This window comes from Cyprinus carpio, chromosome B5, assembly GCF_018340385.1.
Source record: "Cyprinus carpio isolate SPL01 chromosome B5, ASM1834038v1, whole genome shotgun sequence".
NCBI classification, from domain to species: Eukaryota; Metazoa; Chordata; class Actinopteri; order Cypriniformes; family Cyprinidae; genus Cyprinus; species Cyprinus carpio.
This window is the reverse complement of record NC_056601.1, coordinates 23,873,732-23,930,092: the sequence shown is the minus strand read 5'-3', so window position 1 is coordinate 23,930,092 and position 56,361 is coordinate 23,873,732. Positions and strand designations below refer to the sequence as shown.

Here is a 56,361-nt window from a genome sequence, read left to right as displayed (position 1 = left end):
TTACAGTAAGTACACTTTGTAACAATGCCAAATTAAAAGCTTTATACTTTAAAGTTGTGCTTTAAAGAAATACACTTATTTTGATTTGTTGACAAGTATTCTAAAGCCAATGTAAAGTGCTTGATTATAATTGTAAATGAAGTGTTATTTGGTATAACCTTTAAAATGCTAAATTGCATCTTCATCATTACATGTGTAATTACAAATATAAACGTCATATAAGTTAGAAATAACATTAAAGTGTATTTAGTCTACCTTAAATTTAGTTTACCTTAAATTCTTGTGAGTACACATTCGACACTTAAACCATATTTCACAGACAATTCTAAAATTACTTATAAAGTTAATTACATTTCTAAATTTCATATAATGATGTCCTACCTAAGTGGGTCAAAAACACTCTAAAGTGGAATTAATTGCATTTAACATAAATTTTAACTATTTTAATTTAATTATAAATTTCATGCAATTAAAAGTATAGGTTAAAAGTAAAAAAAAAAAAAATCAGTTTCATATTAATATTAGTTAAATATTAGTTAAAAGTAATATTAAATTCACACTTTTTTACAGAATATTATTTCTATAATAAATACATAAATGTTTTTAAAAATATGCTAAAGTTATTTTAAAGGTGCACTAGTAGGTTTTGTTGCTGCTGAAAATGACACTGGCCCTAAACTTTATACTTACACCTATAGGTGTGGATGCACCATGATGCAAATTTTCAATTCAGGTTGTATTAAAGAAATACCATATTCACAAGCCATTTTATTTTCATAATATACAATGCAAATGAAAGTGTCTGATAATAGGAGGGATATGCAAATAAAGTAACTTGACATGGCAGCAAGTATGAGGGGTGACCCGCCTTGTGTTGAATTAATCAGCCACTGTTTTCAAGGCCAATTTATTTAGTCTTTATTTAACTCATTTAAAAAAACAAACAAAAAAAAAACTTTGTTAAAAGTACTATTTTTTGAGGTGTAAAGTGAAAAAAAATGCTGCACCTTTATCTTTAGCTTTATCTTTACAGTAATTATATCTTTTTCTGCAAGTTTGGATTTCACTTTTTTACATTTAATTTACATTGAAATGGTAATACACATATGTATAGCATGACTTTTTTTTAAAGCTGTTATGCTGGACAACACTGAAGGTTATTACTATTCATCATTGTTCTGCAGAATAATCATGGAAAATGTAATTTTAGAAGATGGCAAATGAAGCCAAGAGAACAAAATTTCACAGTCCTATTGGGCCCCACAAAAAAGTGATATTGGGTCCTACAAATGATTAATTTTGTGACGATTTTTTAGACAATTTTTTGTTCCTGATGTGTCTTGGTGAGTTGGCTTGGCAAGTAAGGTTGAATAGTCAGTGATATTGGGTGTTTGCATGTTCATATGTGTCTTTCAGTCTTCATGTAGGTGACGCCAGCCAGTCCGAAGAGCTCCAGGGAAACCAGTGTGAGGTGCCAATGTACCTAGTTCACTAGTTTTAGGGGGGTAACCATTAGCATATGCCCCATTTGGGGTTTTCCCGCTTTATTGGACTAGTGTGTCTCATCTCGCTAATCACAAGCGCACTGACACAACTACCATGGGACGCCTGTTTATGGGCTTTTGTTGTAAAAAGAGATCCATATAAAAACCATGTTTCGCTAATGTTACTAATTAGGCACTTTTACTTTCCCATGGGTTTACTCCCATTTACAAGAGAACACACTATACATTTTCAGCCTTAAAGTAAAAACAGTGCTATATTTTCTTTTGTCTATGCAGTTTTTAAACGTTTTTTCACTGACGCCTGTTTGTCTGTGAATTGTAACTGTGACAAAATCCATAAAACAACAAAATCCATTTGTTTATCCATGCAAGAAAATACATTTAATGCAATTTTCAGTATCTCACTCAGTATGTTCATTTATTTTAAAGTACATCCATCAAAAAAATATAAAAATATAAGATTCACTTAACATATATAGTACATACATAAAATTTAAATTTGACCAGGCTCTATAAGCTCTGAACTAGCACTATGAAGTATTTGAAAACTACTTTTTTCAATGTAATTTAGGTTTTGTGTTAAAAAATAAATGATCACACAGGAGGCCTGAGATTGTAACGGTGGAGCGATTCTGTACAATCCCAGTGAAGTGTGCAAGATGACAGTAATCTGCTGTTTGCTTCACAACAAAACACTCCAGAACCAACACGAAAAACTGAGAATTGCGCTGTGCAAGTTGTTCAAAACTACATTTTCCACCTTGGTCCTACAGCTGGACATATAATTTCTAACTATCACACTACTCGTTGTGATACTTTTCATTTTCCATAGCTTGCAATGTGTGTGTTGGTTTTAAAGTGCAAAACATACTCTATGAAAATAGGTGATTGCAAAACCTTGAAGCTACACAAATGCCTCTCATGGTTTCACCTGCAGGTAGAGGGGTTTAGATTTGAAGAAATGCTTTACAGTATACTGAAGCTGTCAACCAAACAAGGCAAAGGAAGAAATCGTAATTCCATTTGACATGAAAAGCACAATAATAAAAAGCTACCCAGACTCCTCATAAATTATAACAGCATACTTCTTCCTGGGTTTAGTGTGAAAAAGTATGATCTCACTTTGAGGTAATTTTACTTCTGGTTCAGGTTGGCTGGTTTCTCACTGACTCGAACATTCTCTCAGATCCAGTTTGTTTGCTTTGTATGACTGAGATGAAATCAACAGTGGGCCATAACACAGAAACCCACAAGCAAAAAGGTAGATTGGATATGTATTTAAATGAAGAGAAAAATGTGGATCAATAATTCATAAAGGGTTGCTAGACAGTACGTAACAGTGTTTTATGAAATCTGCAGGAATGTCCTCCTCACTATCAGGCAATTTGTTTTGAACTCCTGTGATGTTGTCCAGATCGCTGTGGTGTAAATCTTCTGCGAGTTCTTTCCTAACCAAAGAATGTGATAACAGATTCATAAAAAAAAAAAAAAAAAAAAAAAAAACTCATACATTTACCAAAGAGAATAAATCAGGTTTTAACAACTCCTTTTTTGACCTTCTTATAAGTGAGTATAATTCATCTCATATATATGGAAAAAGCAGTACATGGTCTGAAAAAGACAATTACACTTTTATTTGCATTATTATCTACAAACAAATAAAATCAAGTTTCTTCATTTTTAATATTTATGTTGTAATAAACTTTTCTCATGCTTTAAAGAATTTCACTAATTTTCTAAGGCAATAGAAATAATTATGAAATTATTTGGGTTACTTTTTATTTATTTTTTTATTTTAAGATGTCCTTCTTACAGTGTAATTAAACAATTAAGTACTGATTAATTAACAACAAATACATATGTGACCCTGGACCACAAAACCAGTCGTAAGGGTCAATATTTTTAAAATTGCAGTTTATACTGAATAAATGAGCTTTCCATTGATGTATAGTTTGTTAGGATAGGACCATATCTGTGTCATGAGATACAACTATTTGAAAATCTGGATTCTGAGGGTGCAAAAAAATCTAAATACTGAGAAAATCGCCTTTAGAGTGGTCCAGATGAAGTTCTTAGCAATGCATATTACTAATCAAAAATTAAGTTCTGATATATTTATGGTAGGAAATTTACAAAATATCTGCATGGAACATGATCTTTACTTAATATCCTAATGATTTTTGGAATAAAAGAAAAATCAACAATTTTGACACAGCTGTTCAGTGTTAACTAAAGTGTTACTAAATCAAGTCCTACTTGTGTGTCAAAAAGCACTCTTAAGTTCTAATTGCATAAATGTAAACTTTCTGAAATGTTATGTTTCAGTGTCTTGTTTTTATAAGTGTGCAAAGTGTATTTCTTTTTTACTAGGAATGTCACCTATTACCAGTCCTGCAAATATGAAATTCCTGACAAATTGTACAGTTTTAAGTCCAATGTCAACTGTTTATCAAAAGCAAATAGTGTGTGTGTGTGTGTGTGTGTGTGTGTGTGTGTTTAAAACAAGTGAAAGGCAGAGCCGTTGGGCAGGTGGGACGTGGCTGTGTGGATAACACTCAAGGCTGAGACTCAAGCATTTTGGTGAAAAGTCCTTTTGGTGACAACAGCTTCTCAATGGTCTTTTACCATAGCCTCATTTCCACATCAAATGATGAGGAATGGGATACTACCCATGGGGTAGAGAGTAATTAGCACCACTTCTTTATTCTTGTTCTCGATTCCTCTAGCTTCTTTAAGAGGAGGGAAAGTCCCTGATGCTTTAATGATCCTCCCTTTACCAGACACATGGCTTCTCCTCCAAACTAGCAGACAATTACAATGCTGTTCTATCTTGTCTATTCTCATGGTCACTTACAAGCCCATTAACATTCACTTGATAATGGACTCAAATGGCAAAAGGGGTTTCTTTTGACTGTGCTTTGCCTAAAATAGAACTAAAAACCTTAAACATCAAGTTGTACAATGGAGCCTTTATTCCCTGGGTTTTGATGGGCAAAATAATGAACTGTGTCGCTGTTGAAATGGAAAGCTTATTTTCTGCGTAAATGCGTTGGTGTCGTACAACTACTTTAAAAACATGTATGTATACAGAGTTGATCTTGGCAGATTCTACACAACAAATATGGTCTTTGTCTGTATTTGAGGAGCGGTGTCATGGGCCGTGAGGGCGAATTGAGAACATTAGCTGTAATATTGGTTCAGTTCTGCTGTTACAGGACTGTGATCACACACTTTTTAAGGCTCAAAACATTAGGAAACACTGAGGTCTAATTGATTACCAGTAAAAAGGCCAGCTAAAACTGTAATTCTATGAGTTCAAGTTGATTTAAAGGTGTAATTATTTTTTTGTCAAGATTTGTTTTAAATAAAGATTTATTTTTATTTACTTTTTTATTATTTTTTGTATTACATTAATGTAATAATTTATTAAATATTAAGTATAATACATATAAAAAATAAATACAATAAATATTGCATCCAATATAAAGATCATATTAAATATTAAGTATAATACATATAAAAAATAAATACTATAAATATTTATACTAATATTATTATTTTATTAATAATTAATTTTAATTTAGTTGAACTTTTTTTAAATATTCTTATATTTTTTTAATTAATTGATTTTATTTATTATTAAATCATTGATTTCAAAATTATGAAAGTTTTTTTGAATTTTTATAATGGCGCAATGACTTTAGAAATTTGAGATTTTTTTTGTAGTTTTTATTTGGAATTTTATTTTTATGAACAAAACAGTTATATTCATATAACTTAATAATATTTCAGAATGTTCTTGTTTTACTGTATTTTTGATCAAATAAGTGCAGCTTTGTGTACATTAGAGACTTCTTCCAAAAATATTTTTAAAAATACAGACCTTGAACTTCTTAACGGTAATTTAAACACAGTTGTTCATTATTATTAATTAGTAATATCAGTGTTTCTGTTGTTTATTATTTTTTTTTAGTAGTATGTGTGTGTTTGTGGTTGTTACTTTTATTTTTCTGGTAATTTGATAGTTTGCTTAATTTTTGAATGTATGCATGACTAAAGGTGAAAGTTAAAGTTCTAAGTAATCTTTTTTATTGTTAAATGTTAAAAAATCCATAGTCAATAATTATGTTTATGTTTTTTTTAACAACAGCACAGCTTTAACCATCTATGTTGCCAAATGAGTAATGTCTTGGTAGTATTTAATAGGAGTTAAACATTCATCTTCCAGTATATTAACATTTCATTCAGTTTTTCCTAGTCTGCTGGCTGATGCCGCAGGCTCTGGTTTGTCTTAAGACACTACTGTTTATAAATGCTACTGCACTGTAAACCTGAAAACTGAAAACAGTCATCCATTAAATAAACTTTATACAGACCACTACATGTGGTTAATGCACTGTTAAGTTTAAGCTACAAGCTCCAAGACAAACATGGCTATTTTTTTTACAACCAAATGTAACAGAATTTTAAGCTCCAACAGCTGAATCCTGCCAAACCATTGGACAATATCTTAACAGGCACAAGAAAATGCACAAAGGATAAACCAATCCAAAAAAAAAAAAAAAAAAAAAGTTTATTTTAAATAGTTAATCTAATAGTTAATAGTAATAAAATACTAGATGATTTTTACTGTATGCATTTTAAATATCAACTGTTGCTTTTTTTTATCATTCCAGCTGCTTGTTAATAAAAGTATATTTCCTAATTGCATTCCTAAAATCGATTCCTATTCTTTGTCTCACAAACTGATAGTAGCTCATCATTTAAGGTTGCAAAAAGCCCCAGCTTTTATCAACATGACATATCATATGCACAAATATAACACATGAAAACTCTAAAAAGTTTAAACTAAGTGATGTGAGTTATGCACAGAACTACTCTAACACATCTGTTCTTTATCAGCCTATGATCTCCCGACTGCAGAACTGTGGATGCAGAAACAGAACAATTACTGTCAACAAAATTCAGTTCTTTTTTGACTAAATTAAAGGAATTAGGCTTACATTCATAGCAGCATCCTACATTCTCACTGTCTTGTCATAGTTCTTTTTATTGACTGTAACTTTTGTACTTTAATGTAAGTTGGCTTGGTTAGAAATTGTGTGGGTTTAAAAGAAGATTTGATAACTGTAGATATAAATGGATCCAGTTATAGTCACTTACTTTACATTTGGTGCTAGACAGATGTGTTAACAGAGAAGTGTTGAGATTGAGAATTCCTGGTGCTAGACAGATGTGTTAACAGAGAAGTGTTGAGATTGAGAATTCCAATCCTGATTTTTTCAATATTTTATATTCTTAATTAAATCAAACTGAACCCAGTACTGAATTATAGTTCAAAATAATATACACTTTGCATAGAAAATTATTCTTACCAAACCTTAATAAACTGATTTAATTTTCACTGTATTTCTACATTTAAAATCCAGTTTAATCAAAAGTGCTAAAAATATCATAATTCAAAGAGAACGTTTTACATGCACAGTACAACATTTTACATGTAACACTAATACAATAATATAGAACCTTATTTATCACATAACAGATAAAGAAATAAAGAGAAAAGACATATTAAATTTTTTATTGCTCCTCTTTTGAGAAAAAATATAACATACTGTAAAAGTATGTAAAACTCTTCCTTATATACAGTATAGTACATAGAGTACAAAATTATACAAGCAGCAATACTTAAATATCCACAATAAATAAGGCATTCTGCAATTCGCTGCATTCATTGCATGCAACAAATCTTCCCTTTTATTGAAGTGGCCTCTGCTATGTCAAGGAAAGGCTTATAAATGCCACCCCTGACAAATGTTGTGACTTTATCTGAAACTGAACATCTCATCATGATATGAGCCTCAAAAGTCTGTGCATGGCTCCAGAGAAGAGGCCTTTAGTCTCAAACATGTGTTGGACGTTCTGTGTACATGTCTGTTTTATTCATGTGAAGTGTCACAGCCGGTGCTTTGTAATGACAGTGGGAGCTGCTGCAGCTGACACTGGAGCAGGGCTTGCGGTTCGTTTGCACGGCCAATCTTCTGTTGCACAACCCTTGCCAGGTCTGAAGTGTCTTTGAGCTCCATACCCAAACCCCACTAGTGATGCCCACCACTAATGACATGAAAATTTTCAGCATGAACACAGCCACTGTGGGAACCGACAAGTCCAAGGTGCAGTCCTCACTCCTGCGACCAGGAAAGGACACACACTTGTTTTCCAGAGCTTTGAACTTCCAGTATTCCATATTGAGTCTTTCATAGAAATAGCATATGATGACAATAGTAGCAGGCACCGTGTAGAGAATGGAAAAGACTCCAATCTTAACCATGAGCTTCTCCAGTTTTTCTGTGTTGGTGCCACCGGTTTTCATGATTTTGCGGATGTGAAATAGTGCGACGAACCCCGTAAGGATGAAAGAAGTCCCAACGATGAGATAACAGGATAGAGGGATCAAGACAAATCCAGTGAGAGCATTGCTGTCCATGCTGCCCACATAACACAATCCCGTCAACTCGTCCCCGGCCACCTTCCTCATAGTGAGGATGACTATGGTCTTCACTGCAGGAATACCCCAGGCGGCCATATGGAAGTAGCTACTGTGTGCCTCAATAGCCTCGTGGCCCCATTTTCGTCCCGCTGCAAGAAACCAAGTGAGGGTGAGGATGACCCACCAGATGGAGCTGGCCATGCCAAAGTAATAGAGGATGAGGAACACTATGGTGCACCCTGTGCTCTCCAAACCCTCCCGGATAATGTAGAGCTCTCCGTTTTCCCGATCACAAGCAATATTCTCAGCACCAGCCACTGAACGGATGATGAAGGCCACAGAGTAGACATTGTAACACATGGAGAGGAAGATGATGGGACGCTCGGGGTACTGGAAGCGCTGCGGGTCGAGGAGGAAGGTAAGAACTGTGAATGCTGTAGAAACAAAGCAAAGCGTTGACCACACCACTATCCAAATGAATGCAAAGTCCTTATCTTGCCTAGACCAGTAGACATCCACCGTAGGAGTGCAACGAGGCGCGCATGACTCACTTTTGTCCACGTACTGGAACTTCTCCGGGTTATCACAGGAGCGCAAGCCGCTTGAAGTACGTCCACTCCCTGCTGTGGGTTCCCTGGACCTCGGAAGTACTGGCAGCATTCCCTCACCTTTTTTAGTCTCAGGTTGAGTGTCATTTTCGGGAGCTTCGATGCACAATGCGTTCGGGTCGTTTTTGGTTGGCAGCTTTGAGCAATCCAATGAGTCCGGCCAGCCGAAATTGAATTGTTCCATTATAGGTGAACACCTCTGTCTTGCCTGTTCACACATAGGGCGGCATGCTGGGATAGTAGTGGACACTTGATCGGCACACATTGGCACATACAGAGAGCACAGGAAAAATCGCAGGTGGACATCACAACCGTACTCCACCAGAGGGGCGAATTCATTCAGTTTAATGCTAGCTTCCTCTTGGCTTTCATAATTCATTAAGTTGGGCATTCGTGTCATGTTGTAGCCGATTCCCTGGCACATGGGAATGGTGATGGGTTCACATTTTGACGGACGGCCGCGCTCCAAATCATACGCTCCAATCTCCAGTGTAGATCCAGCAATCATAAGCTGGAAAAGTACAATCATGATCTTCTCGTACTGGGCCATTGTGATAACCTCATTAAAGTCTTAAAATGTTTAGTACATCCAATGCCATGCAGATGATATTTGTCTTGTTTTGTTTGTAACAGAAATTCAATTCATGCTTCATTGTAGATTATATGTGTCTTGTTTTGTTTTTGTTTTGAATTAGTAATTTTTGTTTTAATTTTGGAAAACTTCATTGTCATGTCATTGTCAACAAATCCATTGTGTTTTTTTTTTATATATATCCAAAACGTCTAAATGTAAAAGACGTATTTTAAAAAGACGGTCAGTCCGCGTGATTAATCCGAACAATCAATAACGGATGTCAAAACCAACATCTCGTGCACCGGCACAGTATTTCAAACTTTAAAGCCCTTTACAACACGCTCTTTTCAAAAGAGTTTCGCTTCAATTCACCGTTCCCGTTAACATCCACGAGAATAAACTTTCAGTAACCAGCAGGACGGGTTGAAAGTGTCCATCTGTGAAATCTTCCGATGTTATGCGGCTCCACGCATGGAAACAGTGCGCCTTCACGTTCACTTCTCGTTGTGCTCTTAAAAACGGGCTCTTGATCTGTGACAGACTGACAAGCTCCTCCTAACACTCCACCTCCTCCACGATACTATAAAAATACAGTCATTCCTCTTCACAGACAGGATCACAGCGTGCTTGTACAGAACAGAGCTGCGTTTGTTTACTAGAAGGATGTGTTGAAATTATTGAGAAGTCGTTGGTTCTGTTAGAATCACAGAACGTTACAGCAAAACGGATAGCTGACGTGTAGGAAAACAGTGACAGCAGTGAAATATTTTCTCATTCCTGTAAGGGAAGTTATGGACATGCTTTTTATTCAACTTCAAGATATCAGGTTAAAATGTGTAAAAAAAAAATTCGTTTTGGTGTTTTTGTTCTATTTCATAAGTGCCAATGTTCAAGTGTTGAAGTGTCTCAACATGAGGTCTTTTTTCTTTCTTTCTTCAAACAGTAGGCTACTGCTGTCACTGTTTGAAATGTCATGTCAAACACAATTGTGACAATGGAGCACAAACCAGTCATAAGGGTCGGTTATTTTTTCAGTTGAGATGTATGCATCATCTGAAAGCTGAATAAATGAGCTGCAATACAACTATTTGAAAATCTGGAATCTGATGGTGTAAAAATAAATAAATAAATAAATAAACATCAAAATATTGCGAAAATGCCTTTAAAGTTTTCCAAATGAAGTTATTAGCAATGCATATCACTCATCAAAAATTAAGTTGTGATATATTTACGGGGTGAAATTTACAAAACATCTTCATGGAACATGACCTTTACTTAATACCCTAGTAATTTTGACCCATACAATGTATTGTTGGCTATTGCTTCAAATATACCTCTGCTACTTATGACTGGTTTTGTGGTCCAGGGTCACAATTATATTATTTTTAATTATTGTTTTACCACAAATTGAGACTATTGAGACACTGTATTGCATTATGATACTAAAAACTGCATTTAAATATTCCATTTGAACTGCTTAAGGATTATTGAAACAGTGAAATGGTGGAATGTGATAGTCTATAGGCCAACTTGTATATTACATACACTATAATGTAATATGCTAAAAATATATCTACTACTATACCAAATCCATTTATATCAAGATGTAATTCACTCTAAAACAGTAGTGTATGACAATACAATATAAGACATGTATGTGTTCATATAACATATAAGTGTAAAATATTCTAAGCATTCCAATATTACTGTTATGTTTTCATTATGTATTCAAGGTCAGAAAGATGCAAATACTTTCAAATGTACATTTAATGTTTCATTCCCACAGTACATTTAAATAAATAAATAAACGATTCCAGCATCCCTGCGACATAGTATAATGGGTTTGGAGAATGGATGGATAATCTCAGATTTCCTTGTGCCCTCAAAACCCCCTGTTTTCTTTTCTTTTCTTTTGTTTGTGTGCAGTGACACCAATGCCATTCCCAAACAAATCGTTTTCTACTGCCAAACACAATTCCACAGGTTCATCCTCCGGTCCATATTCGAGGCCCAGGAGGCTTTAACTTTACCATTAGTGCCTGCTTATGCGTTTCTAGGGTGTACGGTAGGGAAAGCACCACCTGTGACATGGCCCATCTCTCTACCATTCTCATGCTAAACAGAAGAGAAGAGGAGTGCCCCTAGAGTCTTAGTGTGGGCATTTGTTATACCTAAACTCAGCTCTTAGCCCGGCACTCAGGATACAGATGCACTGGACATGTTCCTGCAATACAGAGTATCAGTTCCCTGGTTTTCTCGTACTCTGATGGTTCAATTTCCTGCTCGTATAAATGAAATGGGATTCCTTTTGGCGGCAGATTTGTTTTGGCTGAGAGCTGTTTAAGTGCTGCTTTCCACGTCCATGACCGCAAGTCTGCCATGAAAGAGTCTATTCTTCATGCTTATTGAATGGAGCAAAAATAAAAGCAGAGCAATCACATCTACAAGGGCAATCAGTCAGAGATACAAATGCAGCCATTAAAGCTGGGAAGAGCTTTCCAGTGAACCGCGAACATGCTACTTAGCAGATTTTATAAAATCTTAGAAGGCTAATTAGGAAAAATGATACCAAAATGTCACAGCCACAAGTAAAAGAAGAAAAAAATGTGACAAACTTTATGGGGACTCCAAAACTATTAGTGACTGGGATCCAAACATTCAGTACTCACTATACAAATCAGCTTATGCACAATTCTTGTGTCAGTCTGATTCAGGCAGTTTTGCTAAAATGACACATGACAAAAAACTTTTTTAAAATTAGGGTCAAATAAGATTCCAGATGATTAAAAAATAAATAAATAAAATTTTTAATAAATAAATATTTTCTATGTTTCTGTATTTATATTGATTTCACATGTCATGTGGGGTAACCGTTTTTTTTCCTTTATTTAATTATTTATTTATTATGTCTTTTGCAACTTATGGTACAAAGATACAGGTACATTTATTTATTTGCTTACTCAAACTGGCATGAAAGCAGTCTTTTTCATCATTTTCAGGTAACAGTAAATATAATTCCAAAACATAAAATTAGGGAGCAGGGCCACTAGTATAATATCCACTAATTCTTAAATAGAACCATTCTTTATCCTGAATAAATTTGAATTAGAATGATCCAGACGTGAGTGATCTCAGTCTGTTTGTGTATGAGTGCAGTATGATCATGAATATTCCTAATCTAACCATCAGCCTAAGGCAAGAAAGGCCTTATGTCTTCACACAACTCTTATTTGAGCACAGTCTTTCTGGCAGTCGGCAGGACTAGCCAGTCCCGTCCAAACTATGAGAACAACAGAGGATGCCAAGCAAAGCGAATACTTTTTGAAAAATAATGTCTGAATCCGTTGTTTTCAATTTGAAGCATTAACAGTCTCAACTGGACGCGCCATAAAAAAATGACATGTACAAAAAAAGACTTGTATAGAATATTCACACACACACATGCTCACTGTCGAATGATGGAAAACAACACTACGGCCCACACGGGGTTATGAAAGACAGCACAGGTCAGGTTCTATGCATTTCTATGCACTTTTTTATAGTTGTAGATTTTAGGCTTATATATCCTCTCAGGACACTTTACAGGCCCCATATGGTATTTGGACACTTAAGCCATGCTTAAAAATGTATTAATGTCATTACTAAACCATATCCCAAAGCACAAACGAAAAAGCAGCTGTTTGATGATAGCACATTGCAGGACTTTCCAGGTTGTACTGTATCTAGAGGAAATAGTTAAGTGGCAGGTATGGCAAGGTTTTCAGTTAGTATCTTTAACCAGTAGATTAAAATAAATTGGACAGCCTAACACTCGTACCTCATGCCATCCTCTCCCCGTTTGGGTTTCCAGCAAGTCACAGACACCTAACAAGTCCTATTAATACGGTGTGGATGGCAACAGGAATCAGGTGTCATCTCACTGGCTTGAGTTCACAAGACTGTGGTGGGGTATATGCAGACAGACTGTGACATACAGTACTGTCTGATACGTGCCAGTACCTTGACTGTGTTGGCTGGAAGGGCTCTGGTATTCACTACAGTCAGGGTCAAAAGGGTGAGGTGTCAGCAAGTAGGAAGCAATATTTCATATTTCTCTTCATAGTTGGAATCGGGAATAATACGATTTTAGTCCGTTCAGTCCAATAAAAGGTAATTGTGTAAACTTTCTTTTGTTACTCTATCAAGAATCTTAAATTTTTTATATTTCTAAAAATACTGCAATAAAACATTCTGAATATTAAAACTTTTTCTGTTTGGCCTAAAAAATGTGAATCATATGCAACAATGGGATTCTAAAATTATTCATATTATATTTGTAAAAATGTAAATAATTCACTTATTCTTCAGTGGTTCAGCTGAACCCTTCACATTTCTCATCAGGGGCCAGTTGCATACACAAAGCCACTACAGTATGTTAAAAGGGACATATGATGCGATTTCAATTTTTCCTTTCTCTTTGAAGTGTTACACGCTCTTGGTGCACAAAGAAGATCTTTAAAGTTGGACAGACTAAAGTCTCAAATCCAAAGAGATATTCTTTATAAAAGTTAAGACTTGTCCACGGCCTCCTAAAACAGCTCATTCTAACACACCCCCACATGTCTACATCATGATGTGGGAAGATTTGCATAACCCCACCCAAATGTTCACGCAAAGAAAGAAGGCGGAACTTTTATTCTCGCTGTTGCCGCCGCCATCTCGTGGAGACGCTGTGTTTGGTTATGAAAGCCAAGCTACTTTGTTTTGCCTTCCAAAAGAGGACACAACTAGAAATCAGTGGTTAAGCAGTAGAGGCGGTGCAACTATAACAACGTGAATAATCCCGCCCATTCTAAAGTGATACTAAGCAGGCTGGTTTTATGGCACTTTCCACTGCGTGGTACGACTCGGCTCAGTTTGCCTTTCCACTGCAGTTTAAAACCAGGCTGGATGGCAAACTGAAACCAGCCAACAAGCTTAGGCTGGTTTTAGCTGTTTGTTTGTTTTTTGTTTGTTTTGTTGTTGTTTTTTCAGCAGGGAACACAAGCAAACACGTTCTGCAAAGACGTTTATTATGTTTTCTAGATTTGCACAAATCGGATTTCATGTAGTTCGCTGCCATTCAGACTATCTAAATATTATCCGATTTCAATCGGATTTGCAAAAAATAAATAAATAAATAAAAAATTGAATTTGGGCTGACAGTCTGTACTGTAAAATTCTTGTTCAAATAACTGAACAAGAATTCAGTTTAAATTCAGTATTTGTATATCCTAAATTAGGCCTATCAGTTTTATCTTTGTATAAAAAAACTTACCAACTTACCCAATACTCCCCCTCCAAGGCATTTGGAATAATCTAACTTTCTGCAGAAGATAAAACTGAAGCCATAACAAAGATATGAAATGGATGTGTGTGCGTATGATACACTATATCTCTTATATGGTGGATGAAAATGGTAAATAAAAGAAACAACCAACACCACAATTTTGGTTATAAATCTTTATTTTTCAACATTTATTCTTGTTCAAAAGTATGAAAATAATTTTCAATGTACTAACAGGGGTTCGAAAATCCTTAGACATAGCTCATCAGTTATAATGGTTGCTATGCCTATAGAAAATAAAACATGATAAAAAGAATAACAAAAAGAAATTGAACATGCAAAGAAATTCATTGTATTTTAAAAGGTTATTTTCACATTTTTGGATCCCTTGAACTAACTAATCTGACTGACAAATGACAGTACACATAGAGCTCCCTGATTATACCTTACACTTCTCAACCATGTATTTCCGAGAAACCATGTCATATGTTTATGGTGAGATGCTATTTCCCACCTGCCAGGGTGGCAATCAGTGATGTCTTTCTCTGGACCTTGGCCTTCTTTCCACCCATCAGCATGTTGTGTTTGGAGCTTAAGAAAGTCATCCCACTCCAATTTCTTAATCATCTGTCACTCAAAAAAAACATTCGTTATTCTCCTCCCATTCCAACACCATGGCACTTGCTTTTCTTCATCTTACCTCCCCTCTCACTTTCTCTACACTCCTCTCTGTTCTGTTATGCCCTTGTTCCAGTTACTGCAAGATTAACATAAACATGGGACTCATATTCACATAGAGCTGATTCTTCTCCTCCATGCAGGGGAGTAAAAAAATAAAAGAAGAAGAAAAACCTATATGGTATTTTATGGCAAAGGTTGGCAGGGCTACACAGCCTTGTTCTTTAAACCTACACTGAAGCTTTATGAAGAATTATGATGCTAAATACAACACACACTGACAGCTTACATTCTTCTATGCAGATTAAAATGAAAGACTTTGAAAGCTTTGAGAGACTTTGAAAACTGAGAAACTTTGAATACCTGTGGAATACTTTGGAATGCCTTGCCCGCATACAAAAGTCACAGCTATAATGGATGAGCTGCTAATAGCACACTGCTATGTGATTACTAGTTTATTCTGGTTGTTTTCTAGGCTGTTGTTTTTTTTTTTATGTTGTTTTTTAGTTGTTATGGTTGCATTTATTTGATTTTATATATATATATATATATATATATATATATATATATATATATATATATATATATATATATATATATATATATATATATATATATATTCCTGTAATGACAAAGTTTTTGGGAACCAGTCTTCCAGTCTTCAGTGTTACATGATCCTTCAGAATCATTCTAATATGCTAATTTGCTTATTAACATTAACATTATTAATGTCTTTACTGGTACTTTTCATTAATTCTGATATGTACTAGCTAAATAAAAGTATTAATTTCTTGCAATCATTCAGTCAAGGTAGTGTCTGTTTTATTCACTGCAAGGCAAAATTCTAATCACTTTTGCCACAATTAATTGCACACCTCTCCTTAAAAAGTCACACATATTCATATCTATAAGCAAATATACTGGTTAAGTTGTGTGAGTTAAATATGCTCTAATAATTATAAAACCCTAAATGAGCTATAATAATGTTTGCTATGACAAGCATCGTAAATAATAAAAAATAAAAAATAAAAAAAGATAATGAGATGTAAATGAACTGAATTGTTAGATAGATGGTAATATGTTTCCTCTATGTGATAAACATGATACACAATGACTTGTTTGTAAAAGAAAGACAAAAATCCTAAATCTGTATTTCCTGCCTGAACAAGCCTTAGATGGCACTGATACCTCACCACTATCTGAAAATGGCATCATGCACAGAGACTTTACTTTCACACAATACACTATAGAAAAAGACTGTTGCTACAACATGCTCCTGAGATCCACACTTAAAGGGATACTCCATCCCAAAATGAAAATTTTGTGATTAATCACTTACCCCCATGTCATTCCAAACCCATAAAACCTTTGTTCCTCTTCAGAACACAATTTAAGATATTTTGGATGAAAACCGGTAGGCTTGAGACTGTCCCATAGACTGCCAAGTAAATTACACGGTTAAGGTCCAGGAAAGTATGAAAAGCATTGTCAGAATAGTGCATCTGCCATCAGTGGTTCAACCGTAATATTATGAAGCGACGAGAATACTTTTTGTACACAAAGAAAACAAAAATAATGACTTTATTTAACAATTCCTCTCCTCTGTGTCTCTCCAAATCAGTGTAGTGCCATTTTGGCAAATCTGAGCTGTACGCATGCGGCGTACGCTCTTCTGTGTCAGCCGTGCCACAAGGTTGAATCACTGATGGCAGATGAGAGTATTCTGACGATGCTTTTTATACTTTTTTTGGACCTTGACAGTGTATTTACTTGGCAGTCTATGAGACAGTCTCAAGCCTACCGGTTTTCACCAAAATATCTTAGAATTTGTTTCGGAGACGAACGAAGCTTTCACGTGTTTGGAACGACATGGGGGTAAGTGATTAATGACAAAATTTTCATTTTGCGGTGGAGTAACCCTTTAATGTTACATGTTATGATTGTTTAACATTTTGACATTCTAACATTCTAAGTAAACAAAATTAATCTTTAATGAAATACTATTCTCAATATGTAATTAAGGCATTGGTCAATGTATTCTTCTGTGTTAACTGTAAAATGTAATACAGCTCATATACTGTCTGTTCTTAATCATACCGTTTTAAAATCAGAATTACCCCATTTTCACCCCAATTTTCATGGCTATCTGGCTGTACACAAAAATATATTCATTAAAAGCCACAAATATTATTTTGAAACAGAGCCAACCTCTATTTCTAACCATTGCAACTCTAAGGACCAATAATAATAATATCACTGTGGAATAGAGAGCATAAAATGTGCAAAATGAAGGAAATAGACCTGAGGCACAGGCTCACTGTGTACAGTTTTGAATAAACTGGTGTTTTGCAGTACGACGTGTCCATTTGGAGGCAACAGATAATAGTCTCTATTGGCCTGTTAAATCTATGCAGGATGGTTGTGTTTTTTTTTTTTTTTGTTTTTTTTCAAACTGTTTAGCTGGCCAACTCACATTTGATACAAGCACTAAAATAACATATAACATATAGCCTAATATATTTTAGTGCTGCCATGTTTTTCTAAATGCATCAAAGACTATTCAAGCCTCTTCAAGTTTTATTTTAAAAAGAGGGAAATCAAATTTGACATGTTGTTCTTTACCAGTGGTATTAAATTATGAGTAATGGGCTGAAAGCATCACTCTGACCATGTATTTATACCTGATGCAAAAAATCTCACCCTTTAGCTTTTCATGTTCAACATCTTAGGGCGCTAACTTGTCTGTAGCAACTATGGGGCATCGTACCACCTCCTCAGCCCTGAGCCAGGACAAAAAGTGCCCCAGAGTGCCCAACTAGTCTTGTAGTTTAGTACTTAATGGAGTTACTGTGCCCAACACAGCTTCCCAGCATGCCCTGATAACCTAAAACATTCCAGCCTCACAAAACATTATCATTCAAGATAAAAATGGGATTTATTGTGCAATAACTAATTTTGTTGTGTAACAAATAGGCCTATATATAAAACATACTTGAATTAAAACACTGGGAAAGGCAGTGGAATCTGTAACTAATTATAGAGTGGCTGGGGTACACTTTTAAAAAGGAAGGTTTATATGCATGAAGCTTAACAACAATAACAGTACTGTTGGTATGTTACATACTTTGGCAGTCCCACTTAAGAAAAAGGGGCAGTAGGGCCCCTCTACCCACTTACACAAACAGTAACCCACTCTATCAATGAGCCATCAAGTTACAAACAAAATAAATAAATAAATACATACATACATACATAAAAAATAGAAGTTTGAGTTTGGATATCTGCAGCAGGATGCATGTTTTTTTTTTTTTTTTTTTATAATACTGTAATAATTTGCAACATAGAACCATTGTGGTGTTTAGAGCAGCATACTACTCTTACTATTTTACTACTTTGATTTCCAGTGTGATGAACAGGAAGTAAAATCAGTTGTGATTGATAACATCTCTTTTTTGATTACTGACAAAAGTTAAGAAATTATGTTTTACGCAAACTTTAATTAAAAATGCAAAATAACTTGATAACAGGATGCCACTGTATTAAACATGCAACACCGTAACATTCCTTTTAAAGTAAGCCAGTCCTCTCTGTTAAATAAAGAAATTCACCATAAAATACAATGTTTCAATTATTAAGGAATGGTGCTTGTACATTACATTTTACAGCCTATATTGAAAATCAGCTTTCTACCTTAAAATATACTGGAAACTTCCAGTCTTTCAAAAAAACTTACATTTGATAATATGACATATAAAACAATAATCAGTTTTAGGAGTAGTTACATGTAATGGTGTTACATAATTGAATTACAAATTCAGTTAAAATACCATATAGGAGTTAAAAGAGGTGCTAATGTCTGATTTTGGTGGTGGTGGCTGTGCTTTAAAATTAAACTATAATTATAATTAATTATATTATAATCTTAATTATATAAATAATTATAATCTTAATTCAAGTAATATAGGATTTTGAAAGTCTTGCAGTAAGTAGTGTTGAGTACTACTGTGAGGTCAATGCAGCCTGGTTTGTTTGAAAATGATTAACAGTTGAAAACATGCATTAGAAAATTAAGAAAAGTGATTAAATGTAATCAGTTACATTACTTTAACTCGTAATCTGTAACCTATTGCAGAAGTAACCTTCCCAACACTGAAAATAATGAGCCAAGCAATTTTCAACATTTTTAATTGTATACGGTAAGTAACTTACCAATTAACAGCTCTAGTACTAAAGTACTAAATACAATTAAATGATTTAAGTGCAGATTGTAATACCATTTTCACCATTCTGGACATATTCCTCTCTGACTCGATGGACACTTGACCACTGACTTGAGCACCTGGATGCCGTTCACTGGAGAACACTGTGGCCTTTCAGTCAGAGGCCAGACGTGTCTGCACGACTGCCAGATTGGACTATATATGCAACAGCTGCTCAAGTGCATCTTAGCCTGGAAGAGCTCCACAAGTGCTAATCTGAGGATCTGTTGGACCCGGGTTTGAGTGCCGTCATCACTTGAATGACTGTAAAAGACCAGTTGCCATGATGCTAAACATGTATGGAACCTTATTCTTGGAGACTGTGCATACGTTCCTGCTTCCAGCATCAACCTGTCTCGAAAAGATGGTCTGTGGCATTCAGACTTTGTCAATGGAATTCTTTTTGTGATAGTATCTGCAGTGATGGGTGGCCATCAGAACATCTTATGAGGGCAGCTCATCCTTAGGATCCTCATCAGACTGAATACACACAGACTCACATACAGTACAAGCTCTCTGAACATGTATGGACTGGAAGAGACAGCTTGGGTCTTTGTGTCAACTGCTATCAGCTCGTTTTGGAGATCTGGATATTCTTTGTGTTTGCACGCAGGTGTCTGTAACCCAGGAAGGACTGGATGTTCCTGGATCCTCATACCTTGTTCATTAATAACCCAATCATCACCTTAACCCTATCTCAATAAGGTTTATGATCCAGGAACACATACTTGGCAAAATCACAGTCATGGTTGCCACGTGGTGACCATGATTTTGCAAGTACTGTAGGATTTGTTCTTGGTCAGTGTCTTTTCTGGGTCCTGGTACAACATTCCTAAGCATTAATTATTTAAAATGAGAGGGAAATGGCACTGTTGGTTGATATGAAAGTCGTTCAAGCCCCAACCTGAGCCTTAAGCTCCAACTGTTGATAGGAATGTTGTTTCAGGACCAAGAGAAGTCTGCTCCAGGAATATGTTCCACTTGTCAAAATCATGGGCACCATCCAGACATACCACTGATTCTCTCACACACAATCTTAATATTATACTCTTACTGTCCTATATTTAACACTATGGCCTTGGTAGCCTATAAGAGAAAGAATCAGAGCATCAATTTCTGCCTGTAAGTTTGGGGAAGGACTGCCTTTTTTCACTACACTATGGAGGGTGGGGTAGGAGTGCATTTAAAAACCTGTTTAAAAATAAGCAGTATTCCTACATTCCCATAAGGAATTCATTTCAGAAATGAAAATTCACTATCATTTTTTTTATCCATATTATCCAGTCTCATTGTGAATGATTCAGGCATGTATGTTTAACTTTTTCCACCTTGTAATTTTCAATTACAATTTCATAACTTTTCAGTGAAATGACTGGACTTCTCCAGTTATTTAGTATGCATAAACCTGCCCCTTTCTTACATTACTCCGCCCTACATTTTTTGTGACAATGTCACATTACATAATGAACAAAGATTGGTTATATTGACTGTTATATTGACTATAAATACAGCTGTGAGCCCCTGCTGGTAGATGCTATAACTACACTATTTATATGAGCAATATGTTTTTCCATCGACAGCCATTCAAAAAAGTAGCTGTATATTCTGACCAAAGGTAAATATTCTTTAAATGGGTTTTAAGTATTAAGTTCAACTTGCAACAGATACAGACACAAATCATCCCCTTAGAATTACAAGGTTCTATCTGCATCCCGAGTAGTTTTGAAATATTGAGCTTCAAAGTTTTTGCATTCCATTTGACTGTGTAGATAGAACCTTTTTGTCCCAAAATGTACACAACATTAAAAAACCTATAACATAATGTAAATAAGTTGTCACAGAATAAGAATATGTGAATAACTCAATTTTGACAAAAAATTCAGATAGATCCTTATAATTTAGAGGGGACGAAATGTCTCTAAATGTCACTGTTGCAGTTCACCCTAAAATTAAGTATTTGTTCACTGTCATGTGGTTCCAAATCTGTACGTCAATTCTTCTGTGGAACACAATTTATTTTATTTTTCATACATTAGAAGTCCCAGACATTCAATGTATGAAAACATAAACATTCTCACGACATCTTATTGTGTGTTATGTAAAAGAAAATTAAAAATAAAAGTGCCAGGATAAACAAAAATGGCAATTTCACATTTATTAATAACATTAATGTTAAAAACCTTTTATAGCCTGAAGAACACTTTTCTTCTACAAAGAACTTCTGTGTGGTGGGAAAGTTCTATGGATTTTAAAGATTCTTCATGGAACTGTACACCCTGACAAAGAACCATTTAAGGACCTTTATTTTTAAGAATGAAAATGGAGAACACTTCACAAAGCAGCATGATACCCAAAGAGTCTGCGCATTTCGCTTCACTTTACACATGGACAGGTGGTCTGGGGGACAGTGAGCTGTAGTTTAATCCAACTGCCTGCCTCAAGGGCTGTGAACACACGAGTGCTGATAGCTGACATTATGTTCTCACTATATCCATCCAAATCAAATGAAGGCCATGTGATCATGCATGTCTTTTGATATGCAATGCTTTCAGCACAAACTGTAGAGAACGAATCTGTAGAGAACTAATTAACTGTAACAATTCCCATGAATCATATGACTGCCCTACCATGTTCTTATGACGTGGCTTATGTTTATAGATTAGATGGTGCCCTCTGCTGTTTATCTGTGTGCTTGGCATGTCTCACTGTCTGCATTAGACTTTTGTGCAATTACTTTTAACCAATTCTTGGAAAGTCATTTGAGTAGATCTAAAGCATAAATTCAGTTCCAATCATCATGTTCACCAGGCTGGCCTTACCACAGTTGTAGTTAATTACATGTTCACAATCCACAAATATGTAACCACAAAACTAAAAATATCCAAATACGTTTCTTTATTACATTTAACCAACGCAATCCCTCTTTTGGCATTAAAAAACTACTGTCAGGATTGACTAAAAACAGTGAAAAATTAGCGATGCAAAAGCATGGACAGAGTTTCCCTTTCAGACAGAAAGTTTATGGGAGGAGAGTATTTAAATAAACCACGCAATGTGATTTACAAGGGTTTGCGGTAGTTAATTTACTGGTATTTGCACCATTAGTTAATGCCCAAAACAAGCATGTCTTAACCCATTTTGCGCTTGACATGGCTGTGATTGTTACTAATTTGCTCTGGACATTTTGGAAATGAGTCTGTGTTCTTTCATTTGCACATTATCAGTAGATCACCCACACAACTTTCCACTCCCATCTACACTTTTATGGGACTGTGAATTTGGGCTAAATTTTCTTTGAAATTCCTCATTCTCGATAAGTTACCAAAGCAATCTGGTTTAGTTTTTACAATAATCATGTTTTTATTAAGTACATTTGCAAAAAGTAAAAGAAATAGTTAGAATTTACTTACATAATACAAGTAATTCATAAAACACAACTGAAAAAAAAAAATCTGTACATTTCAAACTATACAAAAATGTACTATACGCATATAAACAGTATTAGGTGTTAGTGTATATCAAGAGGTGTTGATGAGATCTCTGGGTAAAGTCTCTCTTGCCTCCTGCATGCGATTACGTGCCCTCTGAAACGCTTCTGAAATCATAAACACACACAAAATCAGAAAGTACATACATCCTGTAAAATATAATATACTGTTTGTCTGTACTGAGGTCAATAGGAACTAAGGAAAGTTTTTTTTTTTTTTTTTACGCTCTAACTCTAAATGTTAACAATGACCTTAGCAAGTGGCACTAATTAATAGCAATAAGGTCCTGAAGCTATTTAGTCTTGTCTTACCCAGAACATTATAAACAGAGCCCTGCTGACTGTGTCCGCCCAGCTGATCCAGAACAGTCTGTCTTCTTTTCTTTAGGGTGTTGGCATCAATAAAAGCCCTGAATAAAATACAAAAAGCTTTTACAGTCTTAAAGGGGCAAAATATTACTGCTGCATTGACAAAATGCAGTGATTGTGTTGGCCAACCTGGCATGCTGGATACAATTAAGAGTAAAGGTCACACTTCCAGTGGTTTGAGTGCGAAAGCCAAAGCGACTCAACCGCTCTCCCTAAAAATAGAAGCAAGAGAACATTAAACTGTTAAATTGAATTACTGGAAATGCAAGTGCAAATCTTTACAGCAGGAAATGTATAATGAGTCACCTTGAAAGTGCCAGGCACTCTGACATAACTGATGTCCTCGAGTTCAGGTGCTCCGCCGATGAAGAAGCGTCTCAGTTCAGCCACCGTGCCGGACTGGAGGGGTCTCCATGTGTGGCAAGTCATCCTGTGATACCCTGAAAACATGAAGTCACTACTGAACAAGCTGATACAAATTTACTTAATAGAACATACTTTGAAATTTGCTTAAAATTTGCTACAGTTCATCATATAAATGATATCCTGGGTTTAAAATCTTGAATTAGAATGACATGTGACAAAAGTACATCAGTGATTAATGAAGTGGATCGCCCAGGCTGCATTTATTTGATCGAAATAAAATATTGTAAAATATTACAATTTAAAAGAAGAGTTTTCTATTTGAATATTTTTTAGCAGCCATTACACCATTACTCCAAAATGTTTAGAATTATAATAAAATGTGTTTAGACATATTTTAAAATGTATTTATAGCTGAATTTTCAGCAGCCATTACTCCAGGCTTCACTGTCACATAATCCTTCAGAATTTATTCTAATTTCATTATTTGTTTCTTAAGAAACATTCCTTTCAGAAATGATTTGTAACATGCCTTTACTGTTTCTTTTAATTAATTTAACACATCTTTGCTTAATAAAAGTATTAGTGCTGTCAAACGATTAATCGCGATTAATCGCATCCAAAATAAAAGTTTTTGTTTACGTAATATATGTGTGTGTTCTGTGTATATTTACTATGTATATGTAAATACAAACACATGCATTGTATATATTTAAGAAATATATTAAAGGGATACTCCACCCCGAAATGAAAATTTTGCCATTAATCACTTACTCCCATGTCGTTCCAAACCCGTAAAAGATTTGTTTGTCTTTGGAACACAACTGAAGATATTTTGGATGAAAACCGGGAGGCCTGTAACTGTCCCATAGACTGCCAAGTAAGTAACACTGTCAAGGTCCAGAAAAGTATGAAAGACATCGTCAGAATAGTCCATAGCGTATGCTCTTCTGTATCAGCCGCGCCACAAAGATGCAATGTTTCTACGTGTATTTATCTTTGATTTGAAAGAAAACAGCGCATCCTTGTGGCGCGGAAGACACAGAAGAGCATACGCAGCATACGGTGATATGGATGGACACAGAGGACACTGTTGACAAAGAAATGATCAACAGATTAAGTCATTATTCTTGTTTTCTTCGCTTACAAAAAGTATTCTCGTCACTTCCTAACATTATGGTTGAACAACTGATGACAGATGGACTATTCTGATGATGTCTTGCATACTTTTATGGACCTTGACAGTGTTACTTACTTGGCAGTCTATGGGACAGTCACAAGCCTCCCTGTTTTCATCCAAAATATCTTCAATTGTGTTCTGAAGACGAACAAATCTTTTACGGGTTTGGAACAACATGGGGGTATGTGATTAATGACAAAATTTTAATTTTAGGGTGGAGTAAACATATATTTATAAATAATAATATAAATATATAAATGTATATACATGTAAATATTTTCAAAATATATACTGTGTGTGTATTTATATATACATAATAAATAAACACAGTATTAACTTTGGATTAATTTTGGATGTGATTAATTGCACTTAAAAAGTTCTGATTTCTTACTCAAAATAGTGACATGTTTCTAAATTAGACCATGAATATGCTTTTACCAGACACATTTTACAAAAATGTGTTTTTTGGTTACAGTATAGCACCCATATTGCAATTTTACTCTAAAAATAGCTGGTTACAAATTGGGATCAAACAATCATTTTATTGTTTGTCCTACTTGGTGTTGAGGAAATTACATGTGAATTTAAATGAATGTTTGTGGAAATGTTTTTGGTTGATATGTATGATTTAAATATGAAATATATATGATATACTATCTATGATTTTTACCAGTTAAATTAAACTAAAACCTGTCACATGTTTATGGTGCCAATATCACCCACATCACAATTGTACAATTTTACTAAACAAAATGAATGCTTTGTGAATTAGTTATGTACCATTAAAAAGAAGAGATTCAGGAGAACATCTGACATGAATGCCACTACATTATAATTTGCGATACTTCAGAACAAAAGACTGTCCTACCCGGCGTTGAGGGAATGACCAGGAAGCCATAGCCTTCAGTTCTGTAGCGCTGCCAGAAATCCAACGAGAGAACTTTGAAAAACATCACTGGCCACTGGGGCAATGACCCTGCACAGATGATCAGCACCTGTGTTTATTCACTGATTATTTATTTTCATATCTTCAGGACGTTGTCTGTGTAATGTATTTTTCTAATCATTAGTTACAGGCAATAAAAGATCTCACCATCAGACTCGTCTTCCTTATGGAAGAAGGTCTCAAAGCTGAATGGATAGGAGAAGAAGGCAACATCCTCCTATAAAACAGAGAACATGCTTGCCACATTTCCATGTACCCGGAGCTGGGAGATGGGGTTTAATAAAATGACATCTTACCTTTCCCACACTGTGTGTGCGACACGTCTGAGTCACACCGGACAGACAGTGAAAGGGAACACTGGACCAATCTGAAGAACATGGAACAACATCAGTTACTGACGTAAAATACAATGTTTGGCTTCTTAATTCACACTTAAAATGTCTATATGTCATTTCATTAGTTTAAAAACCAGAATGTGTACCTTTGCCTTCATTTAAAACTTTATTATTTAAAAATGAGCAAACTAATACTTTTTGTTGAAAAAGTGTAATTGTTCTTTCTTTAAATCCATTTGTGTAAAATAAATACCACTTGGTTTTATTTTGTAATCAAATGCAATGCTGTGCATACATTTATAAGTGAGACTTAACTGTTAAAATATTGTTTCCCATTGTATGTGGTTGAGAGTAGGTTGACTTACTATTTGGTAAATCCAGGAAGAAATGGACATAAAGATTGTCATACTCATAGCCCTGAGCAGAAACTGAAAGGAAAAATTGACACATTATATTGAGCAGTAACTTGTGAGATCCAGTTTGTGCTAAAATTTAAAATATATATATATATATATTGCAAACACTGCAATTTAAGCATGCATTTAATGTACTGATGTTATACTGCTTTGCCCACAGTAAATCTAGGCTAATCTTTACTGTGATGGTTATTTGTTAGTGATAACTGATATTTCCATTTACAATCAGGCGAAGTATCCCTAGAGGTGGCTAGGAAGTGTTTGGACAATCAGAAGGAAAATGTCACCTTTTTTATTTGGAATATATGTATGACACCATAAGTCTAGATAGGAATTGTAATTCTTACCATTTCAAAGTCTTGGCCAACCAGGCTGTTGAGGTATTCTTTGTGACGTGTGTACAGCTAAAAAAAAGAAAAAAAAAAAAGAATGCGTGAGAATGATAACTCCACCTAAAAGGGGTCAGCAATCCACCAGTGAGCCTTGGGCCAGCCAAAGAATTCCATATTGCTCCAGGGACATGGTCCATGCAGTTTAAGATGCTCTGGATAAACAGAGTTTGTTTAAAAAAAAGAGCTTATTTTAGCTTTTTTTTCTGCCTAAAAAAAAACCACCTTGTTTGTCCATGACATAAAATATCATGTATATCCTTTGCAAATATGGCAATTTTTGGCATTTTGCCTTTAGTATGATAGGATAGATCAAAGCTGACAGGAAGCGAAGTGGGCAGGATCAGGTAAGTTCATCGAGTCGTGATTTGAACTCGGGACGCCTGGCATACTGCACACAAAGGCAAGGCTATAGGTGCCAACATAGTTTTACATTTTACATTAAATTATTATATTCAGTGCTGCAAAGTACCAATAGAAAACAGTGAAAATTTAATAAAAAAAAATTATCAAGTGTATACCAAAATAATAAACCAAAAATATAAACTATAAAACGAAAATTGAGAATTATACATCATCTGAAAGCTGAATAAATAAGATTTCCATTGATTTTTGGTTTGTTAGGATAGGACAATATTTGACCAAGATACAATGATTTAAAAAACTGGAATCTGAGGGTGCAAAAAAAATAAAATAAAATAAATAAATTCTAAATATTGAGAAAATCGCCTCTAAGGCTGTCTAAATGAAGTCTTTAGCAATAAATATTACTGATCAAAAATTACGTTTTGAGATATTACGGTAGGAAACTTACAAAATATCTTCATGGAACATGATCTTTACTTAAATCCTGAATGAAAGAAAAATCAATTACTTTGACCCATACAATGTATTTTTCGCTATTGCTACAAATATACCCATGCTACTTATGACTGGTTATGTGGTCCAGGGTCACTAATGTTTCTAATCCATCCCTTATGAGATTCCGTGTCAGGATGCTGCCTTAGAAGGTACTCACTCAGACAGTGAGACAGTGAAACCACCAATCCTAGGCAAGAACAAAGGGACATACATCTCTGTACATGCGCTGCTCTCTCTCTTTCTCCTCTGCATGAATGTGTGATGAGGCGTTCTCCAGATACAGCCTCCACACCTCCCTCTTCTCCCCTTGCGTTTCCAGCCTGGTGTGAAAGACAGTCAAATACACCTTCTGTAATCACAATGAACTCATCCCAATATTATTCACAAGAGAAATTGACAGAGGTGGTAGGTCTTGCCTGTAGGCTCCTCTGTTGTTGTTAAAGTCTGGTTTTATTGTGATTACTCCATTACCATCTGCTTTTATGGTGCATAATATATATTCATTCTCTTTCAGGCCCAACCTGTAAAACACAGTCACATGTCTGGTTATTTCACATTACTTTAAATGGGTCATATTATAAGAAAATATCATATTTTTCTTTGTATTTTTGAAATAACAGTGTTTGTTACATTTGTGTAGATTATTTTCCTATAAGTCTTAAAAATGCAGCAACAAAAACATCAGTTTAATTTTATAGGTAGGATAGAGAGTGGAAAATGGTGATATAAAACTACAAAAAAAAAATCTTCTAATGCATTATTAATGGACCTCCGGTCAAATAAATGATAAGAAAATAAGTATATGTTTAAGTGGATAAAGTAGAGTATCATCACACTTACTTCCCTGAAGGCCCAAGATCTCCCATGATGTGCATGGTCTGCACTGGTGTGTTGATGATGTGGCTGTTCTTTATAAACTCCTCCGAAGGCTCCCATGTGATTAAACGGGACTTGGGAACATTAGACTCTCTTAATTGTGTGTAAAATTTTTTTTAAAATAATACAAGGTAAACCTCCTTAACTTTACAAATATGATAAAGGTTTTACAGAAAAAACACCTTGCAGGCAACTATACTATATACTTCTAGGTACACTTACACAGGACGTCTCTCTTGTCTCCTGTGTCTTACATTTGCCATGCGTTCTGCTAAAAGGGTTGGTGTGGGCTGAGCTGGGATCAGCAGACTCTGGGCTTGCTGTCAATACAATCACAACTTCAGAAAACTGTAAAAACACATGCAGCCTATACATCCATTGGTGAATCTCACCCAACCTGTCGAAACCGTATTTGGGTCATATATAATACCAAATAATTCATTATTTATTAAATAAATAAATAAATAAATAAATAAATAAGAAATTTTAATTAGCTTAAAGAAAATGAAGCCTAATTTAGAAATAATAAGATTCTGTATTGTGATATTTTCATGACAATTCTTCATTTCTTATTCATGACAATTCTTATTGACCTTCATTATATCAACAAAAATAATACAATGCAAGTCATTGGGAACCGAAATGGTTTGGTTATTAGCAATCTTCAAACTATATATAAAACGGTAGAGTCGACTGACCTCTTCCCATTTGGAGAAGCGATCAAAGTCTGTGTATGTGAAAATGCGCTGGTTTTGTCTTCTTTTGGATCTTTCCATTGCCATGATTTCTGTGTGATACTGACGCTCCAGTGGTGTTTGGCAATTTGACTCTGTTTGGTAAAGGTCCATTTCATACTGCATGTGAATGACAAAGCAGAACTCATCAGATACACCATGAAAAAAAGGGTAGGCTGCTGACTATTTAGTATAGGGTGACCACATGTGCTCATTTCCCAGTTTTTGGTGTATTGCCCTTGATTGGATCGGTTTCGGTTTTAGAGCATGTTCAAAACAGCTCACAGATACAATGCAAAAAAGCCTGACCAACATAGCCAGCTGGTTATCAGAGCAATCATGTAGTGATTATTTGCACCAATAAATTCGGCTGCAAACTACACTGATCACTTGGTCATGCGCTGCTACTTCAGTCAAGAAAAACTTAACCTTGTTGAGAGCAGAGCACTATTATTATCAATGACCAAAAGAGAACAGCTAAACATTAACAACTGCAACAATTACATTTGCAGAAAACACATACGTCGTGCTCAAAACGAGTCTAAAAAGCAAAATAATAAGCCTAATTAAGAATAGAAAGGGTCATTTCCATGCACAAACATAAAATACCATTTGAAAAGTTAATGAAAGTGATGAAAGGAAATTAAAGTATTAAGTACCGTACAATTAGAAAATGTTTAAAATATTTATTTATCATATGTTCTTATATAATGTGTTTTTGTAAAGTCAGAATTTAGTTATAATATTGTTTTGCACTGCTTGCTATGGTTACTATAACTATTTGCATAGTGTGATTTATGGTGTATTAAAACCAGTCCAAAAATCATAACAATCAAACTAACATAATAATTATTAATTTTAATAAAAGCACAGGAAACACTCACAACATTTAATCAAAAACATTGTATTGTCCCCATTTTTACAAAAAAAAAAAAAAAAAGTACTGCGCGTCCCCATTTTTTTTTTTTTTTTTCAATTCTTAGATAATAACAAGTGAGATTTCAATGATATTTTGACCACCTAAATAGGAAATGTCCCCAGTTTCCATTTTTGAAATCTGGTCACCTCAATTTAGTAGCGCACACAGCTTTGCCCTCACTAGTGGCCTACCTGACTGAAGAACTTCTCTTGCCATCCAACCACCAGTTCCTCCGCATCACTGGCTGTGTTAGAAAGAGAAAGAGAAAATTATTATCCACCATATGCCAGTGAATTGTGCTGACAGCTTTGTTGTGGTATGTTTCACATATTGGAATCTTTTTGTTTGTGGGTGCTTGTGTTTTGGAGCTGTATGTGTCCTGTTTTATGATGAGTATGTACTTGTTGGTGGGGATTTTGTGATGGAGATGCTGTGGAGGTCACACGCTGTATGCGCACTCTAAAACAGAAACAAAACAGTAACAGTAGTATGTAATATATGTTGTTTTGGGGCATATTGCAACTGTATTTTATTTAGTGACTTAAAGTGTCATGTACAGTAAATACAGTGGTACATGGATTTGGTAATCATTCAGAATCATGGTAAAGAGACCTTTACAAAAAGTAGTATGGTAGTATCATGGTGCACTTATGTGTAAGATGACCATATTACGAAACTAATATATATAATGGAACTGACATTCGTAAACAATAGTATATACATTGTGCTACAAGTTGTTTCTAAGAATACCATGGTACTAGATATGGTGAAGACATTTGGTGCATTTAATAGTGTGTATACTTTTATTTTATATGTCAAGTACACTCAGGAGACGTCACTTACCGTATTCGTAAGTTTTTAACTGCATCCCGGGAACGGTAAACCGATTCTCCGGTGTCAGTGCACCAACCGTCGGCCATATTTGACACTCGGCCTCAAAAGATAGAAGTCTTTAGCTGTAGTGTATCCTTCGCATCGGTTGACTATTAAAAAAACGCACACCAAGCATGAACAAGGATAAGCAGCTTTGACTGATTCACTTCTTAATGCAATGCTCCGGTAGGAAGTTAATACTACACATCAGAGCGTCTCGTTGCATAGTAACACACTAACGTTACCGGAAGCAGCCGGAAGTCAATCATGCGCATGCTCGGTACGGATATAAATACCCTGTTCTCAAACCAGCTAGCATTGCTCTTTGACTCAGTACATAGAAACGGAGTCAAGTCTAGCTGATCTGGGAGCGAAAGTGATAGTAAACACACACACTCCGCGCTTCACATTCACATTTGATAACTGCCAGTGAACTGAAAGCTGTTCCACGTGGTTTTGTTTGTTGTTGAAAAACGAATATAGTGGATTAGATATGCCTGAGATCGGTTCTTTTTATATCATATATCCCATTTTACTCGGCTAATATTGAAAATTCTGCTTTATTTAATGACCATACAGTGTTGCTGGTGCTTTAATTCTGAAGGGCACCTTAGCCTTTTGGTTAGCAGCAGCTTCAACACTATTTTTCATTATTATTATTATTTTTTAAAATAAATAACAAATAATTTGTTAAAAGCAACATAAAGCGTTGAAATAAACTTTTTTTAACCAAATTTTCTTATCTTTTCTTGTTTCCCAACTAGTGTTCAGCTGATTTCGCTTGTCGGTCAAACCTGACCAGTTGACAAGTACCCAAAACGGCTTTATAACTTTGTAACTTGATTGGTTTAGACCAGCAAACCACCTCAAGATGGTTTAAGCTGTTTCTAAGGCATATATGAGCAAGTTATTAAAAGCAAATATGCAGGCATGGAAAACAAGTATCCAAGTATTCCTAGCCTCCAATCGAACTAGGAATAGATATAGTTGCTGCTTGGTAGGGCTGAAGGAATTATATTTGACACCTTTCACACAACGTGCAGCCTATAGTTGCACAAGAGCACTTTTCTGTCCAAGAGACAGTGTTTCAAAGTCAGGTGAGAGATTTACCTCTAGCAAACTCAAAAAGACATTTGTGTCTAAGCAGTATAAATATGCTGCTACTAGAGATGAGATTTCCAGATCAACAAAAACACAGAAGGGAAAAGTTTCATCGGAGCTTCAGAAACTGAGGTTTGAGGATTTCAGTGAGTCAGAAACTGGAAGGGTTTTGAGACATATCCAAAAAGAATCTGAGCCCACTGAAGGTACACAGTTAGAGATTGTGTTTGGTGTGGCCCCATGTTTGCTGGCCCTCATGCAGAATAGGAGGAAGCCGAGTCGTCTCTTTGTGAAGAACGGTGAGGGGCCACAGAGAGATGTGATTCTGAGGGTCTGTCAGGAGGCCGTCAGACGGGGCGTGCAGATACAGAGAGTCAGTAAGCAAACACTTGACAAGATGTGTGGCGGCAAGGTGCACCAGGGGTTGTGTCTGCAGGCAAGTCCTCTTGGGTTTATCACTGAGGAAAGACAGATGACGTCTCATGACGTGAACAATCACAGGGCATTATGGCTGGTTTTGGATGGAGTGCAGGATCCGATGAATCTTGGTGCCATTTTGCGGTGTGCGTATTTCCTGGGAGTGGATCGAATTGCCAGCAGCATTCATAACAGGTGGAGTTAAAAGAGGCATTTGTGTTTAATTCTTTATAACATTGTTAAATGGAATGTAGGAACATTGTTTATTTGGTCATGTATTTTGTTTATGATTAAATTAAAATGTGTTTTACATATAATTTTGTATTAACCATTGAAATCTGCTTGTGATTATTTGTTGTCTTTGATAGCTGTCCTCTGACGCCCACAGTGAGTAAAGCCATTGCTGGTGTGATGGAGGTCATGGAGGTGTTTGGCTATGGCAACTTGAAAGATATGATTAAGGTCTGGAAGCTGATCCCTCCACTTCGCCTCGTTTGAAATTTCAATGGGATTTACATGTTTAGACGGAGGTCAGATGTTCAGATATCAGATATGTATCTGATTTAATACCTCATATGGAAGTGACTCAGAATGGATGCGAAAATTCTATGTCACATGAGAGTAAAAAAAAAGTTTTTTTTGTGCCAGTGTAAACAAAGACCAAGTTTCCATTTGTAGCCAGTAGAGGGCAGTTAAATAACTCAAATGTGGTTTAGCTCATGGTTTTACAAATTGGTCCAGATGGCCATAGCGATTGATTTATTGGTGATTATTATTTATTAGCAATGCTAACTAATCAAAATCAACAATTCTGAGCCCAAAAAAAATAGATGAATACGTGTTCAAGTGTTATTGCAGTGAATTCCATCAGATGAATGCTAGTGTCACTAATACTAATTATATAAATAATAATAATTATTGTTTTTTACTGCAAAGCAACACAAAAGTGGTATTAATAAGAGAACAATTATTAAGAAAAGCAAATTTCATTTTGGCCCCAAAAAAATCTGAAAGACGTCCCATAAAATTGTGTTCAAGGTAACAAATAAAAACAAAACTGTAAATTGTTTTGTTTAAAAAAATAAAAATACAGTGACACTGCAAAAGCATAAATGATAAACTTTTATGCTAGCACTATTTTTCTAACACATATTTTGATATTACATTAAAATGTATAGCTTATGTTTCAGGAAGGGCCAGATTTGCAAGGGGATCATCATTCTTATCAAAACTTCAGTGGGAAAAAAGAAAGAAATGAAAGAGGAAATTAAGAAAAAAATAAATTTGTCAAATGTTGTCAAAAGTAAGACAAAATAGAACATCCTTCCTTTGTTGTTTTTGCAACTTAATTGAGTTATGAAACAGGTTTTCGTTATAAAATAAGCTTTTTTAATTAAAGTGAATGGAAAATCCCATCTGTAGCCTGTAGAGGGCAGTTTAAGAAAACTGTTGAGGTTTAGACTGTGTCTGCCTAGTCCTTTTGAGAAACACATTTCATACTTAATTATCAGGATTTTCATTGTTTAATAGCTATAAGCAAATTTTTCTTGATATTATAGGTGAGAGCGGAAGAAGGTTGGCAAGTAGTTGGCACTGTTGGGTTAGAGGAATGCAGTCCTGAATCCACAGTAATGCCATGTTCAGATTTTAAGATGTCCAGACCTACACTACTGTTAATGGGTAAGAGGAAGTGTGTGTTCAAACATATTTAGACTCATAATTGTTGTATTCTCTTTGCGTTACACTGGTCTGTCTGTAAGAGGAAGTGTGTGTTCAAACATATTTAGACTCATAATTGTTGTATTCTCTTTGCGTTACACTGGTCTGTCTGTGTGTGTGCTATCAGGTGGAGAGGGTGACGGTCTTTCTCCAGAACTGCGTCAGATGTGTGACGTCCAGCTCACCATCCCTCCACGCAGAAACCTGCACCCTGAAGTAGAATCTCTCAATGTGTCTGTAGCCACAGGTATGTTTATATAAGTAAATGTTGTTCTGAATTGTTGGTAACCTTAAAATTTATTTGTTATTAATTAACCACAGCTCAGGGTAAACATTTAAAAAAGATGAATTAACATTTTTAAAGCTTGTTTAAAAATAATGACTTTTAAATGAATTGAAATAAAAAAAAAAAAATAAAGAAAATATCATCTGTAATTGTTTATTTTTAAATTAATGCCTCTGCATACATTGTAAAGATATCTGCCTGAAAACTTTATTCACTTTTAGGAGGCAGTTGTTATTGAATGTGTGGCTGATATGATGTCGTTTTTTTATATATAAAAAAACAATCCAACAAAAAACAAGCAAAATAATAATAATAATAAAAATAAATATACGATTACTGGGGTTCAAGCGCTTTAAGGCATTGAAGCACATAAGGAAAAAGACATAACATATTATTTAGCAAGCCTGTAACCACCTTAATCAATGATTTTAAAAAGCAGTTTGGCAAATCCAGGCAATTTACCATAGAAATATGATGTTTTTTTAAGGTTATGACTGTTGTAGCATCAGCTCTGGTCCGATCTCCCTAAAACTTTGCATGTTTGTTTAGAATCATCTGTGACATGTGCTCACCAGGTTTATTTCAGTTAGTGACCCTGTTATAGCTTCCCTAGGGTAAATTTCAATCTTTTTCTATAGTTATTGACCTTGAGAGTCCAGAGAATTGTACAGATTGAGCGTATAATGTTTTTTACAACCGTTCGCAAAAGTCGTTTTTTTTTTTTTTTTTTTACATCATTTAACAAACGATTTGATTGACAGCAGTAGTTCTAGAGGCAAAGTTGTTCAGAATGAGGAGGTCTGTTGTATGATGTGAATATATTGTGTTTATGTGTGAAAAACCGCACAAAATACAAACGTGTACACCCTTGAAAAATATGATATGCATTTAAAATTTATCACAGACCTTTAGGTGTTGTGAGTCAAACAGGCCCACCGAGTTTTGTTTAGTTCTCTGTTAACCTTGTCTAATAGGTGCTCGAAGTTCATTGGCCAATGGTGGCCATGTTTTTTGAGATACACAAATGTCCTTATATACACTATGCTATAAAGAGTCCATATAGCATTTTGGACTAAGACTGTGTGTACCGATTTTCATGTTATTTGGACGAACGGTTGTGTAGTCATGACCATGTGTATTTTTTTTTCTTCTCCCTCTTATAGCGCCACTAAGTGGCCAAACTCCACAATGTTTTTCATGTGACTTCAGACCTTACAATATCTCATTCCGTTCAAAAGTTACAGTATAGCCATTTTAGTAAAAGCGGCCCTGCCCTTTTTGAATGTTTTGGCATCCCTTTGCAATGGAGAGTCGAAAGTACAGCTATTTTTAATAATTACAGAGAATAGTTCGCAGAAGTAGGTTTTTCAGAAAATCCAAAATACTTGAAAATTTTGCCCGCGTGACAGCCGAATCCGAGGCGTGCGCTTTGGCTGACGTGAGCCAAGGATTCCAACGACATAAGACACTTGAGCCTGAGATTAACTGTTTAGGAGTTATGACCAATTTTGTATTATTGATCGCTGTTGCGCCCCCGTCAGACCAGAGTGAGCCTTGCTGACATTGTAGATGGTGTGAGTACACCATCCCTCCAAATTTCACGTCTTTACGAAGATTTAAGGTTTAGTCTGCTTTATCAGTTTTACGTGGAGATTGCTGATCCTTGGTAATTCTAACAATTACAATAGGTTTTCAGTGCTATGCACTTGAACCCCTAAAAATAATATAGATAAAAGGTTTATTTTAAATAGTTAACCAGATTTCATTGAGTTTCAGGACTCCCATTTATGAATATAGATAAATGAAACATATTGATTGTTAATTCATAATGCATTGCAATGTAGTTCAGTTTCTCTCTTTTAATGTGTTGCTGATTTTTCCTTCTCGCAGGCATTCTGCTGCACTCTCTTCTGTCCACATGCACAGGATGATGATGATGGCAACAATGACAAGGCAGAAGCATTATTTACTCAGTCGTCTCTCATTAGCCTCCTACAGTGATTAATGACTGGATTACTTTATCAATTAACAGTCTGAGAGTCTGGAGAGGCTCACTGATCAGATAAAGAGAGGCTGTAGATGCATTCTGGACCAGTAACTGACTGACCACCTTGTTTAAGACAAGACCTGCACTACACAGGGTCACTAAGGGAAAACATGCTTTTATAAACAGAGGTGTAATGTTTCATTATTCATTTTCTTCATGAAGGAAGTTAGTTCATGTGCTTTATTACTGTAAACATCTGCTACACGCAGATTAATGAAAAGTAATGCTAATTTTTATTTTAAATAAATATAGATTATATGTATTTTACTTAAAAAAACATGAATCCTTAATAATAATTAACAGTATTTAAAGCAGCATGGATTAAACAGTACAGCAACACACAAAAAAATTGTAGGCTAACATGGTTAAAGGCAGTGTGTTGTGGGATACAGTATTTTCACAGTACGGTCTTTTCATTTATTGCTTATTTTGACAAATGTAGGCGGTCATCCAGGTACTTTGTTGTTTTAAATGTTTGGTGTGTTTATTTTTTGGTTATTCCTTAACTATTATGTATATGTAGGCAGTCATCCAGGTACTCATTTTGCATTACAAAACACTTTTGCTGCTATTGAGGTGGGATATGGATAAGGTTAGGGACAGGTTTGGTGGTATGGGTAGGTTTAAGAGTGGATTAAGATGTAAGGAATGGGTCAATAGTGTAAATAAATAATTACAGATGTAATTACGTTCAGGTATTTTTAAAAATATAAGTACAATGTAAAAACATGTACACAATAGATGCATTGTACCAAATGAATAATTTAAATGTGAATACATAGTAGTTAAGGCCATTTAATATAAAGTGGGACCTAAAAAGGTTACATTTTCAGTGTGCACTGCAGCCTATACATGTATATACACTTCCACCCAGTCAGCAGGTGGCACTGCACATATATATAAACTAGCAGGTGAACATTGAGTTTTTCTGTGACAATTAAGATGAGGGATTGACACATGGGTGCTGGTGCTAGACCTGTAACATCTAACAGCGTTTACGTAAAGTTCACTGAATGGATATCTCACACTTCCATTTCCCTTCACGCTTCAGGGCGAGATGCTGCTGACTGCAGGTTGTGGACCAAGATGGTTTACAATTAAGCTAAAATGTGCACGATTGGCACGAATGTGGTTTGCAGTTAAGGTAGATTGTGCTGGTTTTGCTATAGTGGGTTGGAAATATTTTTAGTTTTAGCTGTTGATGTAGGGTTGTGGGTGATATTATATTATTTGTGAGTTGGGATGTATTTTGTTTTTTGTTTTTAGAGTGATGTGTGGGTCTTTGTGTGAGGGTGTTTTTTATGGTGATTTGTGTTGTATATCACGAAAATTTGTTTTTGTTAATATTTTTAAATGTTCAGATATGTGGAGTTTTTTTTTTCCTATAGTAGTAACCACAACAGGCCATTTAGACCACTGAATCACAACGTTTTTGCCTGTTTTGTCTTTAAGCCATGTATTCATTGAGTGTGGGGACAGTTGTTAAATTTTATTATAGCACAGTTTCATTGCATTTCCTGTGCATTTTGATTAAATTTGATTTAAATTAGATTGCTTCATTTATTTTGTTACCGATTTCTTTGCTTTAAGACATCATTGGAGGAGAACTGAGGCTCTTAAGGTCATCTCATAGTCTGCATTTGAGTGTTTCTAAGACCAGGGTTACAGTTAATTAAACTGAAACTTAAAAAAAGAAAAAAGAAAAAATCAATATGAATCAAAATAAATGATTTGTATTATTTTATTTTAAATAAATAAAAATCAGATACATAAAAATATGACACACACACACACACACACACACACACACACACACACACACACCACACACACACATATATATATATATATATATATGTATATATATGTATAAAGCTCCCTTATTACTAGTCAGTAGTATTGAACATTAGTATGTTCAAAATATTATTACACTACATAAGTAGTGTTAAAATAATATGTTGGTTAGTTATGTACAGCACTATGATTAATGTCTGTTGTTTTTGAATGTTAAAGAAATTAAATAGAAATGAATTGGATTGATTGGTTAATTGAGAACAAGACAAAAAATAAGCTATTTTGATCTTTAAATATGCATTCACTATTTTTGCTTATTAATGGTTCAATGAAGAACATTATATCCATGGAACCAAGAGTAAAGTTCTTTATAGTGAAAAAAGGTTCAAAATGTTCTTCACACTAAGAAAAAAGGTTCTTTTAAGAACTGTTCACAGAAAGGGTCTTTGGGAAACCCCAAACTGTTCTTATATGCAGCTTCGCTGCAAAAACACTCTTTTTGGAACCTTAATTTTTAAACATGTAGGCCTATGATTTAGAAGTATGAACAATAGTAATAGTGATGCTTGCTTTAGCAGGAACTTTTAATAGTCTCCACTTCACTGGTACATGCTCAGTGAGCAAATTATTCAGATTCTTCCTCTGTTTACAAAATCGAAGCCGAAAGTCAACATTCTCAGAGTTCCTCTTTCCTCTGGTGTGACATTTGTCTTTCTTTTATCAGCTCTCAGGATGAGTCGCGGGCGTGTCTGCTTTTCTCGCCTTTGTGTCGGCAGGTTAGGTTGACTGGCATTTCCCCCTCCCCGGAGTGCAGTTCTATTAATCTGTTTAATATGCCACAGAAAGGAGCAAAGTAATGGAACAGCCGAGCGTAAACGCTGCCTGCTAGCTGGATAGCTGGAGGTCAAGGCTGAGGGAATTTCTTCTTTTAGTTCTTTTAGCACATGCAGTATAGGACCAACAGAGTCTTACTTGTATGCAGAGAAATAGTTGAACAGCTTCAGAAGCATCTATCTATCTGTCGGTCGGTCGGTCTGTCTGTCTATCTATCTATCTCCTTTAATCACTCCTGTTCACCCACACTCCTTGTGGTCTATGTAGTAAATGAGGCAACTCCACTGCACAAATGAATATTCCTCATGAATTCTGTATGAGAGTGTTTTAGTTCATTATAGATAGTGAGTTATTAGCTAATTTGTTCATTAAAAGTGCAGGGCAAATTGACTGAGCTGGTGTGCTATGGCTGAACTAAATGTGGAGCTTAACTGAGGAGTACAATTGAAGAGCTTTAAAAAGCCACATTTTAAAGTAATTATAAAATATATATTTTTTACTATTTTCATATTCAGGTGTTTAATAAGACAACTGAAAGTATTGTTCTATTGAGTTATATCCGGTTTGATTATATTTAATTATACTTGTTCATTTATTAAATCATACATATTTTTAAATATCAATATTATAATATTAGCACTGAATAATATTAATATTAATACTAAATAACCTACAATGAATATGTTACTGCATAGGTGAATATTAAAACTGGAGCAGCCAACTGGAGCCAACTGGAGCAGACTGGAGCAGACTCTTTACTTCAGGACAGGTTTCAACACACGGACTGGAGTATGTTTGCTTCTCAGGCTGCCTGTGGCTCTCACACGGACATTGATATCTATACCTCTCTGTACTGACTTATATCAACACCACCATTGACAGTGTTACATCAGAAAAACAGATCACAAAACATACCCTAATCAGAAGCCATGGATGAACAAGGAGGTGCGAATTCTGCTGAAAGCCCGCAACACTGCCTTCAGGTCAGATGACGCTCAGGCCTACAGTAAATCCAGGGCTAACCTGAAAAGGGGCATCAAAAAGGGCCAAGTACTGCTACAAGCTGAAGGTAGAGGATCACTTTTCCAACTCTGACCCCCGACGCATGTGGCAGGGCATCCAGGCCATCAGTGACTACAAGCCAAGCAACTCCACTCCAACGGTCACGGACGTCTCCTTCCTTAACGAGCTAAATGACTTTTATGCTCGCTTCAACAGCGACAGCAAGGATAGGCCACCAAAAACCACACATTCAGCAGATCACCAACCTCTCAAACTCACCTCCTCAGATGTCCCACACTGCATTAAAGATCAACGCACACAAGGCTGCCGGCCCGGACGGCATTCTTGACGTGTGCTTAGAGCATGTGCAGAGCAGCTTGCAGGGGTCTTCACAGACATTTTCAACCTGTCCCTCACCCAAGCAACCTGTGCCAACATGTTTTAAGTCCACATCCATTGTGCCAGTACCGAAACACTCCTCCCCGATGTGCTTGAAGTGACTACCGCCCCGTAGCACTCACACCCGAGCCTGTCTTCACCTCAACACCACCTCCTCCATCATATCTCAAAGACTGCCTCCCACCCACACTGGACCCTCATCAATTTGCCTACCGCAGAAACAGGAACACAGAGGATGCAGTATGCACAGTGCTGCACTCTGCACTCACACACCTGGACAATAACAACACATATGTACGGATGTTGTTTGTTGACTTCAGTTTTTTCAGCATTTAACACCGTCATTCCCTCCAAGCTGACCACACAAAACTTGGAGACCTGGACATTAACACCTCCCTCTGCAACTGGATCATTGACTTTCTGACCAACAGGCCTCAGCATGTTCGGTCAGGCCACACCCACTCCACCACCATCACACTTAACACCGGCGTACCACAGGGCTGTGTGCTGAGCCCATTCCTCTACTCCCTCTACACCCACGACTGCAAGCCTGTGCATGGATTAAACTCCATCATTAAGTTTGCAGATGACACCACGGTGATTGGCCTCATCAGTGACAACGATGAGACTGCCTACAGGGAGGAGGTTCAGCACCTGGCCACATGGTGCGCTGACAATAACCTGCTTCTTAACACCAGTAAAACAAAGGAGCTCATTGTGGACTTCAGGAAGAAGAAAGGAAGCACGCATGACCCCATCCACATTAACGGGTTGGTTTGTTGAACGTGTGTCTCCAGCTTCAAGTTCCTGGGAAAACCACCATCACGGAGGACCTGTCCTGGACCACAAACACCTCCAGCCTGGTCAAGAAGGCTCACACCAATAACCAGTCTTCCTCAGAACACTGAAGAAGAACCAGCTGTCTTCAGCCATAGTGGTGAACTTTTACCGGTGTGCGATCGAGAGCATCCTGACCAGCTGCATCACAGTCTGGTATGGAAACTGCACGGTGGCTGACCGCAAAGCACTGCAGTGGGTGGTGAAAACCGCCCAACGCATCACAGGGACACCACTTCCTGCTATTGAGGACATCCAGAGAAAACGCTGTGTACGACGAGCTCTCTTAAGGACTCCTCTCACCCTGATCATGGACTGTTTAACCTCCTGCCCTTTGGGAGGTGCTTCAGGAGCCTCCGGAGAAGGACCAGCAGATCCAGGTACAGCTTTTTCCCTACAGCTGTCTCCTTGCTGAACTCTGCCCTCTGACACACCCCCCCACACCATACACAAGACTCCTCCCCCACTTCATCACTACATCTGACTGATTTATTTATTTATTTATTTACAACAAGCAAAAACAGCAAAAACTGCTATTACTTGCATACTGTCTGTTCATCCAGGAACACTGAATAACCCATTTGCACACTGAAATATTTTCTATGCACTTTACTTTCCATTGCAATAGTGTAAATTGTTCATATGTTTCATAGTTCTGCCTATAGTGTACATACACTTCACATATTTCATCTGTATAATATGTTCATAGTACACCTATCTGTATATCATGCTGATAGTATTTAAAATCTGTAAATTTGTCCATAATCCTTATCTGTATAGTTATTGTACATATTGTAGACCTTGTATATTCTGTACTTACTGCTTATTGCACTTCTGGTTAGATGCTAACTGCATTTCGTTGCCTTGTACCTTACATGTGCAGTGACAATAAAGTTGAATCTAATCTAATCTAATCTAATCTAAAGACTTTGTATCAGATAGTCAGATGACCTGCTGTGTTTGTACTGTCACATACTTTTGTAACACATCCATTTGTAACAAATGCAAAGTCATTGGCATTTAACGCTGTTCATCTTTTTTCCCTTGCTTTCGTCCTTGTTTTCTTTCTCTTCAGTGTGCCAAATTACAGAAAGACATATAAATAAATACAGCCTGGATGAATGCCTATGATAGGTCTAGTCCTCTACAAATGTTTAAATATACTTGGATGTAATTAACTTGCATTATACTTAAGTATCTAAGTGTTTCTAAGTGTAGTTATATGATCAGTTTTTTTCCCATTGTATGTGGGGAAAAATAGTCCAAATGCTTATGATTGTATTGTATTCTTTATTAGAATATATATATATATTATAATATATATATATATATATATATATATATATATGTATATATATTAGGGCTGACAGTTTAACGCGTTAACTTAGTTATGAAATAATGGTCTTAATTAGTTATGAAAAAATAACACAATTAAAATATTTTAACTACTGGCCATGTCCCTAGACCTGTATGTCATCTTACATTTCATACAGTTGACTGTTGACAAACATTGTGTGTTGGAAAAAATCCATAGATGTGGTTGTTGCCTAAAATTCAAGCTATTGGAACTCCTGTAAAAATGCTCCTGTATGAGTTTTTGTCTCATATGTCTCATATGATAAGCGATATCACATGAGCAGCCAGAGCAATCACACTAATGCTGTTTGTCCCAAAGGAGTGCAAATGTGGTTTTATACAACAGTTCATAAAAAAATAATAATAATATTGTGCTATATTTTAAAACAAATATTATCTTTTTTTGCACAGTTTTGCCAATAAAAATATTATAAAGCCACAGCAGATTTGTTGTGCGTCTGTGAGCAACATAGCGGATTTTAGTTTCTGAATGAATCTACATTTTGAACGAATCGTGTGAACCAATGATTCAAAGGCCAATCCATAAAGTGAGCCATTTACTGAATTCCTGAATGAATTAGCCATTTGAACGAATCAAATAAATGACTCATATAGACATTTAACCGCTACCTGCTGGAAGGTTAAGTTGCTTATTTAGAGTATTAGAGGAAAAAAGAGGGGAGAAACTTTAAAGGGATAGTTCACCCCCCCCCCCCCCCATAAAAAAAACAATTATATTTATGTAATCATTTACTTAAACCCGAATTATTTACTTTTGTGGAACATAATGTTGAATGTTGAATCAAGTAAAATATTTCTTTCTAAAACTACTGACCAACGTTAACTGTACTGTATTGAGTCATTTGTCTTATTAAACAATTAGTAGCCTACTTAAATTTCACTGAAAACCAAGGAAGACATCAGTTATGCTCTGTCATTCAATTTGGCTTCTGGTCAAAGTGTCAGACAAAAGAAGAACACTGGACAGTAAACTTGTGTGTGTGAATGCCTGCATGTGTGTGTATGACGATAATGCAGCATGACACATCTGAAATGAGACTGTGGTTGCTATGGCACGGAGCCAGGAGGGGACAGACTGTGCCATAAATGATTTGCATTTACATCATGTAGGCTACTTTCTCACGGCCCATTTCTATATGATATCCCCAGCACAGGATCCTTACAAACCTGTGAACATACCTGTGAACATACTAAATAACCCCTTTCTCAAAAATCTTTGCATGTAAGAGGTAAGACAAGTTTTTTTGTGATCAATAGTAAATACATCATCTAACTGATAGAATACTGTATTTTGGACACATTGCATGAACTAATACTACGAATGACGAGTTGCAGTTTGTGTTGTATGTGTCTAACCATAAACCTGTGAAATCTTTGAGAGAATATGCAGTGGTGGACCATTTCTAGATTCTTACTGTATGAAGTCTGACTTTGAACATGATCCACTAACATTTGACAAAGAAAAACTGCATCCGTGTGCTTGGTATAATGAAGAACTTACTTTGCATATGGTATGTATGGAGTCATTGCAAGTCATTGATTTTTGGTGATGAGCTTTTGGCTCAAGGTCTGCATTTTAAGTCACATCAGAGGTGTTCAGTTGGGATTAGGACTTTGCTTTCTGCAGACCAGTCAAGTTCTTCCACACTGCCTGAAACAATAATTTCTTTTTTAACCTTGCCTTATTCATAGAGGCATTGTCATGTAAGAATAGGAAAGGGTCCTGCAAACTGTTGCTATAAAATTAGAAGCACACAATTCCCTAGAATATCATTCTTTGCTTAAACATTAAGATTTGTACTCATGGAAAATACTAAGGTAGTCAACCCTGTTCATTAGAAGGGGGTGTCCCAATACTTTTGTCCATATAGTGATTTCAGCTGCAGCCCAGGTATTTAAACAGACACACTACTCATTTGGCATACTTTTTTGCACACTATATAATTGGGAAGTAGGCATTATAAACTGAAATATTAGTAAGAGACTGTCACTTCAGCATCGACTGATACAATAATAATATGCTGCATTTCGTCAGCTGTCACAATGATTCGTCTTTTTATCACTGTCTTAATTTATTTTAGTGCAAGTGCTTCTCAGTTAGTAACATATGTATATTCACACATTGCTTGAGATAAAAAGGCACTGATGATTACAGACCTTTCATTGCTGGTAGAAGAAGAAAACACAGCGGTCTTGTTCTCTGACACTTACTGGCAGGGAAGGATGTGCATCCATCCACCCTATCTCTCCATCCACCCACATCTGTCTCTGTGTCCTGTCCTCCTGATCTGTCTTCTAACAGCATAAATCACGCTTCCACTATGATAGACCCGTTCTTGACTGTGCAGGAGAAAGGTGTCACCAGTAATTGATTCCACTCAAGCCCTTTACCAGCACAGTCACCAAATCATTACAGAAACACCTGATCTCAGATTCAGAGCATGCATAATGAAGTATGTTTTACTGTTCTTAGATTGTGATGAATTGTGTTTTAAATTTTGTGAATTTTAAGAGCATATGGCTTGGAGATGAGATCAGTTGAGCACATATAGATTTGTTTGGGGTTCATAAATGAGGATAAAGTATGCTGATCAATTTCTCTGTAGTTCTGCTATTAATATTTTAAATTTAGCAGAGTTTGGTTAGGGTTGGAATTAGGGTTGGCCAACGGAAATAGTTCTAAACAAAGTACAACAGTTATGTTTTCAAGCAGCACACAGAAGTGTTTAGATACTGAAAGAATCAACATTTGTTGAACAAATTAGGTGAATTAATGATTTAGTAATTGCCCTTATAAACAGGGTTGCCAAGTCCGTCACAAAAACACTTTCTGTGTGACAAAGCCCAATGAACCTAACCTAAGTATCAAAACTGTAAATATGCCACTTGCACACCTACATATTTTACAATCACTTCTATGCATTCTAAACAATTTAAACTTGAAAATCACTAATAATTAAACACAGTCCGTTTTCATAAACAAGATCAGGAGCTCCCTACCAGTGCTCCTCCCTCACAAAACATCTGGCACAGTTTGAGGTTGAATTTTAAAATATTTCAATACAAGCATTTCAGTCAAATATACCTAGCTTTTGAAATCAACTATTGCATTCTACATTCAGTATGACCAAGATATACCTCTGTGTTCTCTTTTAGTGTGTTAATCGCTTTAAACATGAACTTGTGACTGGAGAGAGAGTGAAAGCACTAGACAAGTCCAATTACTCTGCCCCCTGCCATTAGCATCCCGTGATACAGCACAGAGGTGCCAAGAACTAATAGAGGGGCTGCTGGCCTCTCCTTTCACCCAATTATGTACCACACTGGGCGCCAGTGTCACCACAGCCACTGCTGCGAGACAAGACTGTGTGAGATGAGTAGCAGTGTGAGAGGTCAAGCTGTGGGGTGGAAGGTTGCCAATATACTTTAATCTTCTGTGGTGTTTCTTCTCATTTGGACGCTTGATATATTTCTGTAAGTTGTAGCTTTTTTACTGCTTGGCCTGTTAATGACATGCATTGTTTTTTTAAAAACTTGACATGTAACCCTAGCCCATTTCAGTGGTTACACTGTAGAAGTATGGTAATTTTATTTTGCAATATAACTCCAATGATGCACTAATCAGTATCAGAATCACATTTATTGCCAAGTACTTTATGTATACATGTACGAGGAATTTGTCTTGGTAAATTACTAACTAACTATCTTGGTAAATTACTAACTTTGGCTACAATTTCTTAGCAAAGGATCTCAAGAGAGTTATATTTCCATACCAATCTCTATCTCATCAAATATAAACATTTAAATAATCAGTGTTTGCTGTAAGTTACTTCCTCCACCTCCGCCAGCTCCACCTGTCTATATCAGAATTCTGTTTATCTATTGGGAAGATATGTTAAATACATTAACATACTAAAATTAATATTTGTTGCCGTGATTGAAATATATATACACACCTGCAACCATACATCAGTTGTTCAATGCACCAAGATGCAACAGCTCAAAATTAGGCTAATGATACATTAATACCTGTAACTATTTATTGAACATTATTATTTTGTTATTGTAGAGGCTGAAATCAGATAGCAATCAAGACACAAAATCAAAGAGTGTCCTAATGCATCTAATTAACAGTTAAAGAGTGTTTAATTTTACACAATTTAAAATATGATCTTTTACCACCAGGCAATACAAAACTGGATCAATCTGCTTTGATTTAACACTTTTAACATCACACCTGCTTATAGATTCATCTTTTTTCTTTTCATATCACTACAAGATTTACCCATGTTTTTAAAAACACCCCTATAATAATTGGAGAATTATGATGCTACTAGTTGCTGTTTTTGGATACATGAATGCCCATTTGGAGTTCTATTATGTTACCACATTGACTCATACTTTAGGGTCACTGGTGCTCCTATACAATTCCAGGCGGCTCCACTATGAGTGATGCTTCCTCTCACAGCTCACTGTAACAAATGGAGTGTCATCCTGACCCTTGTATTAATTAATCCTCATCATCCATTTTCTCCCTTAGCCTTGATTTATGGGTAACTGTTGTTTTTACATTAGCCGTCAAATCTGTCTTTTTTAGGTTAAGGTGGACAGGCTAATGGCCTGCTGTCTTTCTCTCCTTGATTCCAGTGCAAAATCCCTTGCCCTTTAAATGTTTTTAATGAAACATTGTTATTTACAAAATGGTTTGTGAATGTTCAAAACATCTTATTTCAGAAGGGTTTTCAGCATGTTCTGGAAAATGTTAGCAGTATGGAAGGTATAGAGTAATGTGTGATAGATAAGCTGTGTATGTGGATTGACTAATAATGATGGTGGGCTTTGCACTCAAAAGCAGGATCCAGTTTGTATATCTTGCAAATGACAAAATATGCATAACATGCATCAAAATAAGACTTTTGTCTTTCAGCCACATGTCTATAAATAAATTAAAAAAAAATTACATCTACTGCATTAAAAATGACTTAGGTGTTAGTCTTGTAACCAGCAATATCTCACTGACCTCTGCATGTTCTTCACACATAGCTGCAACACAGCTGTCATCTGGACAAAGATCTGGTGAGTTTATCGGAAAATATGGCCGTTCTCCATGGCAAAGGCCACACATGAGGCTAGAGAGTTATGAGCGCTTGCAGGAGATAAAAGTGAGGGCTAGGAATATTTATTGAGGGGTGCTCCTTCATTGTTTTATTTCACTGAAACCTTAAAAATGTGTTTTTCTTCCATAAATATGTATATTTTTTTTTTTTATTATTAATGTTTGTTGTTAGTCTAATTAATTTTTTTAATTGATATGTAGTTATTTTTTTTTTTATATCTAAGCTATACTTCCCATGTGAAATTACAAATACAACATTGTAATTGCTGTCATTGTTTTGTGTATAACAGTGTTAGTAAGGCATATTCTCCATGGTGATTAGGTGTTAAATAAATGATAGGATTCTGGGTGAGTGGCCGAAGGGCTGCCAACATGAGAAGATGACTCCTGTCTGTAGCTAGAGAAGACTTGCCAGCATTTGGCAGCCATGATCCATTAACCATAAATCCCCTCTCACTTTATAGCCCAAGCCTTTTGTCTCAAAGCTCCATTAACCCCCAGCCAGCTTTTTAACTAATAAACACTGTTGTTGTCATAGAGCCAGACCTCTAAGGGCCTTTCTACATGTTTTCTTTTTAGGTCTCTAGTTAGTTAAAGACAATAGCCAAATGCTCATACACAATTTCCAAATGGGATAGACATTGTTTTAATTTATATTCAGTCTAAGGCTGCGTCCCAAATGATGCACAATACGCTATGCACTTATACACTATGCATTTATGTACTCAGCTGTGTAGTGTATGAAATACATGAGGTTATTTTGTCATTCATAATCAGAGTCTGATAACCCCTCCCCCTCTGATACATAATAAGAGCTGCGACAGTTAAGTGCATGAAGTATCCAACATTCCAAACTTCCACCATTTTTCCCCCCAGTTATTTAAGTGCATCATCTGGGTATTTAATTGCACTTTTTCGTTTTGGAATTCTCAGTGTGAACACACTACTTGCATACTGCAAAACAGCATAGAATACTGCATAAGTACATGAACTGGGACGCACCTTAAAATTTTTAAGGTCTAAGTTAGCTCTGTGCCAAAATGTATTGATTTATTTAGGGTACTCTTACATTATACTCAATTGTCAAGTGTCAATAAAAATATTTCAACCTAATTTAACTGTTTTATTCAATATTTGTGTGGTATTTTACACCGTGTCTACACCAGACGCGAGCGGTGCGGCACGGTGTGACAAAATACGATAGAACTCATTATAATCATTGATGCTGTCTACACTGGATGTGGCGCGGCGCGACAAATCCCTGACAGAAAACTGCTGCTGCATTCTATTTATGACGTATTGACACAAATTTCAAATGATTTTCAACGGTCGATTTGATGCATCCAGTGTAGACAGACTTTAGCTGTTGAAGCGTGGCACAGCGTGACAACTGTCGTGTCCGGTGTAGACATGGTGTTAGGTGAATTAGTGTTACACATTGGTAGCTTAGCAACATGCTAATGCCAAATGCTACCGGAATCCATAGAGTGCTGAAGGAATGTTGCAGTTTTGTAGGCCAAAACCTGGAAATGACTTTTAGCATTTTAGCACTTCTAATTCCATCCTTGCTTTTGGTTTCATTCAATTGCATAAAATACATTGTAATTTTTTTAATCTTTTTCTTGTCTTGAAAAATGCAGTTGCTGACAAGTGGCTAAATGGAACTAAGGTGTTTTGGACATTAAACATCATCAAGCCAAACAGCAAAACTTATCAACTCATAAGTCTGCTAATACAGCATCTTTTTTTTTTTTTTGCTTATGCTCTAGGAAACCATTGAAAATCAAACTTTCAATGGAAATGTTTTTTGAATATAGTCTGAAAGTCATGCAACCATGTTGTTTATAGCTCGTTTATAGACTATGTTTAGCTTTTTTCTTCTCATAACTGTATTTAAACTTCAAAATTCATAAACTGGTTTTGGTCACAGTGCTTATGATCTGAAAGCCAGTGTAAAAATCGTATTGGATTTTTGTCGAAGGTGATGCTAAGCTCAGCCTACAAAAATATGTCATCACTGTAGCCTTCGATTAATAATAATAATAATAATAATAATAATAATAATAATAATAATTCATTACATTAATATAGCACTTTTCTAGGCAATTAAAGCGCTTTACATTGTCAGGGGGTCTCTCCTCATACACCACCAGTGTGCAGCATCCACCTGGATGATGCGATAGCAGGCATAGTGCGCCAGAACGCCCACCACACACCAGCTTATTGGTGGAGAGGAGACGAAGCCAATAGGTAGATATGGGGATTGTTAGGAGGCCATGATGGTCAAAAGCCAATGGGCGAATTTGGCTAGGATCTACTCCTTTTGAAAGACATCCTGGAATTTTTAATGACTACAAAGAGTCAGGACCTCAGTTTAACGTCTCACCTGCTTTTTGAGAGCACTAACACTAACACCTCTCCCAACAGGAGAAACTGTATATTATACAGTCCCTGACATGTACATCCCAGAGACATCTATTTGATGTGCGTGTTTACATCAGCAAGATGTATTTTTGATAGTATTTGCTAAGCTATCTCCGACGTTGCTTGTCAGATGTTAAATAGACATTTAGAAAATGTATTTAAGATGTTTATATTTAGAATGTAATACTGACTTTTTAAAAGCATTTATCTTGGAGACATGTGTGTGCTATATGGGAGTAGATCTTTAATGATGCCTTTGACAGAGATTCTTAATCATCATTTTAATTTTAGGGTAATAAAATGCAATATGTTTGTGTATTGTAATTCTGAGTGATGTTGGGCAGTGTGTCAAAGGGGGGCTCCTGATGCATCCTCAGCTAGGCCCTCCATCAGAGAGCTCGTAGGAATTGAGTGATAATCGAGCTGAGAGTAGGGCCTCTCATTGCTCTGCTTTGTTTGCGTTCATCCATGTGTGTGTAGTAAAAGAGTTTTGTATCAGGTTGAGTGGCATCATCATGTCAATGAGACAGTGTCTACACTGGAGAGCCCTTTCTGTTAATTAGCCTGAATTGATTTCACCAGCTGACGACAGTGATGCTGATATACTATGCATCCACTTCACATACACATTCACCATGGGTTTACATGTCAGTTGATATAAATTAAGTCAAAACAAAAATTTAGGATGACAGGAAAGCTTGGGTATTGATATCTTAATTTTTAACCAGTTATTAGAAGCAAAATTTTTGTCTAATATTTTCAGACGCTTAAATCTGCTCTGCCATGTTATATACAGTAATGTACATGGCAGGGGAAATCATATTTCTTACCATTAATGAAACTGTATTTTGTATTATTTTAGAAAAAGAAATACATTTGTAGTGGTTGGCTTTTGTGTATTTGTCCTTTGTGTATTTGTGTATTTTGTGTATTTGTCTTGTTTTGTCACTAACATCAGAGATGTTCAAACTATCATTATTACTCATTATCATTATGAAATCTGGCAGTTCATAATGCATTTAATTGATATTTTTGGCAAGTTTTATAAATTTGTATACTGTATGTTTATCAGGTAAAGCAAACACGATTAAGTAATGAAGGAACACTATTTGGGCTAAAAGAGCATATGCGATGCAAAAGTTGTATTTCACACAAAAATGCCTATAAATATTTAACATTTATATTTTAATTGCATATAAAATTTTATCCATTTGGATTTGGAGCTTTATCAAAATCTGATAAACTTAATGTGATGCTTATTTATCAGTCATACATAACAAGAACAAGATTTATATAATAATACCAATAACTACAATATTACACAATTACCAGGCTTTTATATTTAACATCAACAAATACAATGCGAAAATGTAAACCAGTCGATACATTTTAACTAATTGAATCATATTTAAACCGTGTTCATACTTTAGCTGATTCATGTTGTTTCAAAAGAATTTTGATAAAGATATTTTGAAAATATAATTATTTAAACAAAATTAGATGCAAATACAAGCCACGCCATTTCCCGCAGTGTTGTATGCAAACATCTCAAAATAACCTCCTGGACTCAATTTTCAATATGATAAGAAAAAATAAAATAAAACACAATCATTTTGTAAGCACCACCAAATAAACAGCACATAAGCACGTTAACAAGTAAGCAAACAGCCTCAAATTGGCTACTGCTGAAATACAGAGAGGACTAAAGAGCTGTTCTTCTTTAGCAAATGGAGAGGTGATTATGGTAGATTGCTGTATTTCTCCACACTTCCTCTTCACCTATTCCTTCAGCACCATGTGACCGTGTTCAAAAAGCCTCCTTAAGACAAATGAGTGTTTACGCTGTTATGTCCCTCCACTAACATGTCATAAAGTCCCATCAGAGCCAATTATACTTCATATTGATTCAGACACGTTCTAAACAGTACAGACATCACACATTGGTGGTCATTAAAGCTGTTCAACAACAGTGAGCATTTTTTGAATTGCCCTCACCTCAGTGGTGCTTTCTGTGAGTCCCATATACCATAATGTGTCTCCAATTTGAAAAGGCAAAACACATAAAATGTAATACACCATTTTCTCTACGCAACAAAAGCCTCACAGATTCAGTGTGAGTACAAAGGAGACAGCAACAAAACAGTCATTCCTGTCAAAAGGATTGAAGTAGGGCGATATTTGCCCTGTCTGCTATAAATATGACCTGGGAAAATACTGGAAAAATGGCCAGAATAATTCTGGTAAAGCTCAGTCCACTTTGCTGAACAAAACAGCAAAATTGTTCAAGCTCAGTTTTCATTTAGAAACACAGTCAGTGTGAGAACTATAAAAATTCACTAATGATAAGATTTTTTTTTTTTTCTAATTTAATACAAAATGAGACTTGACACTGATCGAAAGAGCATCTTGTGCTTCAAAGGAAGGAAGAACTTCTGATTTTCTGTACAAAGAAGTCACATAATCAGCAACAAATAATGGAGAATCAAACATTTTTCATAAAATGCTTATAATCCATGTTTTTAGTAATTTTGTTATTTTTTATTAATAGGTTATATTTATGTTTTATGTTCTTCTGTGTGCTTATATTTACTGTTTTTATTTGTTAAGTATTAAATTGTTTTTTCGTGTGTGTGTGTGTGTGTGTGTGTGTGTGTGTGTGTGTGTGTGTGTGTGTGTGTGTGTGTGTGTGTGTGTGTGTGTGTGTGTGTGTGTGTGTGTGTGTGTGTGTGTGTGTGTGTGTGTGTGTGTGTGTGTGTGTGTGTGTGTGTGTGTTTATACACCTGTTGCTGCCATTATAACAACCCATTGTAACAGTTTACATGTTTACATGAATTTTCTTTTCTTCTTGTCTTATAATCTCAATCACTGTTTTAAGGTGGTGACTTAAATGTTTCTAAGAAGTAAATTTGTAATGTTTGTCCTATACAAGCCTCTATTTTATCCAAAATACACTAAATTCTTCCCATTTATTGTTAGTAGTATATATCTATGGCACAAAATAAATAATAAATGTGTATTTATTTTCTATAAATAATAGAATAATTGTTCTTAAAACTATTTTTCTATGAATTCCTCCTTGTAAACTATGCCAATTCGGATGGAAATTCAATTACCAAATGACACTGTAGTTATTACAATTCCAGTGTACTTATTTACTTACAGATTATCAGGATAGTTTCAGAGTTTTCTTTACCTCTTCTTTTACTCTCCATGGCTTTTTAAAGCTTTTTGGTCAGTGAATATCACAGTTTCACATGCATTTCCCCCAGTAATTATAATTACAATCAACCAGCCTTGTTAGCAATTATTATATCTACTCCTGTTGTCACATACAGTTTAACAACCTCACTGAGATTTCCCACAATTCAATTAGCACAACAACAGATAATGTAGCATATGCTCTGGAGAGAGGGTAAAACTATTAAAGAGCAGAGCTCCCAGCAGAAGATGTGTTTTCCCAGCATGAGTGTGTCTCGCTGGAGTAGACGGCCCCTGGCGCACAGCAAAGAGAGGAGAGCCATACACAAACCCTACTTCATATTCACCGCATGAAGTGCTCCCTGTCTAATAATGGAGAAACAAATAAGCGTGACCACTCTGATGCGTATCACTTCATAATTTAATTACATTTTGATATGGTGCAGTGTGTGTGCTGCAGTGTATGTTTAAACTCTGGCAGGGGGTGATTTTACTGAGGCAGTAAGTGTCTAAAAGAAGGGAATGCACAGAAAGATGGTGTCTTGATGTCCAGCAATCATTCAGTGACTCTTAGAAACTGATGTAAGCTATAAAACCTTGTGCATATAGAAAGTAAATAATGTTTTCAACATTTAAGTTCCAACCTTTTACTATAGTAAAATATTTTCTTTAAACAAATGTTTGCAAAATGGACATTTTAAAGTCATTTTATTGTTGCTGATAATCTTATATTTTAATATATTCTATTATTATAAACACTTAAGCACATTTTACATTTTAAGTTAAAATGTAAAATGTTAACTTATGTTACAATAATACATTGTCATTATTGTAACATAAAAAATATGAATATATTAATTATTTATATAATATAATATTCTGTACTCCATTTAACTGTTTAAAAAATATTCATTCATTTTGTTATGGACTCTATATATTTCTTTTTAAAAATTTAGAAGTTGCAAAAAAATATAAACAGTATTTTACATGAAAATTAAATTTTTTTCACTGCATATTGTAAAGTAACCAGCTTTCACAGGTTTTTAATTTAGCATATTTATAGTTTTTATGTAAAATTAAATTTACAGTAGTTTTTTTTTGTTTTTTTAAAAAGTCCTCCTACAGTAAAAGTAGATAACATTTTCTTTATTCAGGAAATTATTTCTTATATTGTCTCTTGAGTATGGGGTGATTTATGAACTTGACCCATTTATTAGCTGTTTTTGGCAGGTTTCATAAGATTTACTTCCTAAACCACAGCATTTTATGATGTGAGCCTGTATGGGGTTTTAATCAAGTAATAATATGCTATCATTTAATGGCAGCTGTGGCTTGAACAAAAATAAAATGAGCACTTTGATCTCAAATGAAAAACTGCTTTGTTGTGTTAGTCATATATTTGGGCCACACTCTGATGCAGAGGTTTTCAAATCATACCTCAAGCCTGCACATTGTCTCCCAGCTCAGATCATAAAGTAAATCTATTAATCAGCTGATGTCAAGTAAATCCAAAATGTGCAGTGTTGGAGGTTCCAGAAAAGGTTTGAAAACCCTTGCTCTGACGTATTACCCAAAGTCACAGCTAAATTTATATAAGAGTCCAGCTTTACTAAGTTTGTAAAATAAGTTAGCGTGCTTAATGTGCTGTCAGAGGGAAAACAGTGAAGAAGTCAAAGCCAATGATTTTTTGGCACTCTACAAAGTGCTCCTTCCTCCAATACAATGTTCTCACCTTATCCATCTCTGCTTTATCTCACAGCCGGGATCTCACAACAGGTTATGCTTCCATTAACACCACACTCACAAACATTAACGAGAGAACAGCAGGTGCTAATTTCTGACCTGCGTTAACAAGGTTGTCTAGTAAGAACTCAGGAGGAGCCTGTAGGGTTGAACTCCAGGTCCCAGATGGCATCTAAAAGTGGGTAAAGGCCATGTGGCTCTCTTTCTTTCAGTGGTTTTATGCTGTGTTACATTCAAAATCTCCAGCTTTTGTTGTCACGTATTACTTTTGTCCTACTTTGTAAGAAAAAAAAAATCTGTAGTAAGAACAGAAAAGTTATTGGCAATTTGCTGCCAGAATACTATGTAAGTTTACAGACACTGTTTTAACATAAACTTTTAAATGTATTTTTCATAGATTTATGCTAATTCTAAGCTATTTGAATAAAGGCATTTAGAAAATTATCTAGATGCAAATACTTGAAATATACCATGATTTTTGAGTACCGAAATCTTACTGTTTCTTACCAGTTTCATGTTGACTGACAAATATACACGTTATCACATAAGGTTCAGTTGTTTATGGTAAACAAATGGATGTAACAAATGGATGGAAATTTTATGCAGTTCTTAACTTTAGGCCTAAATATGTCTTGTGTGGCAAAGTTGTTTTAAAAATTCCATTGGACTTCAGATGATATTCTGTTGCACTGATCGTTTTTAATTTCATTTCATTTTTATTATATTTTAAAGTCATTGTTTTAATTGATTAGATGCATAGTATAATTACTGATTATACCTGTTATGTCATCACACAACTGGGATGGAAAAATATATATATAAATTCATCACACACTTTAAGTCTAGTTTAAAATGTCCTGTTTGGCTGACTGATGGCAGACAGGGGAGGGTTTGGAAAAC

The 56,361-nt window shown here is 35.5% G+C and overlaps 3 protein-coding genes across 3 annotated transcripts; 1 reads left to right on the top strand and 2 right to left on the bottom strand.

The window, feature by feature from the left end:
* Window positions 1-6,789: 6,789 nt before the first annotated feature.
* Window positions 6,790-9,243, bottom strand: fzd9a (frizzled class receptor 9a). Its single transcript, XM_042724994.1, has one exon. The coding sequence runs from the start codon at window positions 9,151-9,153 to the stop codon at window positions 7,408-7,410; it is 1,746 nt and encodes a 581-aa protein (XP_042580928.1). The 5' UTR covers window positions 9,154-9,243; the 3' UTR covers window positions 6,790-7,407.
* A 13,642-nt stretch (window positions 9,244-22,885) lies between these two features.
* On the bottom strand, window positions 22,886-31,410 carry mks1 (MKS transition zone complex subunit 1). The gene is made up of 18 exons (XM_042724991.1): window positions 31,138-31,410; window positions 30,622-30,753; window positions 30,486-30,534; window positions 29,340-29,495; window positions 28,864-28,961; window positions 28,606-28,734; window positions 28,182-28,286; window positions 27,977-28,085; window positions 26,863-26,919; window positions 26,723-26,765; window positions 26,465-26,527; window positions 26,061-26,131; window positions 25,912-25,981; window positions 25,687-25,794; window positions 23,582-23,715; window positions 23,405-23,487; window positions 23,219-23,316; window positions 22,886-23,014 (listed from the first exon to the last, which is right to left on the bottom strand). Exons 1-18 carry the CDS (start codon window positions 31,212-31,214, stop codon window positions 22,938-22,940), a joined length of 1,659 nt encoding a protein of 552 aa, XP_042580925.1. The 5' UTR covers window positions 31,215-31,410; the 3' UTR covers window positions 22,886-22,937.
* Window positions 31,411-32,074: 664 nt separating this feature from the next.
* Window positions 32,075-36,751, top strand: mrm1 (mitochondrial rRNA methyltransferase 1 homolog (S. cerevisiae)). Its single transcript, XM_042724990.1, has 5 exons — window positions 32,075-32,880; window positions 33,054-33,147; window positions 34,245-34,365; window positions 34,532-34,651; window positions 36,581-36,751. Exons 1-5 carry the CDS (start codon window positions 32,090-32,092, stop codon window positions 36,619-36,621), a joined length of 1,167 nt encoding a protein of 388 aa, XP_042580924.1. The 5' UTR covers window positions 32,075-32,089; the 3' UTR covers window positions 36,622-36,751.
* The last annotated feature ends 19,610 nt before the right edge of the window (window positions 36,752-56,361 follow it).

Coding starts and splice junctions, on each gene's coding strand:
- fzd9a (XM_042724994.1), bottom strand. CDS start 9,153: ATGGCCCAGTACGAGAAGATCATGATTGTACTTTTCCAGCTTATGATT.
- mks1 (XM_042724991.1), bottom strand. CDS start 31,214: ATGGCCGACGGTTGGTGCACTGACACCGGAGAATCGGTTTACCGTTCC. Junction 26,766..26,862: donor TTGGCCAAGACTTTGAAATG/GTAAGAATTACA, acceptor AACACTTCCTAG/CCACCTCTAGGGATACTTCG. Junction 26,132..26,464: donor CTTCCTGGATTTACCAAATA/GTAAGTCAACCT, acceptor CATGTTCTTCAG/ATTGGTCCAGTGTTCCCTTT.
- mrm1 (XM_042724990.1), top strand. CDS start 32,090: ATGCAGGCATGGAAAACAAGTATCCAAGTATTCCTAGCCTCCAATCGA. Junction 32,881..33,053: donor GCCAGCAGCATTCATAACAG/GTGGAGTTAAAA, acceptor TGTCTTTGATAG/CTGTCCTCTGACGCCCACAG. Junction 34,366..34,531: donor ACCTACACTACTGTTAATGG/GTAAGAGGAAGT, acceptor GTGTGCTATCAG/GTGGAGAGGGTGACGGTCTT.